A 72,089-nucleotide genomic window follows, 5' to 3' on the forward strand; every position below is an offset into this window, starting at 1 on the left:
AAAGAGGTGGTACTTCATATCTCCTCAACTTTTTGATCTCAACCAGAAAATAGATCTTAACTTGGTTACTCTACTTTCTTTTCAGCTCTTAGAATTTAGTTCTTAGTTCGAAGCAAACAATGGATGCTAAATATCATTTCTCCGGTTTGCAGCTTCAAATCTGCCATGGCACAGCCATAATACGGTTTAATTGATCATGCTTAGGGTTTAATTGACCATGTTGGTTCCGTGGTAGTTTCTTTAATAGAAATCGGAGGGGAAACCCTCTTTTGCTAAAAAAATATGCTTAGAGTTTCCCCCTTTTATGATCACTATACGATCATAATACGTGCTTCGTGTCATAATAACACTGCTCCACCCATCAAGCTAAACAAGCTTAGTTGTTCAAATACGAATCTGATATTATTAAAACAGAGTTGTTTAATTGGTCAGCTAAATGTTCCTAAATTAGTTTCGAAAATGCATGTTCGCCGCTCGGGTGTGTATCTCTACATGGTGCCCACGGTGGGCCGGCCCACCCTGGGATTTTGGGTCGTGCCAGGCCCCGATTCCCCTCTGTTCTGCTGCGCGCTTCCGATCTCTACTCGCCCCCAGCCGCCTGCCTCGCCGGCGACTTGCCGTCCCCAGATGGCATGACTCTAGGAGGAGACGCCGGACTAACAGGAGGCCAGGAGCCGCTCACCCAACAGCGTCACCGCTGCCCGGGCGCGCCGCCGTGCCTACCTTCCCAGTCCGTTCAGGGCTCAGGCATGCAACACCCACCAAGCCAACCCGATTTATCCTGAGATACGTCCTCAACACTCAGCAACCACTCCTCATCACCCATTTTCTAATTGATTCATTACTCATTAGGCAGGACTGTCATTAGGGTTTGTTGTGTGCTCAGTGCTACCTACACTTAATGGTTCAGATGTATTTCGGTAATCTTTAGTACCTCTAAAGTTCACAGGGTTTTCAAAATTCCGGCCCTCGGAACATAAACTAGTCATTTTGGATTGTTGGTCATAGTGACATTGACCCAGATTACTATTGCAAGCCAGGTTTTTGACAATTTTACTTGTCTTTCTTACTCATTCGATATAATATCCAATTATTCATGTCGATTAGTTCCAAACAATAAGTGCTAGACAAACTTCTTCATTTAGATTTTGGACGGTCTCTTACTGCAGTTACAATTCTGCATACTTGTCCTAGTAAGGTCACAAGTAAATGATTGATTCACTACATCTATGCTTGCCTTGTCATATTTGTTGTCAATATTCTTTTAGGGTGGACCACCCTATTTCTAAATCCTGGAACCGTAGACATGAGTGAAGAGTATTGCTCTATCTGATCTCTTCCATCATGTGTGGGTAACGAACACTGCATTGTATAGAAAGAAAGTGTCATTTCCAGCTTTTACATAGGTTTCGATCTTTTACATGGAATACAATCTGCCTACTTGCTTTGTGTCGCACTACCAACACTCCACCCTTGAAGCTAAACATTACGCCACTCATAATTGCTTAGTTTATTTGTTCAAATATGAATTTCATATGATTCTAATGTTCCTACTTTAGTTTTGAAATGTGTGCCTGCCTGTTATAGAGACATAAGGGGTTTGTATTTCTGTGTGTGGTCTAGTCAGCATGGTTGGGGAGGTGAACTTTGCATATGCAGGGGTTTATAGGGAGACACTCTCCGAGTTGAATCCACAATGCATTCCATAGATAATCTAACTACTTTTTATGTTTTCATGAATCTCAGATTCTGAACAACATCATAATGATTATGAGCTTGCGTGCATGAAAAAAATAAAGCAGAACAATGCCATGGCTGTCAAACTTGGCATTAAGGGACTAAAATCAAGACTGGATGTAATGCAATGCAAACGCTCTCCACCTACAGATTCATGCTCAGAATATGATCCTAACAGTGATTCTGAGCTAGAGGGAGACCTAAGTCAATGTAGCTCCCTGATACGTCTCCAACGTATATATAATTTTTGATTGCTCCATGCTATATTATCTACTATTTTGGACTATATTGGGCGTTATTTTCCACTTTTATATTATTTTTGGGACTAACCTATTAACCAGAGGCCCAGCCCAGAATTGCTGGTTTTTTTTGCCTATTTCAGTGTTTCGGACAAATAGAATATCAAACGGAGTCCAAACGGAATAAAATCTTCGGAAACGTGATTTTCTCACCGAACGTGATCCATGAGACTTGGACCCTACTGGAAGGGATCAAAGAGGTGGTCACGAGGGTGGGCCCCCTAGGGCGCGCCCCCTGCCTCGTGGGCCCCTCGGTGCTTCACCGACGTACTCCTTCCTCCTATATATACACACGTACCCCCAAACGATCAGAACAGGAGCCAAAACCCTAATTCCACCACCGCAACTTTCTGTATCCACGAGATCCCATCTTGGTGCATGTTCCAGAGCTCCGCCGAAAGAGGGCCATCATCACGGAGGGCTTCTACATCATCCTAGCCCCTCCGATGAAGTGTGAGTAGTTTACCTTAGACCTTCGGGTCCATAGTTAGTAGCTAGATGGCTTCTTCTCTCTCTTTGAATCTCAATACAAAGTTCTGCCCCTCTCTTGTGGAGATCTATTCGATGTAATCTTCTTTTTGCGGTGTGTTTGTTGAGACCGATGAATTGTGGGTTTATGATCAAGTCTATCTATGAATAATATTTGAATCTTCTCTGAATTCTTTTATGCATGATTGGTTATCTTTGCAAGTCTCTTCGAATTATCCGTTTGGTTTGGCCAACTAGATTGGTAGTTCTTGCCATGGGAGAAGTGCTTAGCTTTGGGTTCGATCTTGCGGTGTCCTTACCCAGTGACAGAAGGGGCAGTAAGGCATGTATTGTATCGTTGCCATCGAGGATAACAAGATGGGGTTTATTTCATATTGCATGAATTTATCTATCTACATCATGTCATCTTGCTTAAGGCGTTACTCTATTTTTAACTTAATACTCTAGATGCATGCTGGATAGCGGTCGATGAGTGGAGTAATAGAAGTAGATGCAGAATCATTTCGATCTACTTGTCACGGACGTGATGCCTATATACATGATCATGCCTAGATATCCTCATAATTATGCACAATTCTATCAATTGCTCAACAGTAATTTGTTCACCCACCGTAGAATACTTATGCTCTTGAGAGAAGCCACTAGTGAAACCTATGGCCCCCGAGTCTATTCTCATCATATCAATCTCCATCACTTTTATATTGCTTTGCTATTTACTTTGCCTTTACATTTTACTTTGCATCTTTATATCAAAAATACCAAAAATATTCTATCTATCAGATCTCACTCTCGTAAGTGACCGTGAAGGGCTTGACAACCCCTAATCGTGTTGGTTGCGAGTAGCTATCGCTTTGTGCAGGTACGAGGGACTTGAGCGTGGGCTCCTACTGGATTGATACCTTGGTTCTCAAAAACTGAGGGAAATACTTACGCTGCTCTACTGCATCATCCCTTCCTCTTCGGGGAAAAACAACGCAAGGTCAAGACATAGCAAGAAGGATTTCTGGTGCCGTTGCCGGGGAGTCTACGCAAAAAGTCAACATACCAAGTACCCATCACAATCCCTATATCTCGCATTACATTATTTGCCATTTGCCTCTCGTTTTCCTCTCCCCCCAATTCACCCTTGCCGTTTTATTTGCCCTCTCTCTCTCTCTCCATCCTCCCTCCCTGTTTGCCTTCTTGTTTGTCTGTGTGCTATTTTGTTTGCTTGTCTTCATGGCTAGTCTCATATCTTCTCCGTTGTCTCCCGAGAGTGAAGTTCTAAATTTTAAACAAAGGGAGGGAGAAAATCTAAAAGATGCTTGGTATAGAATTTGCGATGCTCAAAATAGATCTACCAGGAAACAATCTACCTTAGTTCTTCTTCGCAATTTTTATGTAGGTGTTAATCCTTGGTATAGATATATCCTCGATACCATTACCAGAGGGAACTTCTTGGGTAGCCATACTTTTGATTCTTATAATGCTATGATAGATTTATTTGGCTCACCACCTCTTTTGGTTAATGGAACCATGTTAACTTTGGAGCATGTTATGCAAAGACTTGAAATTATTGAAAATAAAGTTGCTACTATTGAATCAATTGAAAATCTAGATAAAAAGATCCACAATCAAATTACTCAATATGGATCTAAGGTAGGAATGACATTGAAAAATATTAAGGAAAAGGAACCCATAGTTAATGAGAAGATGAACTTAGATTCTACTAGAATTGATAAACTTGAGGGTATCATTGCAAATTTGGGAACCGCTTTTTCTTCCGTAAAGAATACTCCTAGTCCTCCTACTAAAATTGCCAAGCTTATGTATGTTCCTAAAAATAAGGGTGAATCATCTAGTAAGGAAACTGTTGATCTTAAATCTATAAGTATTCATCCCAATCTTTTTGCTATCATTAAAGAACCATTTATAAAAGTTTGATAATTAATAAAGATAAAGAAATTCCTAAAGATGGTAGATGCCTAATTGAAGAATTACCTACCAAAGATGGCAATACCTAGATCTATTCTTGCTCGTTATGCCTAGCTAGGGGCGTTAAACGATAGCGCTTGTTGGGAGGCAACCCAATTTTATTTTTATTCCTTGCTTTTTGGTCCTGTTTAGTAATAAATAAATTATTTAGCCTCTGTTTTGGTTGTGTTTTTTGTGTTTAATTAGTGTTTGTGCCAAGTAGAACCGTTGGGAAGACTTGGGGAAAGTCTTGTTGAACTTGCTGTAAAAAACAGAAACTTTAGCGCTCACGAGAACTGCTGTCATTTTTATTTGAAGAGTGCTATTTAGTTAATTCTTTTTGCAGATGATTAATAGATAAATTCCTCACGTCCAGAAATTTATTTCAGAATTTTTGGGGTTCCAGATCTTGCGCTAGCTACAGATTACTACAGACTGTTCTGTTTTTGACAGATTCTGTTTTTCGTGTGTTGTTTGCTTATTTTGATGAATCTATGGGTAGTAAAATAGTTTATAATCCATAGAGAAGTTTGAATACAGTAGGTTTAACACCAATATAAATAAAGAATGAGTTCATTACAGTACCTTGAAGTGGTCTTTTGTTTTCTTTCGCTAACGGAGCTCACGAGTTTTCTATCTTGAGTTTTGTGTTGTGAAGTTTTCAAGTTTTGGGTGAATTCTTTTGATGGATCATGGAACAAGGAGTGCCAAGAACCTAAGCTTGGGGATTCCCATGTCACCCCCAAGATAATCCAAGGACACCAAAAAGTCAAAGCTTGGGGATGCCCCGGATGGCATCCCCTCTTTCGTCCACTTCCATCAGTAATTTACTTGGAGCTATATTTTTATTCACCAACATGATATGTGTTTTGCTTTGAGCGTATTGTATTATTTGTGTCTTTGTTTGTTAGTATGCCACAATCATCCTTTCTGTACACACCTTTTGAGAGAGCCATATATGAATTAAAATTTAATAGAATGCTCAATGTGCTTCACTTATATCTTTTGAGCTAGATAATTTTGCTCTATGTGCTTCACTTATATCTTTTGAGCTAGATAATTTTGCTCTATGTGCTTCACTTATATCTTTTGAGCTAGATAATTTTTCTCTAGGTGCTTCACTTAGATCTTTTAGAGCACGGTGGTGGATATGTTTTAAAGAAACTATTGATCTCTCATGCTTCACTTAAATTAATTTGAGAGTCTCTTAATAGCATGTTAATTTGCCTAATAACAATATGCTTGGTATTCAAGATTTGTGGAACTTTCTTTTGAGTGTGTTGAATACTAAGAAAAGATTGAAGCGTGATAATTGTTTTGAGATATGGAGGTGATAATATTAAAGTCATGCTAGTTGAGTAGTTGTGAATTTAAAGAATACTTGTGTTGAAGTTTGTGATTCCCGTAGCATGCACATATGGTGAACCATTATGTGATGAAGTCGGAGCATGATTTATTTATTGATTGTCTTCCTTATGAGTGGCGGTCGGGGACGAGCGATGGTCTTTTCCTACCAATCTCCCCCCCTAGGAGCATGCGCGTAATACTTTGCTTTTATAACTTCTAAAATTTTGCAATAAGTATATGAGTTCTTTATGACTAATGTTGAGTCCATGGATTATACGCACTCTCACCCTTCCACCCTTGCTAGCCTCTCTAATACCGCACAACTTTCGCTGCTATCATACACCTACCATATACCTTCCTCGGAACAGCCACCATACCTACCTATTATGGCATTTCCATAGCCATTCCGAGATATATTGCCATGCAACTTTCCACCATCTAGTTCATCATGACACATCCATCATTGTCATATTGCTTAGCATGATCATGTAGTTGACATAGTATTTGTGGAAAAGCCACTGTTCATAATTCTTTCATACTAGTCACTCTTGATTCATATCATATCCCGGTACACCGCCGGAGGCATTCATATAGAGTCATACTTTGTTTTAGTATCGAGTTGTAATCATTGAGTTGTAAATAAATAGAAGTGTGATGATCATCATTCAATAGAGCATCGTCCCAAAAAAGAGAGGAAGGCCAAAAAAAGAAGGCCCCCCCAAAAAGGGGGCAATGCTACTATCCTTTTTCCACACTTGTGCTTCAAAGTAACACCATGATTTAGCGAGTCTCATATATTGTGCTTCAAAGTAGCACCATGTTCTTCATATAGAGAGTCTCATATGTTGTCACTTTCATATACTAGTGGGAATTTTACGTTATAGAACTTGGCTTGTATACTCCAATGATGGGCTTCCTCAAATTGCCCTAGGTCTTCGTGAGCAAGCAAGTTGGATGCACACCCACTAGTTTCTTTTGTTGAGCTTTCATACATTTATAGCTCTAGTGCATCTGTTGCATGGCAATCCCTACTCACTCACATTGATATCTATTGATGGGCATCTCCATAGCCCATTGATACGCCTAGTTGATGTGAGACTATCTTCTCCTTTTTGTCTTCTCCACAACCACCATTCTATTCCACCTATAGTGCTATATCCATGGCTCACGCTCATGTATTGCGTGAAGATTGAAAAAGTTAGAGTATGAAACAATTGCTTGGCTTGTCATCGGGTTTGTGCATGATTTAAATACTTTGTGTGGGGAATATGGAGCATAGCCAGACTATATGATTTTGTAGGGATAACTTTCCTTGGCCATGTTATTTTGAGAAGACATAATTGCTTTGTTAGTATGCTTGAAGTATTATTATTTTCTATGTCAATATAAACTTTTGTCTTGAATCTTTCTAATCTGAATATTCAAACCACAATTAAGAAGATTTACATTGAAATTATGCCAACTAGCACTCCGCATCAAAAATTCTCTTTTTATCATTTACCTACTCGAGGATGAGCAGGAATTAAGCTTGGGGATGCCTGATACGTCTCCAACGTATCTATAATTTTTGATTGCTCCATGCTATATTATCTACTGTTTTGGACTATATTGGGCTTTATTTGCCACTTTTATATTATTTTTGGGACTTACCTATTAACCAGAGGCCCAACCCAGAATTGCTGCTTTTTGTCTATTTCAGTGTTTCGGATAAACAGAATATCAAACAGAGTCCAAACGGAATAAAATCTTCGGAAACGTGATTTTCTCACCGAACGTGATCCAGGAGACTGGGACCCTACTGCAAGGGATCAAAGAGGTGGTCATGAGGGTGGGGGCGCCCCCCCGAGGGCGTGCCCCCTGCCTCGTGGGCCCTTCGGTGCTCCACCGACGTACTCCTTCCTCCTATATATACACACGTACCCCCAAACGATCAGAACAGGAGCCAAAACCCTAATTCCACCGCCGCAACTTTCTGTATCCACGAGATCCCATCTTGGGGCCTGTTCCAGAGCTCCGCCGAAAGAGGGCCGTCATCACGGAGGGCTTCTACATCATCCTAGCCCCTCCGATGAAGTGTGACTAGTTTACCTTAGACCTTCGGGTCCATAGTAGCTAGATGGCTTCTTCTCTCTCTTTGAATCTCAATACAAAGTTCTCCCCCTCTCTTGTGGAGATCTATTCGATGTAATCTTCTTTTTGTGGTGTGTTTGTTGAGACTGATGAATTGTGGGTTTATGATCAAGTCTATCTATGAATAATATTTGAATCTTCTCTGAATTCTTTTATGCATGATTGGTTATCTTTGCAAGTCTCTTCGAATTATCTGTTTGGTTTGGCCAACTAGATTGGTAGTTCTTGCCATGGGAGAAGTGCTTAGCTTTGGGTTCGATCTTGCGGTGTCCTTACCCAGTGACAGAAGGGGCAGCAAGGCACGTATTGTATTGTTGCCATCGAGGATAACAAGATGGGGTTTATTTCATATTGCATGAATTTACCTCTCTACATCATGTCATCTTCCTTAAGGCGTTACTCTGTTTTTAACTTAATACTCTAGATGCATGTTGGATAGCGGTCGATGAGTGGAGTAATATAAGTAGATGCAGAATCGTTTCGATCTACTTGTCACGGACGTGATGCCTATATACATGATCATGCCTAGATATTCTCATAATTATGCACAATTCTATTAATTTCTCAACAGTAATTTGTTCACCCACCGTAGAATACTTATGCTCTTGAGAGAAGCCACTAGTGAAACCTATGGCCCCCGGGTCTATTCTCATCATATCAATCTCCATCACTTTTATGTTGCTTTGCTATTTACTTTGCCTTTACTTTTTACTTTGCATCTTTATATCAGAAATACCAAAAATATTCTATCTATCAGATCTCACTCTCGTAAGTGACCGTGAAGGGCTTGACAACCCCTAATCGAGTTGGTTGCGAGTAGCTATCGCTTTGTGCAGGTACGAGGGACTTGAGCGTGGGCTCCTACTGGATTGATACCTTGGTTCTCAAAAACTGAGGGAAATACTTACGCTACTCTGCTGCATCATCCCTTCCTCTTCGGGGAAAACCAACGCAAGCTCAAGACGTAGCAAGAAGGATTTCTGGCGCCATTGACGGGGAGTCTATGCCAAAAGTCAACATACCAAGTACCCATCACAATCCCTATCTCTCGCATTACATTATTTGCCATTTGCCTCTCGTTTTCCTCTCCCCCCAATTCACCCTTGCCGTTTTATTCGCCCTCTCTCTCTCCATCCTCCCTCCCTGTTTGCCTTTTTGTTTGCTCATGTGCTAGTTTGTTTGCTTGTCTTCATGGCTAGTCTTATATCTTCTCCGTTGTCTCCCGAGAGTGAAGTTCTAAATTTTAAACAAAGGGAGGGAGAAAATCTAAAAGATGCTTGGTATAGAATTTGCAATGCTCAAAATAGATCTACCGGGAAACAATCTACCTTAGTTCTTCTTCGCAATTTTTATGTAGGTGTTAATCCTTGGTATAGATATATCCTCGATACCATTACCGGAGGGAACTTCTTGGGTAGCCATACTTTTGATTCTTATAATGCTATGATAGATTTATTTGGCTCACCACCTCTTTTGGTTAATGGAACCATGTTAACTTTGGAGCATGTTATGCAAAGACTTGAAATTATTGAAAATAAAGTTGCTACTATTGAATCAATTGAAAATCTAGATAAAAAGATCCACAATCAAATTACTCAATATGGATCTAAGGTAGGAATGACATTGAAAAATATTAAGGAAAAGGAACCCATAGTTAATGAGAAGATGAACTTAGATTCTACTAGAATTGATAAACTTGAGGGTATCATTGCAAATTTGGGAACCGCTTTTTCTTCCGTAAAGAATACTCCTAGTCCTCCTACTAAAATTACCAAGCTTATGTATGATCCTAAAAATAAGGGTGAATCATCTAGTAAGGAAATTGCTGATCTTAAATCTATAAGTATTCATCCCAATCTTTTTGCTATCATTAAAGAACCATTTATAAAAGTTTGATAATTAATAAAGATAAAGAAATTCCTAAAGATGGTAGATGCCTAATTGAAGAATTACCTACCAAAGATGGCAATACCTAGATCTATTCTTGCTCGTTATGCCTAGCTAGGGGCGTTAAACGATAGCGCTTGTTGGGAGGCAACCCAATTTTATTTTTATTCCTTGCTTTTTGGTCCTGTTTAGTAATAAATAAATTATTTAGCCTCTGTTTTGGTTGTGTTTTTTGTGTTTAATTAGTGTTTGTGCCAAGTAGAACCGTTGGGAAGACTTGGGGAAAGTCTTGTTGAACTTGCTGTAAAAAACAGAAACTTTAGCGCTCACGAGAACTGCTGTCATTTTTATTTTAAGAGTGCTATTTAGTTAATTCTTTTTGCAGATGATTAATAGATAAATTCATCACGTCCAGAAATTTATTTCAGAATTTTTGGGGTTCCAGATCTTGCGCTAGCTACAGATTACTACAGACTGTTCTGTTTTTGACAGATTCTGTTTTTCGTGTGTTGTTTGCTTATTTTGATGAATCTATGGCTAGTAAAAATTGTTTATAATCCATAGAGAAGTTGGAATACATTAGGTTTAACACCAATATAAATAAAGAATGAGTTCATTACAGTACCTTGAAGTGGGCTTTTGTTTTCTTTCGCTAACGGAGCTCACGAGTTTTCTATCTTGAGTTTTGTGTTGTGAAGTTTTCATGTTTTGGGTGAATTCTTTTGATGGATCATGGAACAAGGAGTGGAAAGAGTCTAAGCTTGGGGATGCCGATGGCACCCCCAAGATAATCCAAGGACACCAAAAAGTCAAAGCTTGGGGATGCCCCGGAAGGCATCCCCTCTTTCGTCCACTTCCATCGGTAATTTACTTGGAGCTATATTTTTATTCACCAACATGATGTGTGTTTTGCTTGGAGCGTCTTGTATTATTTGTGTCTTTGTTTTTTAGTATTCCACAATCATCCTTACTGTACACACCTTTTGAGAGAGCCATATATGAATTAAAATTTAATAGAATGCTCTATGTGCTTCACTTATATCTTTTGAGCTAGATAATTTTGCTCTATGTGCTTCACTTATATCTTTTGAGCTAGATAATTTTGCTCTATGTGCTTCAGTTATATCTTTTGAGCTAGATAATTTTGCTCTATGTGCTTCACTTAGATCTTTTAGAGCACGGTGGTGGATATGTTTTAAAGAAACTATTGATCTCTCATGCTTCACTTAAATTAATTTGAGAGTCTCTTAATAGCATGGTAATTTGCCTAATAACAATATGCTTGCTATTCAAGATTTGTGGAACTTTCTTTTGAGTGTGTTGAATACAAAGAAAAGATTGAAGCATGATAATTGTTTTGATGGTCATTACTGCATATGTTTCTGCTGACAGAAGACACAAGATTTCATTCTTTTAAATAGGCGAGGAGCAAACTGGATTGTGATGACGAGCAAGGGTTGGTTGCGCTTTTCAAGCACTCGTTGATGAAGTATCGTTCCTACCTGAGGCAAGCACACTTCGATGGCAAGCCTCTGAACAAAATTTCTGTAAAGTCTCCGGTGCTACATTTATCTGACGGTGACTAGAATAATCTTGTTACACATTGGTCTCGGCTGCAGCGTAAGGTACTGTCTATGATATCACATCACAATTTGAACTACATTTCTGCATTTGCCTTAATGTCTCACTTGTACGAAAACTGTTAGCAGAAGAACATTCGTTCTCAAGGGACCACAGAATCTCGCAACTATACTGCACACTGCGTTGCTCTTGTGAGTACCTCTTGCCCTGTATGACCATACTTACTTTCATAGTTGTTTGATTATGTAGCATCACTGCACATGTTAGCCTCGTAATCGTCCATTTAGTGGACATTATAAGATCCGTATGGACTCCTACATAAATTTATAATCAACCCAATGCTTTTGAAGAGGTTTAGCTCTGCAGTCCTCTTGTAAGGACTGAACATGGTCTATCACTGTACTTACATTAACGGCTACTCCCTCCGTCCCATAATATAAGAACGTTTTGTATAGTACACCAGTGTTCAAAACACTCTTGTATTATGGGAAGAGGGATTGGTTCATTTTGTAGCATTCTGCATCTCATCTCCCTCGCCCACCATTTACTAAAAAAGATCATATCTATATTTAATCTTACCAACAAGTAGAATACACAAACAATGCCAGTGCAGAAGTGTAGCCCATTGCTCTTGTCAGTACATTTTGTCCTGTAACGCCTGTACTTCCAGGGATTGGTAGTTGATTATGTAGCATCAATCTGCATCTTATCTTCATTATCCTCTATCCCTTCCAGTATTATCATATCTATAATTACTCTCTACAAAATGTAGAGTACAGGCAATGCTTATGAAGAAGATTTTGTGCTGAAATTCTTGAGTTATCCTTCCCTTGACATGGAGAAGGGAATTATAAAGCCGGTGTTAACTGCTAATGTAAGTCAGTCCTTCTAAAACCTTTATCCTCAACTGCTATTTAATTTGCTCATAGTCCCTATCGTTTACAGCTGTTTAGTTTGCTGTTTCTACCAAAATGCATGTTCGTAAGAACCGTAAGTTCTAAGTTTTACTTGTAAAACCAAATTCCTTATTGATACGTCTCCAATGTATCTACTTTTCCAAACACTTTTGCCCTTGTTTTGGACTCTAACTTGCATGATTTGAATGGAACTAACCCGGACTGACACCGTTTTCAGCAGAATTACCATGGTGTTATTTATGTGCAGGAGCAAATGTTCTCGGAATGACTTGAAACTTCACGGAGCCACTTTTTCAGAAAATAAGAAAAATACCTGCAAAAGATGAAGGCCAGGGGGCCCACCACCTTGCAACGAGGGTGGGCGGCGCGCCTGCCCCCCTAGGGTGCGCCCCCTACCTCGTGGGCCCCCTGTTGCCTCTCCGACTCCAACTCCACCTCCATATATTGAGTTTCGGGGAGAAAAAATCAGAGAGAAGAAATCATCACGTTTTACGATACGGAGCCGCCGCCAAGCCCTAAAACCTCTCGAGAGGGCTGATCTGGAGTCCATTCAAGGCTCTGGAGGGGGGAATCCGTCGCCATCGTCATCATCAACCATCCTCCATCACCAATTTCATGATGCTCACCGCCGTGCGTGAGTAATTCCATCGTAGGCTTGCTGGACGGTGATGGGTTGGATGAGATCTATCATGTAATCGAGTTAGTTTTGTTAGGGTTTGATCCCTAGTATCCACTATGTTCTAAGATTGATGTTGCTATGACTTTGCTATGCTTAATGCTTGTCACTAGGGCCCGAGTGCCATGATTTCAGATCTGAACCTGTTATGTTTTCATCAATATATGAGTGTTCTTAATCCTATCTTGCAAGTCTATAGTCACCTATTATGTGTTATGATCCGTTAACCCCGAAGTGACAATAATCGGGATACTTACCGGTGATGACCCTAGTTTGAGGAGTTCATGTATTCACTATGTGTTAATGCTTTGTTCCGGTTCTCTATTAAAAGGAGGCCTTAATATCCCTTAGTTTCCGTAAGGACCACGCTGCCACGGGAGGGTAGGACAAAAGATGTCATGCAAGTTCTTTTTCATAAGCACGTATGACTATATTCGGAATACATGCCTACATTATATCAATGAACTGGAGCTAGTTCTGTGTTACCCTAGGTTATGAATGTTACATGATGAACCGCATCCGACATAATTCTCCATCACTTATCCATTGCCTACGAGCTTTCCATATATTGTTCTTCGCTTATTTACTTTCCCGTTGCTATTGCTATCATCACTACAAAATACCAAAAACATTACTTTTACTACCATTACCTTTTGCTACCGTTACCACTACTATCATATTACTTTGCTACTAAATACTTTGCTGCAGATATTAAGTTTCCAGGTGTGGTTGAATTGACAACTCAGCTACTAATACTTGAGAGTATTCTTTGGCTCCCCTTGTGTCGAATCAATAAATTTGGGTTGAATACTTTACCCTCGAAAACTATTGTGATCCCCTATACTTGTGGGTTATCATGGCCTCAGCTAGATCAAGAGTACGAGGGACGTCACCGAGCTGAACGTGTGCAGATTGCAGAGGTGTCGTGTGTTCGGTACTTGATCGGTTGGATCGCGAAGACGTTCGACTACATCAACCGTGTTACTTAACGATTCTGCTTTCGGTCTACGAGGGTACGTAGACACACTCTCCCCTCTTGTTTCTATGCATCTCCTAGATAGATCTTGCGTGATCGTAGGAATTTTTTGAAATACTGCGGTCCCCAACACAAAGCAACCAAAATAATGATGTCCAAAGGAAACTCAGATTCAGTAAATGTGTGTGATTATCAACTTGATCTTGAATCCCAATTGATAGGGCTAACTAAGTGGGGCAGATGTTCCTGCAGCAAATTTGGACAGTAGAAGAAGAGATTATCCCTTGACTCCACAACAAATTGGTCATACATGAGACAAGTGTAATCCTGAATGAAGAGATCTTCCTCTGCAGAACCTATCTGGTTTTCAATCGATCATTCATAAGTAGCCAATTTGTTCTTGCTTGAGCTGATTACAAGTTTTCCAAAGTCAGGAAATAACAGGAATTGGAGTGGAATGTCCTAGTAGGAGTTTAGAAGTCTAGTCCACATTCAAATGTTAGGCATCTGATGCGAATTGCCAATAGTTAGGGTCATCACCAAGGATGATGTCATCAAACAGAATTTCCATTTGTTAAAACTAAGCAAATGCATCTACTCAAAAAAGATAAATAGAAGAGTGAGGCCACATCTTCAACTTGCTAAACTTGATGGATAGACAAAAGGTGGTTGTTTGCAAAAGAAAAATTATGGCTGGACAAGTTATAAACTTTGTCCCTCACAAGGGTCCATCCAAAAGGACTTCCCATTTCCATGTAAACATGTAGCATGTGTTTTGTAGGTGTCCAATGGCTTCAACCAGTGTTTTCACCAAAAGGAATAGTTTGCAGATTGTTCAGGGGGTAGTCATGTTTGGTAATAGGAGATAACTCAGTGCGTCATTGGTGCAAAGCAAAATTTGAGCCAAGAAGCCAAGCAACTTATGAACAATATAACATGCTAGACGCACAACATATGACTATGTAACTATCTCTGACACTGCTGTCAGTAAGCAATTAGTAAAAAAAGTAGTAAAAGCTGAATCGTTGGGCGAAGTAAGAATAGTGCACTATATTGGGAAGTCAAAATAAGCACATGCATGTACTCAGTCCTCCCTAACAAAATCAAAGCGCCTACATATCTATAAGCTCAAGCTGATGGATCAGTCACTGCTAATCAGTCACTGTTTGAATGTTTCTCCACGGTCAACACGACAGCTATCTTAGATTTAGTCCCGCGTTATTTGTCAGTCGCTCTCCTCGCCCTGTGTAGCTGGTTGCCTTGTCGCCTCTACCCCAAACAGTAGAATTGTCCATGCATCATGCATGGCCATGCTTTCTCACCCTTCTGGTCAGCAACATCAATTACATAAATATATTACTAGCAAATATGCCTGTGCGTTGCAATAGGAGAATACCAACTCTCACACGTCCTTACCACTGAGCATGGCTAAAGACCTCACCCTCACGCCCCTAATATGATAAACTTAATTAATACCTCATCCTCAGGTCCACATCCTCTATTTTAGTATAACACCAAGCCCATGTTTCCGCTATTGGAATTTTGCTTGTAGGCCTTTGGCCCAAAGCCCAACTAAAATTCTAAAATTCTCTTGGCTCATTCATGCACAGATGTGAGTGGAGTGAGTGAGGCTAAAGTTTAGTCCCACCCCGGAAGTTGAGAGAGAGTTGCACCTCTTTATAAGGTGAGCTCTTCTACCACTTGTATAAGCATGAGAAGAGGAGACCTACACGCGCGCTCCTCCTCCTCGCTCTCCTCGGCACGCCACGCCTCGTCACGACGCGCCGCGGGTTGCGGGATGCGGGATTGAGCCGACCGAGGACAGAGTTATGCACGTTGTCTATATTTTTGCTGCTTGGGAAAAATTAATGAGTCATTAATTAATCATTAATAGACGCGTTAATTACTGAACCAATTCCGATTCTTTTGGATCATGATGAATCAGACGTGGGGTTTACTCCCACGACCTACCCGGCCCGCACTATATAGTCAGGCAGACGTCTACCCTAGCCGCTTCGTATAGTTTCTCACCACCGTTCCAGATCATTGCGCCGCCAAGCAAGTCTTCTCCATCCCTCCTTTCGGCATACACCGGGAGAAGGGACAGCAGGCCTCCCGAACCCCGCCCCTCGTGATCCTGTACGGGAGAGGGGCGATCAGGTTTTTGGGGAGCGCACTCGCGCGACTGCTGGCAGCGACGACTTTGTGAACGACGACTTCTTCCTCGACCTCGGCAACCTCATCCTCGACGACATGGGCGACAACGTCAACACCGGCGGTGCTGCTCCCGCTGCACCGTATGTGATTCTATCATTCCTGTTCGAGATCGTGGTAGAATTCATGTTTCCGTAAGGACCACGCTGCCACGGGAGGGTAGGACAAAAGATGTCATGCAAGTTCTTTTTCATAAGCACATATGACTATATTCGGAATACATGCCTACATGATATCAATGAACTGGAGCTAGTTCTGTGTTACCCTAGGTTATGAATGTTACATGATGAACCACATCCGACATAATTCTCCATCACTTATCCATTGCCTACGAGCTTTCCATATATTGTTCTTCGCTTATTTACTTTCCCGTTGCTATTGCTATCATCACTACAAAATACCAAAAACATTACTTTTACTACCATTACCTTTTGCTACCGTTACCACTACTATCATATTACTTTGCTACTAAATACTTTGCTGTGGATATTAAGTTTCCAGGTGTGGTTGAATTGACAACTCAGCTACTAATACTTGAGAGTATTCTTTGGCTCCCCTTGTGTCGAATCAATAAATTTGGGTTGAATACTCTACCCTCGAAAACTGTTGCGATCCCCTATACTTGTGGGTTATCAAGACTATTTTCAGGCGTCGTTGCCGGGGAGCATAGCTCTATTCTTTGAGTCACTTGGGATTTATATCTGCTGGACATTATGAAGAACTTGAGAGATCCAAAAACCAAGATCTATCCCTCAACTACGAGGGGAGGTAAGGAACTGCCATCTAGCTCTGCACTTGATTCACCTTCTGTTATGAGTAAGTTAGCGACACCTACACCTGCTTCTGCTATTCGTTTTGATATGTCGCATGTTACTGATGATGCCACTTCTACTATGCATGATACTTATGAGGAAACTGCTTCTATGCCTGATACTACTGTGCCCTTTGGTGAATTTCTTGATGAACAAATTGCTAGGGCTAGAGAAAAAGAAATTATTGAATCTGAATACGATGATGATAGTGATGATGAAAATATGCCTGTTATTCCTGAGGGTTATCTTTTTGATATGGAATCTTCTGCCGCTATTTTTGCTTGCAAAGATAGATATGAGTTTAAGATGTTATTAATTAAATGGAACAAAGAATCACTTAGAGATAGAATGAAACCCGACCCTGCTTTTGCTACTTCACCTATATGTGTTCCTGATAAGGATTATGAATTCTCTGTTGATCCTGATATAATTACTTTGGTTGAATCTGATCCGTTTTATGGCTATGAATCTGAAACTGTTGTGGCACATCTTACTAAGTTAAATGATATAGCTGCCCTGTTTACTAATGATGAGAGATCGCGTTACTTCTATATACTCAAAATATTTCTGTTATCATTAAAGGGTGATGCTAAGATATGGTTTAATTCTCTTGATCCTGGTTGTGTGCGTAGTCCCCAGGATATGATTTATTACTTCTCTGCTAAATATTTCCCTGCTCATAAGAAACAAGCTGCTTTGAGGGAAATATACAACTTCGTGCAAATTAAAGAAGAGAGTCTCCCACAAGCTTGGGGGAGGCTTCTCAAGTTACTTAATGCTTTGCCTGATCATCCTCTTAAGAAACCTGAAATACTTGATATCTTTTATAATGGACTAACCGATGCTTCCAGAGATTACCTGGATAGTTGTGTTGGTTCTCTTTTCAGGGAAAGAACACCGGATGAAGCTGAAATTCCATTGAATAATATGTTGACAAATGAAAATAATTGGGCACCTCCTGAGCCAACTCCTGAGCCACCTCCTGAGCCAGCTCCTGAGCTAATTACTAAGCCTATCCCTAAACCAACTCCGAAGAAGAGAGGTGTTCTATTTCTCAGTCCCAAAGATATGCAAGAGGCAAACAAATCTATGAAAGAAAAAGGTATTAAAGCTGAAGACGTTAAGAATTTACCTCCTATTGAAGAAATACACGGTCTTAATATACCGCCAGTTGAAGAAACATATGATCTTAATTCTTTATTTACTGAAGAACCTGCTGATCCCGATATCCCGACACAGGTAGTAAAGGTAAATTCTCTCTATAGATATGATAAAGCTGAAATCCGTCCTACTAAAATTGCTAGTCAGTGCTTCGATGAGTTTGATAACTTTATGTATAAGCAAGACGACTTCAATGCTTATTTTGGTAAACAATTAAAAGAAAATGATTATATGATTAGATGCTTGGGTGATTATATGGCTGATATTAAAGGTGAACTTAAACTTGTTAGCAAACATGCTTCCATGGTTAGCACTCAAGTAGACAAGCACTTAAAGCTCAAAAAGAAGTGCTTAATGAAATGAATAGTAAGAAAAATGATTATGTTGTTAGAGTGGCTACTAGAACTGGTAGAATGACTCAGGAACCTTTGTATCCTGAAGGCCACCCTAAGAGAATCGAGCAAGATTCTCAAAGAAATAATATTGATGTTCCTAGTTCTTCTAAAAAGAAGAAGAAGAAAAATGAGAGAACTCTGCAAACTTCTAGAGAACCTATTGTTGAACCACCTGATAATCCAAATGATATTTCTATGTCTGATGCTGAAACACAATCTGGTAATGAATATGAACCTGGTAAAAATATTAATGATGATGTTCATGATGATGCTTAACCTAGTAATGATAATGATGTAGAAATTGAACCTGTTGTTGATCTTGATAACCCACAATCAAAGAATCAACGTTATGATAAAAGAGACTTTGTTGCTAGGAAACATGGTAAGGAAAGAGAGCCTTGGGTTCAGAAACCCATGCCTTTTCCTCCCAAACCATGCAAGAAAAAGGATGATGAGGATTTTGAGCGCTTTGCTGAAATGATTAGACCTATCTTTTTGCGTATGCGATTAACTGATGTGCTCAAAACAAATCCTTATGCTAAATATATGAAGGATATCATTACTAATAAAAGAAAGATACCGGAAGCTGAGATTTCCACCATGCTTGCTAATTATACTTTTAAGGGTGGAATACCAAAGAAACTTGGAGACCCCGGAGTACCTACTATACCTTGCTCCATTAAAAAGAATTATATTAAAACTTCTTTATGTGATCTTGGAGCTGGTGTTAGTGTTATGCCCCTCTCTTTATATCGTAGACTTGACTTGAATAAGCTGACACCTACTGAAATATCTTTGCAAATGGCTGATAAATCAACCATACCCTGTCGGTATCTGTGAGGATGTGCCTGTTGTGGTTGCGAACGTTACTATTTTAACGGACTTTGTTATACTTGATATTCCCGAGGATGATAGTATGTCCATTATTCTTGGAAGACCTTTTCTTAATACAGCAGGGGCTGTTATTGATTGCAACAAAGGCAATGTCACTTTTCATGTTAATGGTAATGAGCATACGGTACACTTTCCGAGGAAACAACCTCAAGTTCATAGTATCAATTCTATTGGAAAAATTCCATCGATTATATTTGGGGGTTTTGAATTTCCTCTTCCTACTGTCAAGAAGAAATATGATATTCTTATTATTGGGGATGTGCATATCCCCGTTGAGGTAACTTAGTGTTATTCAAAATTTCTCCGGTTTCATGATTATCGGAATGAGTTTGTTAACAAGACTTGATCAACCTTGTTAGTGGATTCTTTTTGATGAGCATGAGATGGATGAAACTAGAAGCACAAACTTCTGTACCCCACTTTTACTTTCTGTTATTTATATTAAATAAAGTAAAAATAGTATATTCTGTCTGTTTCCTGGCTTATCCGTGCAATATAGAAGTATCCCGAAAATAAAAGTCCTCAGAATGCCATGCCAATTTAATATGATTTTTTTGGGAATATTTGAGGATTTACTGTGCAAAAATTACCGCGGGAGGAGCTGCCACTTGGTCACGAGGGTGGTGGGCGCGCCCCCCTATAGGGCACGCCCCCTGCCTCGTGGGCCCACAGTGGCCGTCCTCCACTTATCCCAGCACCCATCTTCTTCCTCTATATCACACAAACCCGAAAAACCAACTCAAGCATGATTTCCAGCCACTTTTGTTGTGATTTTCGATCTCCTTGCTCAAAGCACCTCTCACAAAACTGCTTGGGGAGATTGTTCCTTGGTATGTGACTCCCCCATTGGTCCAATTAGTTTTTGTTCTAGTGCTTTATTCTTTGCAAATTTGTGCTGCATAGGTGACCATGTTCTTGAGCTTGCATGTCAAATTTATATGGTTCCAAGTAGTTCTAATGCTTGATATGGGCTCTAGGCACTTGTAGGAGTAGTTGCTATCAATATTATTGAGTTTGGTTTACTTTTATTTTGAAGTTACTAAAATTTCAGAATTTCTCAGAGAAAAACAATATGCTTAGGAAGATGTTCCAAGGTGGTTCCTCCAAGAAGCAAGGACCCAGGATTTCTATGCGCGATGCTGACGAGGATCCACCAAGAGAAGCTCCAGTACGTCCTTGCGAATGGCCGTCGGAAAATTTTATGGACCGTGCGGGAATTAAAGAAGAATTCAAATCATATATGCGCAATGCCGGTCTTGAGGATTTTGAGGCTAACAAATGCCCCAGTATCATGATCTCACAAGTTCATTTGTGAGGAGGTTTGAGTATTCATCTTCGCGTAATTCTCCTTCAGTCATGTTTGATCTTTATGACAAATCTTATACCATGGACTTAGAGGATTTCACTTCTGCTTGCAAACTTCCATCATGAGGTAGTGTTAGGGATCCCCCTAAATCTGAATTTAGAAACTTTCTTGCTAGTATAACTGTGGGGGAATCTAGAGATATAACGCAGGCTACCATAGGGAGCATTCACTTTCCTGCTATACATTATTTTGCTCTCTTCATTGGTAGATGCAGAAATGCTAAGGATGAAGCATGTCACATGTGTGTCCCTGATCTTAGCATTGTTAGGAGTGCTATGTTAGGAGACCAATCTTATCATATGGGAGCCATTATAGCTCGTAGGTTACATCATAATAGACATAATGGAGATTTCTTTGGAGGAATTTATGCAACCCGCTTAGCTCATTTTCTTGAAATAGACATTTGTGAGGGTGATATGGAGTTGCCTCCTGCATATTTAGATTATAACTCTATGGCTTCGCACCAGTTTGTCGAGAGGCCTGAATCACCTCTCTTATATCGGTTAATTTTTGATAAACGACGTGTTTTTCGTATTACTCTCCCTGCTCCTGCCTTCTTTGATTCACATACAAAAGGAAGATATGTTACTACCAGAGAGGAGGCAGAAGAGTACGAGAGGAGAGCGGAGGCAGCTCGACTCCACGCTGTAGCTCAGCAGGCGATAACCGCTGCACATCAGTATGATCGCAACTATTCTTCCTCATCACAGTACGACCCCAACAACTATTATTATGGATATCCGCCAGGCCAGCCGTGGCCATAGACCAACTTAGGTCAAAAGCCTAAGCTTGGGGGAGTACGTATTTCTCACCAACATTATATTTATGTTCACACACACTCATTGCTAGATGTCGGTGCTCATACTTTTTCACTATAATATCCATGCTAGTTTATTTTCCTTTTCCTACTTTCTTCTTGTGTGTTTGTTAAACCTTAAGAAAACCAAAAAAAATTAGTAGTAGTTTATTTTTTTGCTGTAGTAGTAATAACTAAAAAGAAAACCCAAAAATATTTCCCGTTCTTCTTTTGCTTGTGGGAGCTTTCCCGTGTAAATAGTTTTATTTGTTTTCTTTTCTTTGGGGGTCAGTAGGAGAAGACCATAATTAAATTGTTGAAGTGGCTCTTATATGCATTATTGTTGATTTAACAAGAGCCCATATTGCCTTGTCTTCTCTTGTTTATTGAATGCTCGCAGATTCCAGCTTAGTCCAATGCACGTGCACTCTTATTATTATTCACACCGTTCGGTCGTGCAAGTGAAAGGCAATTATGATGATATATGATGGACTGACTGAGATGAGAAAAGCTGGTATGAACTCGACCTCTTTTGTTTTTGTAAATATGATGAGTCCCTCGTTCTTGATTCGGCTTATTATGAATAAACATGTTTTCAATGACAATTAGAGATCATAGTTGCTTGTGCCATGCTTGATTAGCTATGAGTTATAATGATTTACCTTGTATGCCAACATGCTATTGAGATGATTATGATGTGGTATGATGGGGTGGTATCCTCCTTTGAATGATTTAAGTGACTTGACTTGGCACATGTTCACGCATGTAGTTGAAACAAAATCAACATAGCCTTCACGATATTTATGTTCATGGTGGATTATATCCTACTCATGCTTGCATCCAATGTTTATTAATTTTAATGCATGTACATGGCTGTTGTCGCTCTCTAGTTGGTCGCTTCCCAGTCTTTTGCTAGCCTTTACTTGTACTAAGCGGGAATACTGCTTGTGCATCCAATCCCTTAAATCCCAAAGTTATTCCAGATGAATCCACCATACCTTCCTATATGCGGTATCTACCTGTCGTTCCAAGTAAAGTTGTATGTGCCAAACTCTAAACCTTCAAATAAAAATTCTGTTTTGTATGCTCGAATAGCTCATGTATCAACAAAGGCTGTCCTTATCTTCAGTGTTAGGCGGGTTATTCTCAAGAGGAGTGGACTCCGCTCCTCACTCACGAGAAAATGGCTGGTCACCAGGATGCCCAGTCCCATGCTTTATGCAAACTAAATCAAAATTAATTGCAAACAAAACTCCCCCTGGGACCTGATGTATGTTCGAGGCACTCGTTGTTTCGAGCAAGCCATGGATTGATGCTTGTTGGTGGAGGGGAGTATAAACTTTACCATTCTGTCTGGGAACCGCCTATAATGTGTTTAGCATGGAAGATATCGCCATCTCTTAGTTGTTACGTTGACAATGAAAGTATACAGCTCAAAATACAATTTATCTCTATTTCAAAACCGAGCTCTGGCACCTCTACAAATCCCTGCTTCCCTCTGCGAAGGGCCTATCCATTTACTTTTATGTTGAGTCATCACTCCCTTATTAAAATGCACTAGCTGGAGAGCACAGCTGTCATTTGCATTCATTACTGTTAATTTATATTGGGTATGACTATCAATTGGATCTCTTTTACCATCAATTACAATGTCTAGTCAGTCCTTGATCTTTAAAGGTGCTCTGCATTTATGTTTTGCGGCCTCAGAAAGGGCTAGCGAGATACCATATTGTTATATCATATTATGATTGTTTGGAGAAAGTGTTGTCATCCGAGATTTATTATTATGACTTGCTAGTTGATTATGCTATTGATATGAGTAATGATGAGACCTGAGAATTATTGCAAGTGTGGTTAGTTATGATTTATGCTGAAAACTTGAATGCTGGCTTGACATAGTTACAACAACAAGAGCAAAGAGAGTTTGTAAAAGTTTTTCTTCCTTTCTTTCAGTTTGTCAACTGAATTGCTTGAGGACAAGCAAGGGTTTAAGCTTGGGGGAGTTGATACGTCTCCGTCGTATCTACTTTTCCAAACACTTTTGCCCTTGTTTCGGACTCTAACTTGTATGATTTGAATGGAACTAACCCGGACTGACGCTGTTTTCAGCAGAATAACCATGGTGTTGTTTTATGTGCAAAAAACAAATATTCTCGGAATGACCTAAAACTCCACGGTACATCTTAGAAAAAACAATAAAAATCCTCGCCAAAGATGAAGACCAGGGGGGCCCACACCCTTCTCACGAGGGTGGGGGGCGCCCCCCCTAGGGCGCGCCCCCTACCTCGTGGGCCCCCTGTTGCGTCTCCGACTCCAACTCCACCTCCATATATTGAGTTTCGATGAGAAAAAAATCAGGGAGAAGAAATCATCACGTTTTACGATACGGAGCCACCGCCAAACCCTAAAACCTCTCGGGAGGGCTGATCTGGAGTCCGTTCGGGGCTCCGGAGAGGGGGATTCGTCGCCGTCGTCATCATCAACCATCCTCCATCACCAATTTCATGATGCTCACCGCCGTGCGTGAGTAATTGCATCATAGGCTTGCTGGACGGTGATGGGTTGGATGAGATTTATCATGTAATCGAGTTAGTTTTGTTAGGGTTTGATCCCTAGTATCCATTATGTTCTGAGATTGATGTTGCTATGACTTTGCTATCCTTAATGCTTGTCACTAGGGCCCGAGTGCCATGATTTCAGATCTGAACCTATTATGTTTTCATGAATATATGTAAGTTCTTGATCCTATCTTGCAAGTCTATAGCCACCTACTATGTGTTATGATCCGGCAACCCCGAAGTGACAATAATCGGGACCACTCCCGGTGATGACCATAGTTTGAGGAGTTCATGTATTCACTATGTGCCAATGCTTTGTTCCGGTTCTCTATTAAAAGGAGGCCTTAATATCCCTTAGTTTCCAATAGGACCCCGCTGCCATGGGAGGGTAGGACAAAACATGTCATGCAAGTTCTTTTCCATAAGCACGTATGACTATATACGGAATACATGCCTACATTACATTGATGAATTGGAGCTAGTTCTGTGTCACCCTATGTTATGACTGTTACATGATGAACCGCATCCGGCATAATTATCCATCACTGATCCGGTGCCTACGAGTTTTCCATATACTGGTTTACGCTTATTTACTTTCCTGCTGCTACTGTTACAATCACTACAAAATACCAAAAACATTACTTTTGCTGTCTTTAGTTTTGTTGCCGCTACCACCACTATCATATTACTTTGCTACTAAACACTTTGCTGCAGATACTAAGTTTCCAGGTGTGGTTGAATTGACAACTCGGCTGCTAATACTTGAGAATATTCTTTGCCTCCCCTTGTGTCGAATCAATAAATTTGGGTTGAATACTCTACCCTCGAAAGCTGTTGCGATCCCCTATACTTGTGGGTTATCAGCTTGTAATATAAAGCTTGTATTATTTTAATTTGTGTCTAGAGTTGTGTTGTGATATCTTCCCGTGAGTCATTGATCTTGATCGTACACATTTGCGTGTATGATTAGTGTACAATTGAATCGAGGGCGTCACAATCCTCCATCACCAATTTCATGATGCTCACTGCCGTGCGTGAGTAATTCCATCGTAGGCTTGCTGGACGGTGATGGGTTGGATGGGATCTATCATGTAATCTAGTTGGTTTTGTTAGGGTTTGATCCCTAGTATCCACTATGTTCTATGATTGATGTTGCTATGACTTTGCTATGCTTAATGCTTGTCACTAGGGCCCGAGTGCCATGATTTCAGATCTGAACCTATTATGTTTTCATCAATATATGAGAGTTCTTGATCCTATCTTGCAAGTCTATAGTCACCTATTATGTGTTATGATCCGTTAACCCCGAAGTGACAATAATCGGGATACTTACCGGTGATGACCGTAGTTTGAGGAGTTCATGTATTTACTGTGTGTTAATGCTTTGTTCCGGTACTCTATTAGAAGGAGGCCTTAATATCCCTTAGTTTCCGTAAGGACCCCGCTGCCACGGGAGGGTAGGATAAAAGATGTCATGCAAGTTCTTTTCCTTAAGCACGTATGACGAACATTGATGAACTGGTGCTAGTTCCGTGTCACCCTAGGTTATGACTGTTACATGATGAACCGCATCCGGGGTAATTCTCCATCACCGATCCATTGCCTACGAGCTTTCCATATATTGTTCTTCGCTTATTTACTTTCCCGTTGCTATTGCTATCATCACTACAAAAAACCAAAAACATTACTTTTACTACTTTTATCTTTTGCTACCTTGACCACTACTATCATATTACTTTGCTACTAAATATTTTGCTGCAGATACTAAGTTTCCAGGTGTGGTTGAATTGACAACTCAGCTGCTAATACTTGAGAGTATTCTTTGGCTCCCCTTGTGTCGAATCAATAAATTTGGGTTGAATACTTTACCCTAGAAAACTGTTGTGATCCCCTATACTTGTGGGTTATCATGGCCTCAGCTGGATCAAGAGTACGAGGGACGTCACCGAGTTGAACGTGTGCAGATTGCAGAGGTGTCGTGCGTTCGGTACTTGATCGGTTGGATCGCGAAGACGTTCGACTACATCAACCGTGTTACTTAACGATTCCGCTTTCGGTCTACGAGGGTACGTATACACACTCTCCCCTCTTGTTTCTATGCATCTCCTAGATAGATCTTGCGTGATCGTAGGAACTTTTTGAAATACTGCGGTCCCCAACACAAAGCAACCAAAATAATGATGTCCAAAGGAAACTCAGATTCAGTAAATGTGTGTGATTATCAACTTGATCTTGAATCCCAATTGATAAGGCTAACTAAGTGGGGCAGATGTTCCTGCAACAAATTTGGATAGTAGAAGAAGAGACTATCCCTTGACTCCACAACAAATTGGTCATACATGAGACAAGTGTAGTCCTGAATGAAGAGATCTTCCTCTGCAGAACCTATCTGGTTTTCAATCGATCATTCATAAGTAGCCAATTTGTTCTTGCTTGAGCTGATTACAAGTTTTCCAAAGTCAGGAAATAACAGGAATTGGAGTGGAATGTCCTAGTAGGAGTTTAGAAGTCTAGTCCACATTCAAATGTTAGGCATCTGATGCGAATTGCCAAGAGTTAGGGTCATCACCAAGGATGATGTCATCAAACAGAATTTCCATTTGTTAAAACTAAGCAAATGCATCTACTCAAAAAAGATAAATAGAAGAGTGAGGCCACATCTTCAACTTGCTAAACTTGATGGATAGACAAAAGGTGGTTGTTTGCAAAAGAAAAATTATGGCTGGACAAGTTATAAACTTTGTCCCTCACAAGGGTCCATCCAAAAGGACTTCCCATTTCCATGTAAACATGGAGCATGTGTTTTGTAGGTGTCCAATGGCTTCAACCAGTGTTTTCACCAAAAGGAATAGTTTGCAGATTGCTCAGGGGGTAGTCATGTTTGGTAATAGGAGATAACTCGGTGCGTCATTGGTGCAAAGCAAAATTTGAGCCAAGAAGCCAAGCAACTTATGAACAATATAACATGCTAGACGCACAACATATGACTATGTAACTACCTCTGACACTGCTGTCAGTAAGCAATTAGTAAAAAAAAGTAGTAAAAGCTGAATCGTTGGGCGAAGTAAGAATAGTGCACTATATTGGGAAGTCAAAATAAGCACATGCATGTACTCAGTCCTCCCTAACAAAATCCAAGCGCCTACATATCTATAAGCTCAAGCTGATGGATCAGTCACTGCTAATCAGTCACTGTTTGAATGTTTCTTCACGGTCAACACGACAGCTATCTTAGATTTAGTCCCGTGTTATTTGTCAGTCGCTCTCCTCGCCCTGTGTAGCTGGTTGCCTTGTCGCCTCTACCCCGAACAGTAGAATTGTCCATGCATCATGCATGGCCATGCTTTCTCACCCTTCCGGTCAGCAACATCAATTACATAAATATATTACTAGCAAATATGCATGTGTGTTGCAATAGGAGAACACCAACTCTCACACGTCGTTACCACTGAGCATGGCTAAAGACCTCACCCTCACGCCCCTAATATGATAAACTTAATTAATACCTCATCCTCAGGTCCACATCCTCTATTTTAGTATAACACCAGGCCCATGTTTCCGCTATTGGAATTTTGCTTGTAGGCCTTTGGCCCAAAGCCCAACTAAAGTTCTGAAATTCTCTTGGCCCATTCATGCACAGATGTGAGTGGAGTGAGTGAGGCTAAAGTTTAGTCCCACCCCGGAAGTTGAGAGAGAGTTGCACCTCTTTATAAGGTGAGCTCTTCTACCACTTGTATAAGCATGAGAAGAGGAGACCTACACGCGCGCTCCTCCTCCTCGCTCGCCTCGCCACGCCACGCCTCGTCACGACGCGCCGCAGGTTGCGGGATGCGGGATTGAGCCGACCGAGGATAGAGTTATGCACGTTGTCTATATTTTTGCTTCTTGGGAAAAATTAATGAGTCATTAATTAATCATTAATAGACGCGTTAATTAATGAACCAATTCCGATTCTTTTGGATCATGACGAATCGGACGTGGGGTTTACTCCCACGACCTACCCGGCCCGCACTATATAGTCAGGCAGACGTCTACCCTAGCCGCTTCATATAGTTTCTCACCACTGTTCCAGATCATTGCACCGCCAAGCAAGTCTTCTCCATCCCTCCTTTCGGCGTACACCGGGTGAAGGGACAGCAGGCCTCCCGAACCCCGCCCCTCGTGATCCTGTACGGGAGAGGGGCGATTAGGTTTTTGGGGAGCGCACTCGCGCGACTGCTGGCAGCGACGACTTTGCGAACGACGACTTCTTCCTCGACCTCGGCAACCTCATCCTCGACGACATGGGCGACAACGTCAACGCCGGCGGTGCTGCTCCCGCTGCACCGTATGTGATTCTATCATTCCTGTTCGAGATCGTGGTAGAATTCATGTTTCTAGTATGTGCCCTAGATGTGATCTATTCATCTGCTATGCTAGTTCACATGATTAATTTAATCTTTGCTACCGTAGTCATGATTTATCTTCTAATTATTCAGATTAAATCGCGTAGTAACTTGCTCATATTTCCAACAATCCAAAGACCTGATTATAGGCAATTTACTCCGAGTTGTTTTGCTGCGCATCTGAAGCCGCCTGCCTTTAAGGGGGCGCAATATAAGAGGTGGCGCACGAGAGCAGTCTACTGGTTTCAGACCATGGGCTGCTATGACGCCACCAAGGGCAAGCCTGAGGGCGATCTTAATCCAGCACAGCTGGAAGCTTTCGAGAAGATCGATACCCTCTTTAAAGGCGCTCTTCTGAGTGTTCTTGATGACTCCATTGTGGATTCATATATGTCGTTTGACAACTGAAAGGACATGTGGGTTGCGCTCGAGGCCAAGTTTGGTGCCTCGGACACCGACAGCGAGTTGTACGCCATGGAGCAAATCTATGACTACAAGATGACTGATGAGCGCCCTGTTGTACAGCAAGCTCATGAGATACAGTCGCTCGCAAAAGAACTTGAGTACTTCAAGTGTGTGTTGCCGGACAAATTTGTTGCCGAAGGCATCATTGCCAAGCTTCCACCTTCGTGGAACAATTTTGCTACTTCCCTGAAACACAAGAGACAGGAGTTTTCTATTGCGGATCTCATTGGTACTCTTGATGTTGAAGAAAAGGCGAGAGCAAAGGACACACGTGCTTGAGTTGCTAAGGGAGGTTCTAGTGCCCACATAGTACAGAAGAAGAACTCCCAGCCCAACAAGTTCAAAAACAATAAGAACAAAACTCAGGGCAAAGGCAAGTTTGATACAAACAACAAGCCATCACATTCTACCAACTTCAAGAAGAATTCTCATAAGAAGGGGAAGGGACTTTGTGTTGGGGAACATAGCAGAAATTCAAAAAAATTCCTACGTGTCACCAAGATCAATCTATGGAGAGACTAGCAACGAGAGAGAGGAATGCATCTTCATACCCTTGAAGATCGCTAAGCGGAAGCGTTCAAGAGAACGGGGTTGATGGAGTCGTACTCGTCGTGATCCAAATCACCGATGATCCTAGCGCCGAACGTACGGCACCTCCGCGTTCAACACACGTACGGAGCGGAGACGTCTCCTCCTTCTTGATCCAGCAAGGGGGGAGGAGAAGTTGATGGAGATCCAGCAGCACGACGGCGTGGTGGTGGAAGTAGCGGGATCCCGGCAGGGCTTCGCCAAGCACAAGCGGGGAGGAAGAGGTGACACGGGAGGGAGGGAGGCGCCAGGGCTTCAGGTGCGGCTGCCCTCCCTCCCCTCCACTATATATAGGGGCCTAGGGGGCTCCAGCCCCTTGTAGATCCCATCTAGGGAGGGGGGCGGCAGCCCTAGGGGTGGCTTGGCCTCCAAGCCAAGTGGAGGCGCCCCCACCCCTTAGGGTTTCCAACCCTAGGCGCATGGGAGGCCCAAGGGGGGCGCACCAGCCCACCAGGGGCTGGTTCCCACGCCCCTTCAGCCCATGGGGCCCTCCGGGATATGTGGCCCCACCCGGTGGACCCCCGGGACCCTTCCGGTGGTCCCGGTACAATACCGATGACTCCTGAAACTCTCCCGGTGGCCGAAACTGGACTTCATATATATAAATCTTTACCTCTGGACCATTCCGGAACTCCTCGTGACGTTCGGGATCTCATTCGGGACTCCGAACAACTTTCGGTTAACCGCATACTAATATCTCTAATACTCTAGCATCACCGAACCTTAAGTGTGTAGACCCTACGGGTTCGGGAGACACGCAGACATGACCGAGACGACTCTCCGGTCAATAACCAACAGCGGGATCTGGATACCCATGTTGGCTCCCACATGATCCATGATGATCTCATCGGATGAACCACGATGTCGAGGATTTAATCAATTCCGTATACAATTCCCTTTGTCTATCGGTACGATACTTGCCCGAGATTCGATCGTCAGTATCCCGATACCTCGTTCAATCTCGTTACCGGCAAGTCTCTTTACTCGTTCCGTAACACATCATCCCGTGATCAACTCCTTGGTCACATTGTGCACATTATGATGATGTCCTACCAAGTGGGCCCAGAGATACCTCTCTGTTACATGGAGTGACAAATCCCAGTCTCGATTCGTGCCAAGCCAACAGACACTTTCGGAGATACCCGCAGTGCACCTTTATAGCCACCCAGTTACGTTGTTACGTTTGGTACACCCAAAGCATTCCTACGGTATCCGGGAGTTTCACAATCTCATGGTCTAAGGAAATGATACTTGACATTTAGAAAAGCTTTACCATACGAACTACACGATCTTGTGCTAGGCTCAGGATTGGGTCTTGTCCATCACATCATTCTCCTAATGATGTGATCCCGTTATCAACGACATCCAATGTCCATTGTCAGGAAACCGTAACCATCTATTGATCAACGAGCTAGTCAACTAGAGGCTTGCTAGGGACATGGTGTTGTCTATGTATCCACACATGTATCTGAGTTTCCTATCAATACAATTATAGCATGGATAATAAACGATTATCATGAACAAGGAAATATAATAATAACTAATTTATTATTGCCTCTAGGGCATATTTCCAACAGTCTCCCACTTGCACTAGAGTCACTAATCCAGTTCACATCGATATGTGATTAACACTCAAGGTCACATCCCCATGTGCCTAACACCCAAAGAGTTTACTAGAGTCAATAATCTAGTTCACATTACCATGTGATTAACACTCAATGAGTTCTGGGTTTGATCATGTTATGCTTGTGAGAGATGTTATAGTCAACGGGTCTGAACCTTTCAGATCCGTGTGTGCTTTACAAATCTCTATGTCATCTTGTAGATGCAGCTACCACGCTCTTTTGGAGCTATTCCAAATAACTGTTCTACTATACGAATCCGGTTTACTACTCAGAATCATCCAGATTAGTGTCAAAGATTGCATCGGCGTAACCCTTTACGACGAACTCTTTTACCACCTCCATAATCGAGAAAATTCCTTAGTCCACTAGTTACTAAGGATAACCTTGACCGTTGTCCTGTGATCCATTCCTAGATCACACTTGTACCCCTTGACTGACTCAAGGCTTAGCACGCTTCAGGTGCGGTACACAACATTTCATACTTTAGAGCCTACGTCTAAAGCATAGGGGACGACCTTCGTCCTTTCTCTCTATTCTGCCGTGGTCAGGTCTTGAGTTTTACTCAATACTCATACCTTATAACACAGCCAAGACCTCCTTCTTTGCCGATCTATTTTGAACTCCTTCAAAATTTTGTCATGGTATGTGTTCGTTTGAAAGTACTATTAAGCGATTTTGATCTATCCTTATAGATATTGATGCTCAATGTTCAAGTAGCTTAATCCAGGTTTTCCATTAAAAACACTTTTCAAATAACCCTGTATGCTTTCCAGAAATTCTACATCATTTCTGATCAACAATATGTTAACAACATATACTCATCAAAAATTCTATAGTGCTCCCACTCACTTCTTTGGAAATACAAGTTTCTCATAAACTTTGTATAAACCCAAAATCTTTGATCATCTCATTAAAGCGTACATTCCAATTCTGAGATGCTTACTCCAGTCCTTAGAAGGTTTGCTGGAGCTTTGCATACTTGTTAGCATCTTTCAGGATTGACAAAACCTTCTGGTTGTATCACATACAACCTTTCCTCAAGAAAAACGTCGAGGAAACAATGTTTTGACATCCTATCTGCAAGATTTCATAAATAATGCAGTAACTGCTAACATAATTCCAACAGACTCTTAGCATCGCTACGAGTGATAAAGTCTCATCGTAGTCAACTCCTTGAACTTGTCGGGAAACATCTTAATGACAAGTCGAGCTTTCTTAATGGTGACACTTACCATCATTGTCCGTCTTCCTTTTAAAATCCATCTGCACCGAACAACCTTACGACCATCAAGTAGTTCTTTTCAAAGTCTATACTTTCTTTTATACATGGATCCTCTCTCGGATTTTATGGCCTCGAGCCATTCGTCGGAATCCGGGCCCACCATCGCTTCTCCATAGCTCATAGGTTCATTGTTGTCTAGCAACATGACTTCCAAGACAGGATGACGTACCACTCTGAAGTAGTACACATCCTTGTCAACCTATGAGGTTTGGTAGTGACTTGATCCGAAGTTTCATGATCACTATCATAAGCTTCCACTTCAATTGGTGTAGGTGCCACAGGAACAACTTCCTGTGCCCTGCTACACACTAGTTGAAGTGACGGTTCAATAACCTCATCAAGTCTCCACCATCCTCCCACTCAATTCTTTCGAGAGAAACTTTTCCTCGAGAAAGGACCCATTTCTAAAAACAATCACTTTTGCTTCCGGATCTAAAATAGGAGGTATACCCAACTGTTTTGGGTATTCTATGAAGATGCATTCATCCGCTTTGGATTCGAGCTTATCAGCCTGAAACCTTTTCACACGAGCATCGCAGCCCCAAACTTTTAAGAAACGACAACTTAGGTTTCTCTAAACCATAGTTCACACGGTGTCGTCTCAACGGAATTGTGTGGTGCCCGATTTAAAGTGAGTGCGGTTGTCTCTAATGGCTAACCCATAAACGATAGTGGTAACTCGATAAGAGACATCATGGTATGCACCATATCCAATAGGGTGCAGTTATGATGTTCGGACACACCATCACACTATCGTGTTCCAGGCGGTATTAGTTGTGAAACAATTTCCACAGTGTCTTAATTGTGTGCCAAACTCGTAACTCAGATATTCATCTCTATGATCATATCATAGACATTTTATCATCTTGTCACGACGATCTTCAACTTCACTCTAAAATTACTTGAACCTTTCAATAATTCAGACTTGTGTTTCATCAAGTAAATATACTCAGCATCTACTCAAATCATCTATGAAGTAAGAACATAACAATATCCACTGCGTGCCTCAGCACTCATTGGAATGCACACATCAAAATGTATTACTTCCAACAAGTTGCTTTCTTGTTCCATCTTACTGAAAACGAGGCCTTTCAGTCATCTTGCCCATGTGGTATGATTTGCATGTCTCAAGTGATTCAAAATCAAGTGAGTCCAAATGATCCATCTGCATGGAGTTTCTTCATGCATATCTACCAAGAGACGTGGTTCGCATGTCTCAATCTTTTCAAAATGAGTGAGTCCAAAGATCCATCAACATGGAGCTTCTTCATGTGTTTTATACCAACATGACTCAAATGGCAGTGCCACAAGTATGTGGTAGTATCATTACTATCTTATATCTTTTGGCATGAGCATGTGTATCACTACGATCGAGATTCAATAAACCATTCATTTTAGGTGCAAGACCATTGAAGGTATTATTCAAATAAACAGAGTAACCATTATTCTCCTTAAATGAAGAACCGTATTGCGATAAACATAATCCAATCATGTCTATGCTCAACGCAAACACCAAATAACAATTATTTAGGTTTAACACCAATCTCGATGGTAGAGGGAGCATGCGATGCTTGATCACATCAACCTTTGAAACACCTCCAACACATATCGTCATCTCACCTTCAGCTAGTCTCCATTTATTCCGTAGCCTTTTATTTCGAGTTACTAACACTTAGCAACTGAACCGGTATTTTAATACCCTGGTGCTACTAGGATTACTAGTAAAGTACACAATAATATAATGTATATTCAAAATACTTCTGTCGACCTTGCCAGCCTTCTCATTTACCAAGTATCTAGGGTAGTTATGCTTCAGTGACCGTTCCCCTCATTATAGAAGCACTTAGTCTCGGGTTTGGTTCAACCTTGGGTTTCTTCACTAGAGCAGTAACTGATTTGCCGTCTCATGAAGTATCCCTTCTTTCCCTTGCCCTTCTTGAAACTAGTGGTTTAACCATCAACAATTGATGCTCCTACTTGATTTCTACTTTCGCGGTGTCAAACATCGCGAGTTGCTCAAGGATCATCATGTCTATCCCTGATATGTTATAGTTCATCACTAAGCTCTAATAGCTTGGTGGTAGTGACTATGGAGAACTATCACTATCTCATCTAGAAGATTAACTCCCACTCGATTCAAGCGAATGTAGTACTCAGACAATCTGAGCACATGCTCAACGATTGAGCTTTTCTCCCTTAGTTTGCAGGCTTAAGAAACTTGTCAGAGGTCTCATACCTCTTGACGTGGGCACTAGTCTGAAATCCCAATTTCAGTCTTTGGAACATCTCATATGTTCTGCGACGTTTCAAAAACGTCTTTGGTGCCACAATTCTAAACCGTTAGTATCCCGTACTGAACTATCACGTAGTCATCAAAACGTGTATGTCAGATGTTTCCCAACATCTACAAACGACGCTCGAGGTTCAACACACTAAGCGGTGCATCAAGGACATAGCCCTTCTGTGCAGCAATGAGGACAATCCTCAGTTCACGGACTCAGTCCGCATAATTGCTACTGTCAACTCTCAACTAAATTTTCTCTAGGAACTTATCTAAGATAGTAGAACCAAAGCGTGAGCTACGACATAATTTGCAAAGACCTTTTGACTATGTTCATGATAATTAAGTTCATCTAATCAAATTATTCAATGAACTCCTACTTAGATAGACATCCCTCTAGTCATCTAAGTGATACATGATCCGAGTCAACTAGGCCGTGTCCGATCATCACGTGAGACGGACTAGTCATCATCGGTGAACATATTCATGTTGATCGTATCTTCTATACGACTCATGTTCGACCTTTCGGTATTCCGTGTTCCGAGGCCATGTCTGTACATGCTAGGCTTGTCAAGTTAACCTAAGTGTTTCGCATGTGTAAATCTGGCTTACACCCGTTGTATGCGAACGTTAGAAGCTATCACACCCGATCATCACGTGGTGCTTCGAAACAACGAACCTTCGCAACGGTGCACAGTTAGGGGGAACACTTTCTTGAAATTATTGTGAGGGATCATCTTATTTATGATACCATCTTTCTTCAAATAAGATGTAAACATGACAAACATAACATGCAAATCATAAAGTGACATGATATGGCCAATATCATCTTGCGCCTTTTGATCTCCATCTTCGAGGCGCGGCATGATCACCTTCGACACCGGCATGACACCATGATCTCCATCATCATGTCCTCATGAAGTTGTGTCGCCAACTATTACTTCTACTACTATGGCTCACGGTTAGCAATAAAGTAAAGTAATTACATGGCGTTTTTCATTGACACACAGGTCATACAATAAATTAAGACAACTCCTATGGCTCCTGTCGGTTGTCATACTCATCGACATGCAAGTCGTGATTCCTATTACAAGAACATGATCAATCTCATACATCACATATATCATTCATCACATCCTTTTGGCCATATCACATCACACGGCATATGCTGCAAAAACAAGTTAGACGTCCTCTAATTGTTGTTGCAAGTTTTTTTTACGTGGCTACTATAGGTTTCTAGCAAGAACGTTTCTTACCTACGCCAAAACCACAACGTGATATGCCAATTTCTATTTACCCTTCATAAGGACCATTTTCATCGAATCCGATCCGACTAAAGCGGGAGAGACAGACACCCGCTAGCCACCTTATGTAACTAGTGCATGTCAGTCGGTGGAACCAGTCTCACGTAAGCGTACGTGTAAGGTCGGTCTGGGCCGCTTCATCCAACGATGCCGCCGAATCAATATAAGACTAGTAACGGCAAGTAAATTGACAAAATCGACGCCCACAACAACTTGTGTTCTACTCGTGCATAGAAACTACGCATAAACCTAGCTCATGATGCCACTATTGGGGAACGTGGAAGAAATTCAAAAAATTTCCTACGTGTCACCAAGATCAATCTATGGAGATACTAGCAACGAGAGAGAGGAGTGCATCTTCATACCCTTGAAGATCGCTAAGCGGAAGCGTTCAAGAGAACGGGGTTGATGGAGTCGTACTCGTCGTGATCCAAATCACCGATGATCCAAGCGCCAAACGGATGGCACCTCCGCGTTCAACACATGTACGGAGCGGAGACGTCTCCTCCTTCTTGATCCAGCAAGGGGGGAGGAGAAGTTGATGGAGATCCAGAAGCACGACGGTGTGGTGGTGGAAGTAGCAGGATCCCAGCAGGGCTTCGCCAAGCACAAGCGGGGAGGAAGAGGTGTCATGGGAGGGAGGGAGGCACCAGGGCTTCAGGTGCGGCTGCCCTCCCTCCCCTCCACTATATATATGGGCCTAGGGGGGCGCCAGCCCCTTGTAGATCCCATCTAGGGAGGGGGGCGGCAGCCCTAGGGGTGGCTTGGCCTCCAAGCCAAGTGGAGGCGCCCCACCCCTTAGGGTTTCCAACCCTAGGCGCATGGGAGGCCCAAGGGGGGCGCACCAGCCCACCAGGGGCTGGTTCCCACGCCCCTTCAGCCCATGGCCCCCTCCGGGATAGGTGGCCCCACCCGATGGACCCCCGGGACCCTTCCGGTGGTCCCGGTACAATACCGATGACTCCCGAAACTCTCCCGGTGGCCGAAACTGGACTTCCTATATATAAATCTTTACCTCCGAACCATTCCGGAACTCCTCGTGACGTCCGGGATCTCATCCGGGACTCCGAACAACTTTCGGTTAACCGCATACTAATATTTCTACAACTCTAGCGTCACCGAACCTTAAGTGTGTAGACCCTATGGGTTCGGGAGACACGCAGACATGACCGAGACGACTCTCTGGTCAATAACCAACAGCGGGATCTGGATACCCATGTTGGCTCCCACATGTTCCACGATGATCTCATCGGATGAACCACGATGTCGAGGATTTAATCAATCCCGTATACAATTCCCTTTGTCTATCGGTACGATACTTGCCCGAGATTCGATCGTCGGTATCCCGATACCATGTTCAATCTCGTTACCGGCAAGTCTCTTTACTCGTTCCGTAACACATCATCCCGTGATCAACTCCTTGGTCACATTGTGCACATTATGATGATGTCCTACCGAGTGGGCCCAGAGATACCTCTCCGTTACACGGAGTGACAAATCCCAGTCTCGATTCGTGCCAACCCAACAGACACTTTCGAAGATACCCGCAGTGCACCTTTATAGCCACCCAGTTACGTTGTGATGTTTGGTACACCCAAAGCATTCCTACGTATCCGGGAGTTTCACAATCTCATGGTCTAAGGAAATGATACTTGACATTTAGAAAAGCTTTAGCATATGAACTACACGATCTTGTGCTAGGCTTAGGATTGGGTCTTGTCCATCACATCATTCTCCTAATGATGTGATCCCGTTATCAATGACATCCAATGTCCATGGTCAAGAAACCGTAGTCATCTATTGATTAATGAGCTAGTCAACTAGAGGCTTACTAGGGACATGGTGTTGTCTATGTATCCACACATGTATCTGAGTTTCCTATCAATACAATTCTAGCATGTATAATAAACGATTATCATGAATAAGGAAATATAATAATAACTAATTTATTATTGCCTCTACGGCATATTTCCAACACTTTGCCATGTCTGTGGTGATCCTAATCACTGGGCTCCGAAGTGTCCTAACCGCTTTGAGGAGCGCGAACATGAGAAGAGCGGCAAGTCCGCTAATGTTGTCATCGGTGATATTGATATGAAGGAATCAGGGTACGGGATTTTTCCTACCATCCTTTCAGTATTTCAATCCCCTGATTGGTTAATTGACACCGGTGCCAATGTACATTTTTGTGATGACGCCTCCATGTTTTCTTCTTAACAGCCAACAGGAACTTCACCCGTGCTGATGGGGAACGGGTCACATGCCATCGTTCGAGGTGTTGGTACGGTCGATCTGAAGTTTACTTCGGGGAAGACTGTGTGTCTGAAGAACATTCATCATGTGCCGTCCATAAATAAAAATCTCGTTAGCGGTTCCCGTTTATGTCGAGATGGTTTTAAGTTGGTTTTTGAATCCAATAAAGTTGTAATTTCTAAGTATGGACAATTTGTTGGAAAAGGCTATGAGAGCGGAGGCTTGTTCCGCCTGTCTTTGTCAGATATTTGCACTAAGTTATTAATAATGTTTGCCACAACAATGAGTCTAATATTTGGCATTCACGAGTTTGTCACATTAACTTTGGTTGCATGACACGGCTAGCCAATATGAATTTAATTCCGAAAATCTCTACTGTTAAAGGCTCTAAGTGGCAAGTATGTGTGCAAGCTAAGCAACCTCGCAAGTCCCATAAGACTGCAGAGGCAAGAGACTTGGCGCCACTAGAGCTTATACATTCTGATCTTTGTGAGATGAATGGCATGTTGACAAAAGGTGGAAAGAGTACTTCATGACGTTGATTGATGACTCCACTAGATATTGTTATGTGTATCTCCTGAAATCAAAAGATGAGGCTTTAACTTTCTTCAAAAACTATAAAGCTGAGGCAGAGAACCAACTTGATCGGAAAATTAAACAGCTTAGGTCCGATCGTGGTGGAGAGTATTTTTCCAATGAATTTGATCTGTTTTGTGGGGAACATGTTATAATCCATGAGAGGACGCCTCCCTACTCACCTCAGTCATATGGGGTAGCCGAAAGAAAGAACCAAACTCTAACTGATATGGTTAACACCATGTTAGACACATCGCGTCTTTCCAAGGAATGGTGGGGGGGCGCTAATGACTGCATGTCATGTCCTAAACCGAGTTCCCACAAAGCATAAGACCATGACTCCGTTTGAGGAATGGGAAAGGAAAAGATCGAAACTCTCTTACCTACGTACTTGGGGTTGTTTGGCGAAAGTCAATATACCAATTCCCAAGAAGCGCAAGCTTGGACCAAAAACTGTGGATTGTGTTCTTCTGGGCTATGCTTTTCATAGCATCGGCTATAGATTTTTGATAATAAAATCTGAGGTATCCGACATGCATGTTGGTACTATTATGGAGTCGAATGATGCAACTTTCTTTGAGGACATATTTCCTATGAAGGATATGTCGAGTTCATCAAATCAGGAGATACCTACTCCATCTAGTGAGGAATTCACTATAATTACTGAACCCACCATTGCGATGGAACACGTTGAGAATCCTGTTGAGGGTGACAATGGAACTCATGTGAGGAGTAAGAGACAGAGGACTGCAAAGTCCTTTGGTGATGATTTCATTGTGTACCTTCTGGATGACACACCCTGGACTATTTCAGAAGCCTATGCATCTCCTGATGCTGACTACTAGAAGGAAGCTGTACGTAGCGAGATGGATTCCATCTTAGCTAACGGTACCTGGGAGATCACTGACCGTCCTTATGGGTGCAAACCTGTAGGATGTAAGTGGGTGTTCAATAAGAAGCTTAGACCTGATGGTACGATTGAAAAGTACAAGGCACGACTTGTGGCCAAGGGTTATACCCAGAAAGAAGCTGAAGACTTCTTTGACACTTACTCACCCGTGGCTAGACTGACCACAATTCGGGTGCTACTATCACTGGCTGCCTCACATGGTCTTCTCGTTCATCAAATGGACGTTAAGACAGCTTTCCTCAATGGAGAGTTGAAGAAGGAAATTTACATGGATCAGCCAGATGGTTTTGTAGTACTTGGTCAGGAAGGAAAGGTGTGCAAGTTATTAAAGTCTTTATATGGCCTTAAACAAGCTCCTAAGGAGTGGCATGAGAAGTTCGAAAGAACATTAACTGCTGCCGGCTTTGTAGTAAACGATGGTGACAAGTGCGTGTACTATCACTATGGTGGGGGCGAAGGAGTTTTCTTTGTCTGTATGTCGACGACATACTGATCTTTGGAACCAAACTTGATTTAATCAAGGAGGTTAAGGATTTCTTATCTCACTGTTTTGAGATGAAGGATCTAGGAGTAGCTGATGTTATCTTAAACATCAAGCTGTTGAGAGATGGGAATGGTGGGATCACACTACTTCAGTCTCACTATGTGGAAAAGGTCTTGAGTCATTTTGGGTATAGTGACTGCACGCCTTCTCCAACTGCATATGATACTAGTGTGTTGCTTCGAAAGAACCGACGGATTGCTAGAGATCAACTGAGGTATTCTCAGATTATTGGCTCGCTTATGTATTTGGCGAGTGCCACGAGGCCTGACATCTCTTTTGTTGTGAGCAAGCTGAGTCGGTTTGTGTCAAAACCGAGAGATGATCGTTGGCATGCGCTTGAGAGAGTTATGCGCTATTTGAAAGGCACCGCGAGCTATGGGATTCACTACACTGAGTATCCAAGGGTACTGAGGGTTATAGTGACTCAAACTGGATATCTGATGCTGATGAGATTAAGGCCACAAGTGGTTATGTTTTCACACTTGGTGGTGGCGCTATTTCCTGGAAGTCTTGCAAGCAGACCATCTTAATGAGGTCAATTATGGAAGCAGAACTCACAGCATTAGACACTGCCACTGTTGAAGCAGAGTGGCTTCGTTAACTCTTGATGGACTTACCTATGGTTGAAAAAACAATACCCCCTATCCTGATGAACTGTGATAATCAAACTGTGATCGTCAAAATAAATAGTTCAAAGGACAATATGAAGTCCTCAAGGCATGTGAAGAGGAGACTGAAATCTGTCAGAAAATTGAGGAACTCTGGAGTTATTACGTTGGATTATATCCAAACGTCGAAAAATTTGGCAGATCCCTTCACAAAGGGTCTATCACGTAATGTGATAGATAATGCATCGATGGAGATGGGTCTGAGACCCACCGCATGAGTTGTCCATAGTGGTAACCCACTCTATGTGATCGGAGATCTCGTGAAGTAGAAGTGGGAGACAAGCTGTTGGTCAGCTGGGAGGAGAGTATCCCTATATTACCTATCCCACTCCATGAAGATGCAATACTCTCTTGATCTGCATGACAGGTTGATACTTATTTTAATGTGTTCCAAGTGGCTTATTCGGGTAAGCAGAGATATTGTCCTGCAGAACATCTTCTGAGGAACACACCTATATGAATTTGACTGCTAATGTCGTAGTCTGTGAGAATTGGGTGTTCTCTAATAAATTCATGAAAAGGCCCTGGAGTATGACGTATACGCTCCACCCGCGGGGAAGCCTTGCGGCAGCCCAGTATCGGTCAAGAATTTTTGTGAAACTAGTCTCGCAGAAAACTTGTAGTTCAAGGCATAGTCCACTATTCAAGTTGTGATCTAGTGTAGCATAAATCTCTAAGTGTAAGTTCAACTTCACAGTCTCCACTAAGCACCGGTATATAAGCAATATTTTGGAACTAAATGATGAGATGTGCCAATGAGACTTTGTGGGGGATTGTTGGAATTTTGCTAGTAGGCCTTTGGCCCAAAGCCCAACTAAAATTCTGAAATACTCTTGGCCCATTCATGCACACATGTGAGTGGAGTGAGTGAAGCTAAAGTTTAGTCCCAGCCCGGAAATTGAGAGAGAGTTGCACCTCTTTATAAGGTGAGCTCTTCTACCACTTGTATAAGCATGAGAAGAGGAGACCTACACGCGCGCTCCTCCTCCTCGCTCGCCTCGCCACGCCACGCCTCGTCACGACGCGCCGCGGGTTGCGGGATTGAGCCGAGCCAAGGACAGAGCTATGCAAGTTGTCTATATTTTTGCTGCTCAGGAAAAATTAATGAGTCATTAATTAATAATTAACAGAAGCATTAATTACTGAACAGGTTCCGATTCTTTTGGATCGTGATGACTCGGACGTGGGGTTTACTCCCATGACTTACCCGGCCCGCACTATATAGTCAGGCAGACGTCTACCCTAGCCGCTTCGTATGGTTTCTCACCATCGTTCTAGATCATTGCGCCGCCAAGCAAGTCTTCTCCATCCCTCCTTTCAGCGTACACTGGGAGAAGGGATAGCAGGCCTCCGGAACCCCGCCTCTCGTGATCCTGTACGGGAGAGGGGCGATCAGGTTTTTGGGGAGCGCACTTGCGCAACTGCTGGCAGCGACGACTTCGCGAACGACGACTTCTTCCTCGACCTCGGCAACCTCATCCTCGACGACATGGGCGACAACGTCAACGCCGACGGTGCTGCTCCCGCTGCACCGTATGTGATTCTATCCTTCCTGTTCGAGATCGTGGTAGAATTCATGTTTCTAGTACGTGCCCTAGATGTGATCTGTTCATCTGCTATGCTAGTTCGCATGATTAGTTTAATCTCTATTACTGTAGTCATGATTTATCTTCTAATTATTCAGATTAAATCTCATAGTAACTTGCTCATATTTCCAACATCCGCTTATCCTCTTTGTCGTCCTTGTATCAGTGGTCGCAGTACCAGTTCTCACTAACCAAGGTTGGCGAGATCCAATAGCTAGATCGTTGAGTCTCCTTCGTGGCCGGCGAGATCAAGAACGTTGAACAAATATTCTTTTTATCATCCGGCTAATATACAGGGAAAAGCATTGCATATAACATATGTATGTGTTATTATCATGTAAATTGAGTAGTTTGTGTCAGATAGATTATGAAATCTTAGTTGGACTCCTCATCCATTTTGACGGGTGTGACTGGGCCGAGCGAGGCTGGTCGTACGTGAAGACACGACGGAGACAAAGATTCCTTTCATATCCTTAGTTTAATAAATTAAACTAAAACAATGCATTCGTAGGCATATTTCAAAAATTCACCTAGTTTTTAATAGGTATAGATTTAGAAAAATCTTAGCTACAGTACCTCCCAATTTTCCAAAAAAATTCATGTCTTGTAAAATATTTGCCTTTTCAAATTGAAAGTTCAGAAAAAAAATTGTGATTTAGAAAAATGCATTCGTAGGCATATTTCAAAAATTCACCTAGTTTTTAATAGGTATGGATTTAGAAAAATGTTCGCAATTCAAAAAAAACAGTACAGTACCTCCTAGTTTTCAGAAGTTGTTCGTGCTAAATAATATTCAGGTCTCAAAAATATAAAAAAATGAAATATTGTTCTTTTTTCTAAAAAATGTTAGATTTTCAATTTTTTATTCAAATATTTGCAAAATATTTGTGTTAAAAAATATATACACTTTTTCTAAAATAAATATTTTACTCTCAGTTACTGGCGCGACTATTAGCTTAATTTAAGACGTTGCGCTGCCACTAAACACCAACTCTTGTTTAGCCCAGTGGGTAGCATTCCTAGTGGTCTAGCGTGAGTGCCTGGGTTCGATTCCTCACCGAGTAGTATTTTTTCCTTGGACATTTTCACTGGCACGAGTAGTTGGTACTCTAATGGGCCGGCCCATAATGGCTCTGTGCGTCCTATGCTTTTTTCTAACGGAAAGATCGAGATAACTTCCGAACGAGAAATTGTGCCGACGGACGAAAACTTATTTTGGTCTCACCATAAACCAATAATAGTGAAGAAACAATCCTCCCTTTAATATTCTGAAATGTTAACGCTCACACGTGTGAGCGTTGACCATCTCGACCACACGCATCAATCACCGTCCAGTACTACATGCATGAATCTTGACATAATTTGGCTGATTTTTCTATGCCACGTAGGACAAGGCGTGTGTGGTGTGTGACATAGTTCGTCTACACATCCGTTTTACCACACAGAAGGGCCGGTGTGTGGGCGTTTAGCAGTTCATCCACACACCAGTTTTCAGTCACGCACAAGGGCTGGTGTGTGGGCATTTGTCATCTCACCCACACGCCCGTCTCGTCTCCCACACGTAAGCTGCTAGTTGCCATGCGTTTTTGCAGCGCACATGGCAACTGCCTCTAGTGTGCTTTATAAGTAGGTGGCAACTTTCTTTTTTTACCCGAGTTGCCATGTGTTTTTGCAGGGTACACGGCAACTGCCTAGTGTGCACGTAAGCAGATGACAACTGTCTTTTACCGAGTTGCCATGTGTTTTTGCATGGTACATGGCAACTGCCACAACGTGCACGTACATGGCAACTGCCCTAACATGCACGTAAGCAGATGACAACTCTTCCTTTTTACATGGCAACTGCCCTAGCATGCTTGTGAGCACATGGCAACTCACTCAACTGCCTAGTGTTAGTATGTGGCAACTCCTAAAGTTATGAAATCATGGCAACTACATTAGATCAGACCATACATGGCAACTGCAGTTGAGCAACCATGGCAACTGCAGTTGTCCGACATGGCAACCGTAGTTCAGCGACATGGCAACTGCAGATAACCGAACATGGACGAGGGTCTGGACCATGGCAACTGCGGACGCGCGGTGGGCTTCACGCGTCGCGTGCGGGACCAGAAGGGTACGAGGCCTGACATACGCGCGTGTGGGCGTTATCAACTTTGTCCACACGCACGCGTGTGAGAAGGTTCATGAGGGAAAAAGATGTATGTGTATGTGTGCCTTAGTTGTTTTGCCCACACGTAGGTGTGTGGGCTGGTTGCTGTTCATGCCACACGAGGCGTGTGGCACAACTACCCGATACACCACACGTGTGGCAGTTATCGGGACCCTTAATATTAGATAGAGATAAAGATAAAGAGTTATACTTTTCGACTTGATATTCTGAAGGCACTGCGTAAGTTATGGCGCAGCAACTTAATCATTCAGGATGCGTTTGGTTGAAGGTGTCATATGAATGGGTTGGGACCGTCCAATTTTTTTGGGATTGAACCATTCAATTCATGCGTTTGGCTGAATATAAGAGATGATCTAATTATTTAGGTCGGGACCACCAGTCATGCTCACATAGTCATGCATGCAAAGGGTGGCCATTTGATTCGACCGATTTGGTTGGGTGGAACGGTTCAGCACCTTCAAGGCATATTCTTTTTTTTTGACTTGAACCATTCATGTGCTTTATAACCAAACATGTCTATTTTTTGAACGATCCCAACCCATTCATGACCACCCTTGCAACCAAACGCACCAGAGTGCCGAGCCGGCCAGCAGCGTCGCCACGACGGTCCGCGCTCGAGCGGGCTGCAACGGCCTTCGATTGCAACGATCGATCACATCAGATGTACCTTAAATTACTTAACTTAGTCGTCGCTATGTGGTCTTTGGATCTGTATTTTATTATTATTTTTGGTATTTATTACCACTTGGCATGAGTGATAAGCTATATCAAAAACAATGAACAAAAATAATGAATAAATCAGAAGTGTTTAAAAAGAAATAGATGTGCTCTTCTGCTTGTTCTGTAGTACCATGAGCATTTGCCTAAGACATCAGGTGCTAGATTACATTGTTGTGGAAGCAAAGCAATCAAATTACATAAAAATTAATAACACCAGTCTAGTATTGCGTGCTCCATTAAAAACCTTGACGTGGATGGTAAGACGTTTTTGCTTAAGTTTAATGATGAGAACGTGGGGAAACAACTCTTATCTTATGTATTTCTCCTGTTTAGAAAAGTTTGGCTATTCTCAAAAAAAAAAAGTTTGGCTGAACATAAATTCTCCGTCTACGCCAAACTACTTGCACCTGGTGGCAGCATGTGTCTTGGTTGCTGACATCATTATGTATCTAGGATGCGCTGCATGCAACCATTATACGAAACTACTCCCTCCGTTCCTAAATATAAGTCTTTTTAGAGATTCGAACAAATGACTACATACGAAGCAAAATAAATGAATCTACACTCTAAAATATGTCTACATGCATCCGTATGTTGTATCCCATTTAAAATTTCTAAAAAGACTTATATTTAAGAATGAAGGGAGTAGATGATACTCTGCACGTTGTTGCGAAAATATTTTGCAACATATTTCAATGTGATTCGTTATATGAAACATGAATATTTGAAGTAATACTGTAAAAAGGTAAAACTAAAAATACATATAATTTATTATGTTTGATTACTACATAGTTGTAAAATGTTTATTAAATATAGAGAAAAGTATACCTTTTATCCCTCAACTCTTGGTGAAGTCTAGATTTGGTCCCTCAACTTCAAAACCGGACAACTTGCACCTCTAACTACCGAAACCGGACAAGGTTCGTCCCCGGACTCGGTTTTGACCGGTTTTGGTGTTGACTCACCCCGGTTTTGACCCGTGCTCACTCATATTCCTGTAATTTTTTTATATCCGTGAACTTTTTGAAATCCACATACACTTTTCAACTCCTCATAGTTTTTTCAAGGTCACATATTTTTTTTCAAAAATAAACATACTTTTTTCAAATCAGCAAACTATTCTAAAATTCACATACTTTTTTCAAATCCGTGATTTTTAACATTTATGTACCTTTTCCAAATCCCCGTATTTTCCCCAAGTTTGTGTAATTTTATCAAATCCAAGTATTTTTCAAAGCCATGAACTTTTTTTGAAATTCGCATACTTATTTCAAATCCACATGCTTTTCAAAGTCCGCATTGTTTTCAAATCCGTGTTCCATTTATAATCCATGAACTTTGTTTGAAATTCACATACTTGTTTCAAGATGAAACAATTTCTGAAATCCACATATTTTTGCGTAAAAGAAGTCCATATCCGCGTACTTTTTTCAAGTTCGCATAAAATTTTCAAATTCATGAACTCTTTCAATAAAATGTACTCAAATTTGAAAGTGTACATCAATTTTAAAAAATTAAATGAACTTAAAAAGCTAAATGAACTTTTAAAAAATACGCATATTTGAAAAAGTACATGAACTTGTAAAAAGTACGCAGATTTAAAAAAAGTACAAATTTTTTAAAAAGGTTCACGTATTTGAAAAAATAACCGAATTTGGAAACATCACATGGACTTGGAAAAGGTATTCAAATTTGAGTCGGAACGGTCAAAACCGGGGTGGGACAGCACCAAAACCGGTCAAAACCGTTACCAGGGATGAATCTTGTCCGGTTTTAGAAGTTAAGGGTGCAAGTTGTCCGGTTTTGGAGTTGAGGGACCAAATCTAGACTCCGCCAAGAATTGAGGGACGAAAAATATACTTTTCTCTTAAATATATATAGCTTAATAGAATGAAAATTCATGTTTGCATGTTGACATGGGTCTTTTTTCATGCATGTCATGATAAAGTGGCTAGCTTGCATGTTGAGAGACATAATGTAGTGAGATGGGACTTTTCTCATGCATGTTGTGTGATGATATGGCATGATTGCATGTTGAGAGAAATAGTTAATGGGGCTAACTATTTAGATATAGAATTACAATGGTATATCTGGCATAGCAATTAGCAAGTCAAAATAGGCTGCTTTTACTTACACTCCGCCCTAACCAAATCATATAATAAGCTGATGAGTCACTGCGACTAATCAACCATGCATACTATTCCACGACTTGATCGATTGTACGTTCAACATGAGGGCCGCGATCTTCCATTCACCCTTCCGTTATTCGTCGGTCGTTCCTCGTCCTGTCAGGCTGTCTGTCTTATCACCTCTACCTGGCCATACGTACTAGTTCGTGGCAGTAGAATCGTCCGTGCTTTTAACACTTCCAGTCAGCAACACTAACGTAATTAGTTTTATTCTGACCGCACTGCGTACGAGAGTGAGTGGGTGGGTGGCTTAAGCTAGCTAAGCTGGCGGCGGTCTCTTGACGACCCGATCCCCGGAGGCCGAGACTGGACGGCGCCGTCGCCGGTCATGCGAATGGCGACGGCCTTCGCCACGGCTTCCCTGACCGCCTCCTCCAAGTCGACTCCAACGACCACATCACATCCGGGGGTTAATTAGTAAGTAACTTATTGTCCAGTCTGCAGAATTACAACCGCGCGTGACATCATGTGTTTTTACTTTCCATGCAAAAATCTTAGCTAGATCGACGTGATCGGTGCGTTCCGTTGGTCAACTAGAAAGATTCCTATTGACAAACCTCAGGTAACCTCGTACACACAATCTAACTTATCCTGGCTAAGCTTACTACTACTGCTGCTACTAGAAAGAAAAATACCCCATGTGTTGCTCCCAGAATTACTTTATGAAAAATTGGGTTGATGACATGGGAACCCAAATTGAAAATATATATCACTTGTTATATTTGATTATGTATAGTTGTAACAATACTTATGTTGAATATAAATAGTATAATTGAATGGAAAATATTTTTCCATGCATGGTTGAACGTCTTAAGGGGTCTTTTTCCATGTATGAATGCATGTTGAGGTGAGCCTTATCTCATTCATAATTGTATCGGGAGATGACATGTTTACAAGTTGAGATAAGTAAGTTACAACCTCCTTCTGGGTTTTTAGTCCTCGTCGTATTTTGTGACAAAGTTTGACCAAATATTTGAGTAGCAAAATATTAATCCATGCCACACAAAAAAATATTTTGGTATTCGTATTTGAAGTTTTATTAGTCCCCATATTTCGGGTCATAATTTGACAATGATTTTAACTAATAAAATGTAAATTATGTGTAGCAAAAATAATATCGTTGAAAACTACATTCAAATATGAATACAAAAATATAATTTCGTGTGGCATCATTAAAATTTTGCTACTTAAATATATGATCAAACTTTGACAAAAATACGATGGGTACTAATAAACACAAACAGAGGTTGTATATAGGAATGTGTGACACATCCACAAGTGGGTTCGTCGGCTAGAAGTACTACTCCTAACTACTACCTCCTTTTCGGTTTATTGGGCTCATCTTGCAAATCACATCAACCAACCAAGGAGGACCCACTTAAATGCTAGGTAATATTAATGTTACATGCATGGCCCTCTCACTCGATGCATTGGTTGGTTGGTTTTACATTGGAACAAAATTTGGACAGAATTTAATGTAGACATAGCTATATTTGCATGTTCCCAAGACAATGAGCCTGATACAAACTAGAAATTTCTGGTTTTAAGATAGCCCTCTAAACCGATATCCTAAGATCCGGAAAACATGAGCATCAATAACACTTGAGCCAGTCTTAGAGGCAAGAGTAGGAACCTATTATTTACCATTTATCATTTCACACATGCATATGAGTTTTTCATTGAATCGCACATTTCAGGATCATAACAGTTATAGCATGAAATATATACTCTTAATTATGAAAATAGAAATAAAATAATACAGTATTATTGCCTCTAGGGCATATTTTCAACAAAAATATATTGTGCAAGTTCTTACTGCAAGCACATACAATAATATACGAAATACATGCTTATATGAAGTATTGAATATGAGCTAGATTGCCATCATCCTATGTTACTGCTACTACATATTTAATTCTACCCATGTAACCAATGGTGGCGCCAAGCCCCGGGCAGCCCGGGCCGCAGCCTAGGGCGAGGCCCAATCCTTTTGTTAACTTTAGCAAACACTATAGCTACAACGCTCGAAGGCTTCCTGGGACCTGGCCCAATCCTCACACAGCTACTACATGCAACATCTCATTATCCATCCTCATACATACACTTATAGTAATTGTTTCTCTCTTTAAGATACTTTGTTCTTGGCAACTATTAGGTATTCATACTTTTGTTACTCTACTATAGTCAAACAACCAACACTTCATCACATTTGCTACTAATAAATTATCTCGGGCAAGTACTTTGTTTTCGGGTGTGGTTGAATTGACAATGCAACCACTATAACTTATAAGCATTATATGACTCTGATTGCGTCAAATCAATAAATTTGGCTTGTCATACTTCACATCGAAGGTTATTCGTATCCTCTACACTTATGGATTATCGCGACACCACCTGCTGGCTCGAGAGGTGCCACCAGCGGTTGGGTGGGCGCCATCGGCGAGGGGACCATGATATGGACTTGAGGCGTGGCACCAACGAAGCACGTGAGGAGGTAGATGTCGAGGGGTCTATTGGAGTCAGAGAGCCTCACCTGGCCAGAGCTCGTGGATGCTATGGGGAGCAGGGAGGGTTAGCAGGAGGGGGGACGCAGCTTCAGTGCCTTAAAGGCACCTGCCTTTGGGTCATTGACATGTGGGCCAGCTATCTGTTGAACCCACATATCATAGACACAAAGATAGGTGCCTTAAGGCACCGAACCATCGTCCGTTGGGCGACGGGCGGCTAGTGAGGAAGTGGTCGCCGCCCCCGGAGTGGCAGATGGTGTGGGAGGGGATGGTGATATTGGCATAGAATGACTAAAAAAGGTTTGAATCATTGGCTGAAAGTAAGAATAATGCACTATATTCAGTAAGTCGTGTAAGCACACGCATGTAATCACAGTCCTCCCTCAAAGCGCCTATACATATCAGCTCATGCTGATGAGTCGACACTAATTAATCACCGTGCATATGTGTTTCCACGGTTGGATCTATTGCACGGTCAACATGACGGCGATCTTCCATTTTGTCCTGCGTTATTCGTCCGTTGCTCCCTCGTCCTGTCAAGTTGTCTTGTCACCTCGACTCCGAACAGTAGAATTGTCCATGCATCATGCGTGGCCATTGTTTCAGCTTTCCAGTCAGCGACATTAACGCAACTAAATTAGTCTACTCCTTTCTGACGGCACTGCATGCATTCGTCGGCGGTGGGTTGTTAGCTAACGGCGGTCTCCTGACGAGCACGACGAGCCGACCGTTGGATGGAGCAGCAGCTTAATCATTCGGCGTGCCGAGACCGGCCAGCGGCGTCGCCACGGCGGTCGGCGCCCGTGCGGGCCGCGACGGCCTTCGCCACGGCTTCCTTGACCACCTCCTCCTCCCATTTGGCGCCGGACGCTGACTGCAACGACCGCATCAAGATATAAGTTAAATTTTCTAGTCAATGCAGAATTTAAAAAGAGTATGACGCCATATGCGTTACTTTTCACCATGTAGTAAAAATCTAGCTGGGTGCGCCACGTTGGTCATTGGTCAAACCGAGAGATTCCGTATGACAAATCTGAGGTAACCTGGTACACACACTACTTACCTACCTAAGGTTAAGCTAGCTTACTGTTCACGTGTGCACGCACGCTTAGGGTTTCGGCCAGAGTGTGTGTGACACGTCCACTGGCCAACTTGTTGAAATGAAGCCAACACGTGATCAAATTACTGGATTGTACTAATACTTGCTAGTACTCCCTGTGTCCATAATATAAAAACGTTTTTGACACTAGTTTAGTGTCAAAAACGTTCTTATATTATGGAACGGAGGGAGTATAATTCTACACATCATGCTCAGTTCAGCTGGTTGATTATGTATACAATTTTATTTTATTTCAAATGGAGGTTCCCATCAAAATATATAAAGCATACTGTAAAGAAAAGAATAAGAAAAGTGTATTACTTTGAGCTGCATCGTCAGGAATGCTCCGGTAAGGCCGTTGCCGCCATCGCCGTCGCTGGTGCTCATGGCCGCCAGGCTGACATCGTCTTCCCCCATCAGATCATTGAGGCACTGCATCGTCCTGAGCACCACGTCCATCGTGTTGCCATGCGCTGGCCTCTCCGCTATCTTCACCGTGCAAACCTCACTCGTAGTCGTCCCATCTTCTCATTCCGCCGGTGCCCTGGTTATTTGGATTTCAACCTTATCGGCGTCGTCTTCTTCGATCCCGGCGCCACGGGCACAGTGGGCCAGCTGCGCCCGGAGCGCCTTGTTCTTCTCCTCGAGGTCGCAGACCTTGGACTTGCACAAGTAGAAAGCGAGGCTTTGATCCAGGCCTGGCCAGCCCATTAGTCCCGGTTCAGTCATGAACCGGGACCCATGGTGGCATACGTCCCAGTTCGTGAGCCCAGGGGACCCGCCGGGCCTCGTGGGGCAATGGTCCCGGTTCATCTGGCCCCTTTGGTCCTGGTTCCAGACACGAACCGGGACCAATGGGCCTCGCTCCTGGCCCGCATCCATTGGTCCTTGTTCGTGGCTGGATCCGGGACCAAAGGGGGCGGGGGACTTTAGTCCCGGTTCCAGCCACGAACCGAGACCAATGATGTGGCTATATATACCCCCCTCGCCCGCGAGCAGATCACTGCACTGCTCTGTTTTTTCTGGACGGCGAGGGGAGGGCTTTGTGGTGCTCTAGCTCACCTCCTATGCACATGAGGTGTTCGATTAAATGCCTGAGCCACACTACTTAAGCTTTCTCCTCTCCAAGCTCGACCTCCAAACTCCATTTTCCTCAGGATTTGTCTAGGTTTAGCGGTCTGTCACGTCCCGTCCCCGTCTTCACCGCCGTCGATCACCCGCGCCGATCTCGTCGCCGGCACCACCATGGTGAGCCTCTTTGTCGTGGAATTGTCACGACAGATGTCATAGCGAAAGGACTTAGTCGTAGGGCCATCGCAACTAGGAAGCTTAAAGGGGTTAATCGGGACAAAGGACACGAGTGGTTTTATACTAGTTCGGCCCCTTACGATGAAGGTAAAAGCCTACGTCTAGTTGTGTTGGTATTGCTGGGGTTTCGATCACCAAGAGGCTTAACTCGCCGGCTTGGTTATCGATCTCTTGTCTCTTGCCCTCAGCCGCCACCGGGTCGTCCCCTTATATACACGGGTTGACGCCTGGTGGCCTACAGAGTCCCGGCCGACTCATAATCGTGTTCGGCTCGGTGACTTCCTTTACTTGACTTTCTTTACAAGTCTTTCCTTACATACGGCGGTTTGCAATATTGGGCCTTAAGCCGCCTCTAGGCCTTTGGGCCTTCTATAAGATTTGATAAACTATCATCTTAATGTTTACTGGGATTCTTGTGTAACCCGCCATTGGGGCTGACCCGGCCCTTCCTGGGCGGGTCATAACTGATAGCTACATCCCCAACATTAGGCCCCAGGTTGAATTTGAACTTCGTTCTTTGTCAATCTTCAACACTTAGACAAAATCCATCTTCTTATCCTCGCAGAAGTTTTTGTAACCCGCCATGACGTCATCTCTTGAAAACGCAAAAAACTTTTATGACGTCATCTCCCAACGGATCTTCATCTTTAATGTCTTCCAAGAATGGAGGCGTCTGTGTAGTTGGATAACCATTATTCGGCTCCCCCTCAATTTTCGCGCCCGTCTGTTCACATTTTTTCTTATAAATAGGCACGCCTCGGCCTTCCTCATTCCTCTCTCTCTCTCTCTCTCTCTCTCTCTCTCTCTCTCTCTCTCTCTCTCTCTGTCTTCTTCCTCTCGCAACCCTCCTGTCGCTCAAGCCTCACCGCCGTCGCGCTTCTCCTCCGTCTTCGTCGACCTTGGCCGCTGCATCAACCCGAATCGGTCCAGAGAACGGCGGCGACCTCCGCAGGAGATCCATGGTTGTGAGTGTTCTCCTTTTCACTTCTCAGATCCGCATTAGGGTTTCCAGACTTCTTCGTGTTCTTCATAGTTCGTCGCAGTTCCTCGTAGTTCTTCCACCGCAGGCCTCTTCTTGATCCAAAAAGATATATACGCTTGTGCGGTAGCGTTTTTGTGCCTACTCTTGATGCCCACAGATCCCTTTCTCTGGTTCAAAGATCTCATTAGAACTCACAAACTTATCTGCGCTGAACTTTTTAGGTCTAGAATTTTCCCATTTTTGAATAGCCATTTGATCTAAAATAATACCAAGCAGTTTAGGAAACTTGTTTGTCTCAACACTTAGCTGAATTTGCTTTTCTCAAATATCTGTAGTCATGGCGGCTAACTGTGCCGGCTTACTTTTCCTCATATGGCATTAGCCCTTAACCAAGCCGCCATTACTTCCCTGTATTATCATCGTTGAACTATTAATTTTACCATTGAATTGAACCAGCATGTTGCCTTTCTTTTCAGCTCATTTTTGAACATTATGCCATCCAAAGCACCAACCATCTATAACTGGGTTCCCTCAACCGTAACTGAGGAACGCTTGAAGGAGTTCTACCATAGGATTTTTGCTAGGAAAAGACGTCATGTCTTACCATGCCCCTAACCCGGACGAAGAACGGCCCAATCCAAGGGCTGGCAAAGTGATTGTTTTTACTGACCATATAAACCGTGGCTTCTCACCGCCCGGCTCAAAGTTCTTCAGAGAGGTCCTCCACTTTTTCAAACTCCACCCTCAAGATATCGGGCCCAATTCCATTTCTAACATCTGTAACTTCCAAGTGCTCTGTGAAGTGTATCTCCAAGAAGAACCGACTGTGGAGCTGTTTAGAGAATATTTTTATCTGAACCGGTAGAACGAGTGCACCAACGGCCTTAGCTTGGAGCTTGGAGGCATCTCAATTCAGCGTCGGCAAGGCGCTGTCTTCCCCCTCATAGTCTTATCGAGTCATCCCAAAGACTGGAATCAGACTTGGTTCTACTGTCAAGATATTTCACCAGCAAATGAGAAGCCACTGTCGGGTTATCGCGTCGAGCGTCTTGACTCCAAATTCACGCTCCCTGACAAGCTTACGGCTGCCGAATGTAGGAAGCCGATCCCATCCATAAAAAGGATTAACGCCTTATTAGACAACGGCTTGACTGGAGTTGACCTGATCCACTGCTGGATCTTATGGCGGGTTATTCCTCCAAGCCGTCGATCAAAATTGATGTACGAGTATGGTGGAGGCCCAAACGACTCTCTTCGTCATAGCCCCGTTCAATTAACGGAAGCAGATATTGTTTCAATGTCAACCCTTCTGGTGAACGGGGAGTACGAAGACTGCAGTATCGTCGGGTTAAACCCTTTCTACAAGCTTAACCCAGCGACAGAAGTAAGGAGAATCTGATATCTCTCCTATGTATTTTTCTCAGCCATATTATTTAACACTTGCCTAACCTTTCATTTTGTTTTTACCTGTTTGCAGGCCAAATCTGACTTCTGGAAGGTGAAATATGACCATGAAGCTGCCAAGAAAGCAAGAGTTGATGCCATAACCGGCAAGAAAACGACTCGTAGGTCCAAAAGAAGAAGAAGAGCACCGTTGAAGACATGATGAAACTTGACGAAACTTCTGAATCGGAGGTAGCCCTTGACCCCCTTGGCTGACTCTTTAATAATCTTATTAACACTGATCATTACCAAGACGACACTGGGGCCAGTCAGGCCGTGGAAGAAGAGGTAACTATTTCCTCCGACTCAGCACATTTTCCAAGACAGAAACTTCGAGTCGTAACCCGGAAAGTAAGGTTTTCACACCCTTTGGCTTATCTGGACCCTCACTTTCTTTTGAAAAAGCAGCAACATGAGAGCCGCCGTCAAGCCCGGACCGAAGACGACCGGCTGTTGTTCTTCAAAAAACTCCCCAAAAACGCCAGAATGAGGTTTATTTCTTTGTCTTCGACTTTCTGTTAATGGATGTCTTTCCTTGTACTACTTACTTTGTCTTATATTTGTAGGAGGTATCTCACTCTTCTGGCGACTCGTCTCAAACCCAGTTTCCGGCCTTCAAGACTGCCCCTGGGTAAGAAAAAACCCTTTGTCTTTCGTGTTTTTCAAATTGTCTCTTTATACTAACAGTCCTATAATCTTTCACGTAGTGGCCAAGCTAAGTCTAAGAAGGCCAAGGTGACTAAACCGGCGAAAGACCCGCCAGTCCTTGCTCCTGAACCGGCAAGGCCACCTTCTCCTCCATCAAATGAAACTCCAGAAGACCCGCCTGTCAATGCAGAAGCAAATCCTCCTGAGCCGTCGTTTGATGAGACCACCGTGAACCCTTCCGCAACTAGATCATCAAGCTCAGCCAACCCGCCATCACCGTCTACGCAGGACGTTTTGATCACCGGGAGCTGCTTTGTTGAGCTGGGGACCCCAACCGTGTTAGCTCACCACACGGCGAAACAAGAGGCATTGGAGAGACAGAAAGTGCGCTTTGATGTTGCACATTACAATCATCTGAATGCCAACGATATTTTATCCGGCTATCTCAGTCATGTGCACTCCAGTCACGACTCAGAGATCGAAATTGTCAAACAGTTGCAGCTGAAATACGAGGTATGTTCTTCCGGCTTATCTATATTTCGCCAGCCCCCAAGTTTTCAGATTATGAGAGAAATGGAATGATCTGTAGACTTTATAATATAGGCCAATACTTTTACCTTTGAAACCTTTCTTGAGTTCAATAAAATAGAACAAAACTTCACCTGTAGTCCCCAAGGGCCGGTTCATTTTGATCATAAATGAGCCGGTACTTTAAATTGTCTTGTACCATATTCAAAGGACTTCATAATCCGGCTTAACCTTGAGAAACTTGCTGAATAGCATACATTAGCCCCCAAGTGCCCAGTGCTGTTACTTTGTGAAGTACTTGGGACTTAAAGTATGTCTTTAGAGTCATAAGAAATTGTTTTGGACTTGAGACTTGAATCTTGATTTTTGAACTTTAAGCGAAATCTTGACTCATCTAGGTACATTTTTTTGCAGAATGCATTATCTGAAATGAACTCACAATTGACTGAGGCAAAGACCCGGCTAGCAGGTCAGGAGGTAGAAATCCAGTATGCTAACTCCAAATTGCAAATAAGTCTATCTGAGACGGAAAATTTGAAGACTAGCTTTACTGCCAAGAAGAAAACCTGGGCAGAGGAAAAACACTTCTGACACAATGCGCCGAGAAGGCCGAAGCAGCCCTTGAAGAAGTTTCAACAGAGCTGAACGGTTTAAAGGGTCGGGTGTCTCAAATGGTGGCCGCCATCTTTGGTAAGCCGCCTGTCTTTAATCTTGTGTATTGTTTGCTGATCCGGAATATAACCCGCCAGCTGACTTTTTTTACAAAATATGTGCAGGCCCATGAAGCAAGAATCTAAGCCAAGATCACGTGATTAAACTGAAGGCAGTATATACCTTAGTGGAGCAACTGTATATTGGCGCACAACGGGCACTTTCTGCCATCTCTCCTGCCAATCAAGGACCCAACCGGCTTAGCGATGTTTTAAAGAAACTGACAATTTTGCTCGCCAGGTTCCAAGAGATTAAGCGCTCCTGTGCCAGAGCCGGAGCTTTGACTGCCCTGAGCCGCTCCAAGGCTTGGGTGCCAGATCTAGACCCGGCTGATGTAGCCAGAGGGTACCCCATGGTAAAGGAAGACGGGTCACTGTTTGAACAGGACGACTCTATTGCTTGCGTGAGGGAAGTGCGACCTCAGGCGACTATTCTTGGAGATGAAACCAACATCTACAAGTATCAGCCGGGTTTTGATGTTGAAAATAAGAAGATGGCAACTCCCTCGTATAAGGTGATAGATTTAATCCCGCCTGTCCGTGAAAATACATTTGCCCCGGAAGTTGACCCGGCCGGCCTGATTGATGAAGAAGCAGAATTTGTCGACGTGAATGGTTTTGACTGGTCAAAACCCAGCTTCCAGTCAACAGAGGGCGGTGAACCGGCGAGGGAGGAGCAATAACCATCTTCATGGGCTTATAAAAAGCCTTGTAATAGTTTAGCTGTGAAAACACTGCATGCTTTGCTTATGCCATTGCGCATAAAACACTTGTATGTGATTATGTGTTTCCTGATGTCAATATATGCATCATATTTATGGTTGTCCCTGTAATACTTCAGCTCTGCTCCTGTAAATACAAGAGAAAAAACTGGCTTGGCGGCTTAGTATCGAACGGGTTAAAACACCCGGCTTATAGCCAATATGTTTACCATAATAGAAAACAGAAACAGATATAAAAAGAGAACAAGGATGAAGCTAACCCTTTGGTTAATGCAGTAGGCAATTGCGTATAAACAATAGTCATACTTGTACCTTTGATCCTTAGACCACCGGTTTAAATAACCCGGGTAATGAAGTTGATAACTCCATCTTTGTGAGAAGTCAATACTTATGAATACTTAATGATCATCATACCTTGGTGGCTTCGTTGTCAAATAGTCTAGCCGGCGAAAAAGACCATGCTAATTATTTGTGAAATTAAGGCAACAAAGAACTAAAAGGCAAATAACAGGTAATTAATACGATTTGACCTTGTATTTGAAGGTTGGGGGTTTCTGATTCGAATACGATCAGTAAACCGGACCAAAGGGGTTAAGCTAAGGTTAGAATACGACCATATAGCCCCCAGTGGCTTTGGCGTTGCGCCGATCAAGAGGGTACCGACAGCTATGTTCTCTTTGGTTCGAATACGACCTATGTTTGAACAGGAAGCCCCCGAATGACCTTGAGAGGTTTTTAACGACCCTGATTCGAATACGATCCAAGTCGGACCCAAAAGGGTTAAGCTATGATTCTGATACGATCAAGAAGCCCCATAGTGAGTTTGGCCTTGAGCCGATCAAGAGGGTTACGACAGCTATGTTCTCTTTGGTTCGAATACGACCTATGTTTGAACAGGAAGCCCCCAAGTGACGATGATAGTTGTAGCTAGATTCGAATACGATCATAAGCCGGACTAAAAAAGGGTTAGACTTGATTCAAATATGATCAGCTCCTTAATAGTCATTTGAAAATAAGAAATAGCAAAGATGCGCAATCTTTGAAAAGAAAAGAGACCGATGGTCCTGCTTTATTACTTATCATGGTATATACAATGTTAAAGTATGTACATGATGAGAGTCGGTGGCTCAGGTGTAGTATGGCCGAAGTTGAGCAATGTTCCACGGCCGGCGGGTCTCTTCCTCCGACTTACGTGAGTCTTTGTGCTCTCGAACATCAATGAGGTAATATGACCTGTTGTTTAAGTTCTTGCTGACCACAAAGGGTCCTTCCCAAGGTGGGGATAACTTGTGTGCATCTGACAGATCCTGGATGAGCCGGAGCACCAGGTCACCTTCCTGAAAAGTCCTGGACTTAACCCTGCGGCTGTGATAACGGCGCAGGTCCTGTTGATAAATTGCTGATCGAGTCGCTGCTAAGTCTCTTTGCTCATCTAACAAGTCAAGTGCATCATGTGTGGCTTGTTCATTATTAGCTCCAACATAAGCCGCCACACGGGGCGAGTCATGATGGATGTCACTAGGCAACACTGCTTCTGCTCCATACACCATGAAGAAAGGTGTGTAACCCGTGGACCTGTTAGGTGTGGTGTTGATACTCCACAACACCGAGGGTAATTCCTCTACCCAACAACCCGGCGTTCGCTGCAAGGGAACCATAAGCCAGGGTTTGAGACCTTTTAAAATTTCCTGATTCCCTCTCTCAGCTTGACCATTGGATTGAGGATGAGCTACAGAAGAAACATCAAACCGGATATGCTCACGTTGACAAAACTCCTCCATAGCCCCTTGGGACAGGTTAGTGCCATTGTCAGTGATAATGCTGTGTGGAAAACCAAAACGAAAGATCACCTTTTTCATGAACTGAACCACCGTGTCCGCATCACACTTACTCACTGGCTCTGTCTCAACCCACTTTGTGAATTTATCAACTGCCACTAAAAGATGTGTCTTTTTATCCTTAGACCTTTTGAAAGGTCCCACCATGTCAATCCCCCAGACCGCAAACGGCCAAGTGATTGGAATCATCCAGAGTTCTTGAGCCGGCACAGGTGCTCGTCATGCAAACTTTTGACATCCATCACATCCGCTGACCAGATCCTCCGCATCAACGTGAGCTGTCAACCAGTAAAAACCATGACGAAAAGCCTTGGCCACCAGAGATTTTGACCCGGCGTGATGACCACAATCGCCTTCATGGGTCTCACGAACTATTTCTTGGCCTTCTTCACGAGAAACACACCGCTGAAACGCTCCAGAGATGCTGCGATGGTATAATTCTCCATTAGAAATCGTCATTGACTTAGACCGCTGGGTTATCTGTCGAGCCAGGGTCTCATCCGTTGGCAACTCGCCCTGGGTCATGTAAGCCAAGAACGGCACTGTCCAATCTGGGATGACATGAAGAGCCGCCACCAACTGTCCCTCTGGGTCAGGAACGACTAGATCTTATTCTGTGGGCAACTTAACAGACGAGTTATGCAAGACATCCAAAAAAGTGTTAGGTGGCACCGGTTTACGCTGAGATCCCAACCGGCTTAGAGCATCAGCCGCTTCGTTCTTCCTACGGTCAATATGCTCCACCTGATATCCTTTGAAATGTCCTACAACCACATCAACCTCACGGTGATAAGCCGCCATGAGAGGGTCTTTGGAATCCCACTTGCCTGATACTTGTTGAGCCACTAAGTCTGAGTCGCCAAGACACCTAACCCGGCTCAGACTCATCTCTTTGGGCACTCGAAGACCATGGAGCAAGGCTTCATACTCTACTGCGTTGTTAGTGCAAGGAAACATCAGCCGTAACACATAACAAAATTTGTCACCTCAAGGGGAGGTTAAAACAACTCCAGCCCCCGAGCCTTCCAACTGTCTGGATCCATCAAAATGAATAGTCCAATATGTGTTGTCTGGTTTCTCTTCTGGCATCTGCATTTCTGTCCAGTCATTGATAAAATCAACCAATGCTTAAGACTTGATCGCAGTACGTGGTACATACTTCAATCCATGAGACCCAAGCTCAACGACCCACTTGGCAACTCGTCCAGTGGCTTCTCTGTTTTGAATGATGTCTCCCAAGGGAGCAGAGCTAACCACAGTGATTGGGTGACCCTGAAAATAATGTTTAAGCTTCTGGCTTGCCATGAACACCCCATACACGAGCTTCTGCCAATGTGGATAATGTTGTTTGGATTCAATTAACACCTCACTGACGTAGTAAACCGGCCGTTCAACCGGATGTTCCTTGCCAACCTCCTTGCGCTCCACCACAATTGCGACACTAATAGCTCGTGAATTGGCGGCTACGTATAACAATAGCGGCTCTTTCTCAATTGGAGCAGCAAGGACCGGCGGCTCAGCAAGCTGTGTCTTCAGATCTTCAAAAGCAGAGTTTGCAGCATCGCTCCAAACAAAATCATCTGTTTTCTTCATCATCTGATACAGAGGCATCGCCTTCTCCCCTAACCGGCTTATGAACCGGCTCAAAGCAGCAACACAACCCGCCAGCCGTTGAACGTCATTGATGCACGTTGGTTTGGCCAGGGATGTAATTGCCTTGATTTTCTCCAGGTTAGCTTCAATACCTCGGTTGGAAACCAAAAAACCCAAGAGCTTGCCGGCTGGGACTCCAAAAACACACTTAGCCGGGTTAAGCATCATTTTGTAGACCCGGAGATTATCAAAGGTCTCTTTCAGATCTGCGACCAAGGTTTCCTCTTTCCTGGATTTTACCACTATATCTGTCATGGGTTTGTCACGGCAGATGTCCTTGTGAAAGGACTTAGTCATGGATCCATCGCAAAGGGTTAGCTTAAAGGGGTTAAACCGGACAAGGGGACACAGGGAGTTTTATACTAGTTCGGCCCCTTCGAGGAAGGTAAAAGCCTACGTCTAGTTGTGATTGGTATTGCTGGGGTTTCGAAGGCCAGGGAGCGAATCCGCTTGTCTGGCTCTCGAGATGTTGTTCCTCTCAACCGCTGCTGGGTCATCCCTTTATATACATAGGTTGACGCCCGCCGGTTTACAGAGTCCCGAAGTCGGATCATAAACGTGTCCAGTTCGGTCTCCCTACTTCCTATCTTACAAGGCAAGTTACATGATTAAGTCGGTTTACATCTACAAGTTTTAACTCACTCCTGGGCCTTGGGCCTTTGTAAAGCGCCATCATCTTCACGTCTTCATGGGCTTCTAATCTTCATGAAGTTAATCCGGCTACTCCTGGCCGGTTTACACCCAGTAGTAATATCCCCAACATTAGGCCCCAGATTGGTTTGAACTGGTTCATGTCAATCTCCATTACTTAGAAAAATTCCTCCTTCACATTTTCACTTTGATCTTGTAAACCGCCGTGACGTCATGCCCCAGAATTTTAACAAACCGCCCTGATGTCATATGTTCATTAAAGCTGAAGATTACCTTCATTAACGCATATCCAGTCATCGAGGCGACACCATTATTACTTATCCATTTTTTAAGCTCCTCGATTCCCGCACTTGTCGTTGTATCATTTTTCCTTATAAATAGGGGCAAGGGACCCCTTTTCCCTTTCTCTCCTGCTACCCCTTCGTCTCTTCTTCTTCCTCGCGTGTCTCTGCTCCTGAGCGCCGCCACCAACGGCAAGCCTCGCCTCTGCCTCGCCATCAGCCGCTGCATCACCCTGATCGAACCAGAAAGCCGCAACCTTCCTCCGCCGTTCTTGTGACACCGGTAACCTCTTTTACTTCCACCCCAGATCTTATCTTTTTAGGGTTTCGCTACTCGTCAGAGTTCATCGAAGAACTCAGTGTTGTTCTTCTCTTTTCCTCTCTGTAGCATCCCAGGCTAAGTTAGATCTATTTATCCTTGCGCGACCATAGCCGTAATCATATTATTCTCATTAGACTCTCTCCTTATACCTAGAACAAATTATCTGAATCTGCTGAACTGTCTAAGTACCCAAAGCTTGAACCTGAATATATTCCAGTTTCTGTCATTCCTTAGACCCGAAATTTTTATATAAACCTGTGAAATCTGTTTCCCCTTACTTAGGTATTTTTAGATCTGTACTCCTCACACTAATATAGACGGTTTAACTTTGCATAGCAATCGATACCATTAGCCCTCTGATAAACCAGAGGAGTCCTTTACCTCCATAGTTATACTCCGGTTTAATAGTGTCTGGGTACCCATGTTATGGAACTGCCTTGTTATCTACTATTGCGGAGATCTCCGGTTTATGCAATTTCACATATCAGTATATCTTTTACTCCCTTGCATCTTGTATGTCATCCTAAGTGATTTAAAAACAGACCTTTTGCTTCCAGCTTGTTTGTTCCACAATGGCCAAGCAATTCACCGCTTGCAACTGGGCTCGTTCCCGGGTCACAGAGGAACAATTGAATGATATGTTCAGCATTGACACCTTGCCTAAGAAAACTAAAATTAAATGGCGAGTTCCAGGAACATAAAATCCTCCAACCCCGAGGCAGGGTGAGGTGGTTGTCTTTGTTGACCACATAGGCCGTGGCTTCAAACCGCCAGGGTCAAAGTTTTACCGAGATGTGCTTGCCGGTTTCCAACTTCATCCTCAAGATATTGGTCCCAACTCGGTCTCCAATTTATGCAACTTCCAGGTCTTCTATGAAGTGTACTTACAGGAAGAACCAACTGCGGAGCTGTTCCGGGACTTCTTTCACTTAAACCGGCGCACATAATTTGTAAATGGCCCCAACACTGAACTTGGTGGTGTCTCAATTCAAAAGCGGAAAGAAGTTGAATTTCCTCATGCAAAACTGCACAGCCATCCAAAGGAATGGAACCAGACTTGGTTTTACTGCCGAGATACGTCCCCTGAAGATGAGAATCCCCTCCCCGGCTTTCGTGATCACAGGCTTTCCAACACCCACCCAATGCCACAACGCTTAAGCTCTTCAGAAAGGGCGAAATATGCTCCTCAACTCGCCAAAATCCGGGCTTTCATGGCCAACGGTTTTAACAGGTGTTGATTTCGTGCGCTGTTGGATATCTTGGAGTATCTTGCCGCTAAGCCGACGTCCTGGTTTAATGTGTGAGTACATCGGTGAGGTTGAAGACCCTCAACGCCATTGCAACATTCCAATAACTGATGAAGAAGTCACTGAAGGTGTAAAGAAGATTTTGAATGAATCAGAACTAGTCTGCAGTCAAACCGGTTTGAATCCCTTTTATACCAAGAACAAACCGCCTGCTGTAAGCATTATACTTCCTTTTCATCTTTGATATCTTTACTTTATGCAACTTGTAATCCTTCTTCTGTGTATGCATGTATAGGGTGATGACCCCTTCTGGAAACGGAAAACCATAAAAAAACAGTAAAGCCAACTGGGGATAAAGCGGTCAAACCATCTATCTTTATAGTAAAGTTATTCACAAACTAGTGATTCACACAAATTTAAACTATACAAAATTTTAAATTAATGCACTAATAGAAAGTCTATAATTTTTGTGACCTAACAACAAAAAGAATCACTGGAAAGCTGCAAAAAAATAAAGTAAAAAGAAAACAAAGAAAAAAATGCCACCTACTGGGCCACCACGGCCTGAATACGACTAGAAACCCAGCTAGTTGGCCTAGGATTCAAGCCCACAGAAGGCCCAGCAGGCCCACAGGCATAGCAGTGTGAGATCAGGCCCATAGGCCTGCAATTCAAGGGAGTTCGAGAGAGATGGCGGGGCAACACTTATCAACAGGTGGGGCCGCTCCTCAACTAGCGAGGTGGGACTAAACATCCCACCGCACAATGGCTTTGGCAGGCGTAGGCCATTGGTCCCAGTTGGTGCCACGAACCAGGATGAATGCCCACCTTTGGTCCTGGTTGGTGCCACGAACCGGGACCAAAGCCTTTGCTATATAAGCCGGCACTTCACGTTTTTCACATTTCATCGCCAGTTGCCGCCCGATGACGCCGAGGTCATCGACGCCGCCAGGCTGCCCTACCCCGTCTGCTGTCTCCGTCGTCACCATCGACCCTGCCCCGGCCTCGCCACACCCTGCCCCAACCTCGCCTCGCCCTGCCCCAACCTCGTCGTCGCCGTGCCCTGCCCCGACCTCGCCGTGCCCTGCCCCGACCTCGCCGTCATCGCCGAGCCCTACCCCGACCTCATCGTTCCCCGCGAACTGTGAGCCGCACCTCGCAGTTCCCCCTCCTCTCCTCCCCCCTGTGCCCCAACGACGCCGTCCGCCCCGACGTCGATGTCGCCCGCACTCCGGCCGATGCCGCCGCCCTATTTTTTATTTCTTTTTTTCCCTTTGTTCAAGTTGAATTGTGCAATGGAGAATTTTGTGTATGTATGTTCATATGCAAAGGTTAGAATTTTTTATGTTCAAAGAATTTTTTATGTTCATATGCAAAGAATATGTCAATTCTTTTTGTAGTAGATGATGATGATGATGTGATGATATATGAACATTACCGGATGTTATCCCCGAACATTACCGGATGAGGGGGGGTCGATATACCGGATGTTATCCCTCTTCACCTATATATATCGTGTAGTGCCGCGTTAGAACACCCCTAACTATATCGGGAATTCAACATATATTCAACATGATTTCGCAAAAAAACATATATTCAACAGGAGGGGGGTCGATATATCCACTCCCTGATAACTTCGAAATGAGGGGGGTGTCGATATACCCCACTCCGATAACTTTTTTTCCATGTATGTATGTCGTCATTGTCGATATATACCCCCTCCCCGATAACTTCTACATGAGGAGCGGGGGTCGATATACCCCTCCCCGATAACATTTTTTTCCATGTATGTATGTCATTGTTGTCGATATATACCTCCTCCCTGATAACTTCGACATGAGGGGGGTCGATATACCCCCTCCCCGATAAGTTCGACATGAGGGGGGTCAAGATTTATAAGAGATTTATCAAGAATGCCGCCATTATGGATGTGCAAAAGTTGATCCATTTTTTCTGATCTCAAGTATGTAACGTTCTATATGTCATGTTGTCTTGTGTCAAAGTATTGAAGAAATCCACGGCTTCATCATTAGTCGGAAGTAACCGGGGCATGATGGTACGAAGCTCTCCAAAGTTATTCTGGAACGGAGTCCCGGATAGGATAATCCGCTTTTTGCTACGAAGTTTAGCAAAGACCTTCCAAATAGCGATATTCGGAAGGCTCTTGCTGAACTTCATAACAAAAAGCGAATTATCCAATCTGGGACTCCGTTCCAAAATAACTTTGGAGAGCTTCGTACCATCATGCGCCTGTTACTTTTGCCTAATGATGAAGCCATGGTTTTCTTGAATCGTTTGACACTAGACAACATGACATATAGAAGGGTAGATGAGATCAAGAAAAATAGGAACCATTTTTTGCATATCTAGAATGGCGCCATTTTGTTAAATCCTACAAGCGTTGAGGCCACCCCAAACCCTAGAAGCGTTGTCGAGGCCACCCCAAACCGTAGAAACGTCGAGCTAGCTAGGTCTACGTTTGCCACTAATATATCCATCTTTCATGTTTGTATATTAATTGCCATGTTGTAATATTTGCAGAAACTATGGATCAACAAAGAGACTTGGAAAAAGAATAGTTGTTGGGGGATATAATCTTCGGCGGAGGTGATGTCATGTCATATCTAAACGACACAGGTGATCTGGAAGGAGAGTGTGAAGCAGGCTCCAGTGATCGAACAATGGAGGTGGAAGGACATGATCATGATGGCTCCTGTGACCGAATGCCGGTGGAAGAAGGGCACTGTGATGACGGCTCCGGTGATGGAACAGAGGAGGGAGCTGTTGCAAAGTCCGGTGAGGTATATATATTAATTAAGCTTGTGCTGACTAGGTAATTGATGCATTAATTGTTTTGGTATGTACACATATTAACACTCTTCTTTCTTCTTTTCTATACCTCCGGATCGAGCCAAACTTCGGTAACAAGACGAGGCCCGAAGAAAAGGTTGTGCCAGGATAAAAGGTTCACGATCATAGCAATCACGTGCGATGGCCAACCGATTGAACCCAGCCGGACCAAGGAAGCATTTTCTGCTCAGTGCGGGGTTCTTGTTAGGGACATGATCCCGATTAGCATCCACCAATGGAATAATCCTAAGAATGAAGACCCTCAAGTGTCTTATATCAACGATAGACAGAAAGATGATCTTTGGACCGAGCTAAAGGCAAATTTCACCCTACCGCCAGAGGAGGGTCCGGAGAAACCAGTAATAGAGCCATTGGTCAAGGATCATTGAAACGTCTCCAACGTATCTACTTTTCCAAACACTTTTGCCCTTGTTTTGGACTCTAACTTGCATGATTTGAATGGAACTAACCCGGACTGACGCAGTTTTGAGCAGAATCGCCATGGTGTTATTTTTGTGCAGAAATAAAAGTTCTCGGAATGACCTGAAACTTCACGGAGGATATTTTTGGAATATATGAAAAATACTTGCAAAGTAATCAAGGCCAGGGGCCCACACCCTGTCCACGAGGGTGGGGGGGCCATCCCTTGGGGCGTGCCCCTGTCTCGTGGGCCCCCTGATACTCCACCGACCTCAACTCCAACTCTATATATTCATGTTCGGGGAGAAAAAAAATCAAGGAGAATGATTCATCGCGTTTTACGATACGAAGCCGCCGCCAAGCCCTAATCTCTCTCGGGATGGCTAATTTGGAGTCCGTTCGGGGCTCCGGAGATGGAAATCCGTCGCTATCGTAATCATCAACCTTCCTCCATCACCAATTTCATGATGCTCACTGCCGTGCGTGAGTAATTCCATCATAGGCTTGTTGGACGGTGATGGGTTGGATGAGATTTATCATGTAACCGAGTTAGTTTTGTTAGGGTTTGATCCCTAGTATCCATTATTTTCTGAGATTGATGTTGCTATGACTTTGCTATGCTTAATGCTTGTCACTAGGGCTCGAGTGCCATGATTTTAGATCTGAACCTATTATGTTTTCATGAATATATGTGAGTTCTTGATCCTATCTTGCAAGTCTATAGTCACCTATTATGTGTTATGATCCGTTAACCCCGAAGTGACAATAATCGGGATACTTACCGGTGATGATCGTAGTATGAGGAGTTCATGTATTCACTAAGTGTTAATGCTTTGGTCCGGTACTCTATTAAAAGGAGGCCTTAATATCCCTTAATTTCCAATAGGACCCCGCTGCCACGGGAGGGTAGGACAAAAGATGGCATGCAAGTTCTTTTCCATAAGCACATATGACTATATTTGGAATACATGCCTACATTCCATTGATGAACTGGAGCTAGTTCTATGTTACCCTATGTTATAACTGTTGCATGAGGAATCGCATCCGACATAATTTTCCATCACTGACCCATTGCCTACGAGATTTTCATATATTGATCTTTGCTTAGTTACTTTTCCGTTGCCACTGTTACAATTACTACAAAACTGCTACTATTACTTTTGCTACCGTTACCGCTACTATCATATTACTTTGCTACTAAATACTTTGCTGCAGATATTAAGTCTTTTAGGTGCGGTTGAATTGACAACTCAACTATTAATACTTGAAATATTCTTTGGCTCCCCTTGTGTCGAATCAATAAATTTGGGTTGAATACTCTACCCTCGAAAACTGTTGCGATCCTGTATACTTGTGGGTTATCAAGACTATTTTCTGGCGCCGTTGCCGGGGAGCATAGCTCTATTCTTTAAGTCACTTGGGATTTATATATGCTGATCACTATGAAGAACTTGAAAGATAAAAGAACCAAGATTTTTCCCTCAACTACGAGGGGAGGTAAGGAACTGCCATCTAGCTCTGCACTTGATTCACCTTCTGTTTTGAGTAAACTAGCGACACCTAAACCTGCTTCTGCTATTAATTTTGATATGTCGCATGTTATTGATGATGCCACTTCTGCTTTGCATGATACTTATGATGAAACTACTTCTATGCTTGATAATACTGTGCCATTAGGTGAATTTCTTGATGAACAACTTGCTAGGGCTTGAGAGAATGAAATTATTGAAACTGATCATATTGATGAAAGTGACGATGAAGATTCTCCCCCTAGATATGAATTGCCTGTTGTGCCCGAGGGTTATGTTATGGATGAAGAAGGTGCTAGAGACTTTTTAGCTTGCAATGATAGATATGATCTTAAGAAATTATTAGCTAAGCTGAAAGAAAATCCTTGAATGCTAGAATGAAATATGACCCTGCTTTTGCTACTTCACCTATCTGTATTTCTAATAAGGATTATGATTTCTTTGTCGACCCTGAGTTAATTACTTTGGTTCAGTCTGATCCTTGCCATGGTTATGAAACTGAAACTTTTGTGGCACATCTTACTAAGTTGAATGATATAGCCACCCTGTTCACTAATGATGAGAAAACTCGCTATTACTTTATCCTTAAGTTGTTTCCGTTCTCATTAAAGGGTGATGCTAAAACATGGTTTAATTCTGTTGATCCTGGTTGTGTGCGTAGTCCCCAAGATATGATTTATTACTTCTCTGATATATTTCCCCGCTCATAAGAAACAAGCTGCTTCAAGGGAAATATATAATTTTGTGCAAATTAAAGAAGAGAGTCTCCCACAAGCTTGGGGGAGGCTTCTCCGATTACTTAATGCTTTGCCTGATCATCCTCTCAAGAAAAATGAAATACTTGATATCTTTTATAATGGACTAACCGATGCTTCCAGAGACCACCTGGATAGTTGTGTTGGTTGTGTTTTTAGGGAAAGAACTGTTGATCAAGCTGAATTGCTACTGAATAATATGTTGAGTAATGAAAATGATTGGACACTTCCTGAACCAACTCCGAAGAAAATGGGTATTCTATTTCTCAGTCCTGAAGATATGCAAGAGGCAAAGAAATCTATGAAAGAAAAAGGTATTAAAGCTGAAGATGTTAAGAATTTACCACCTATTGAAGAAATAGATGGTCTTGATAACCCGACACAGGTAGTGAAGGTAAATTATCTCTATATATTTGATGAAGGTCAATGCTTGGAAAACTTCAATGCTTATGTTGGTAGACAATTGAAACGTAATGCTTATATGATTGAACACTTGAGTGATTATATGTCTAGAGTTAAAGGTGAACTTAAACTTATTAGTAAACATGCTTCTATGGTTATGACTCAAGTAGAACAAGTACTTAAAGCTCAGAATGATTTGCTCAATGAATTAAATAATAAGAAAAATGATAATGTTGTTAGAGTTGTGACTAGAGGGGGTAAAATGACTCAGGAACCTTTGTATCCTGAAGGCCACCCTAAGAGAATTGAGCAAGATTCTCAGAGAACTAATGTTGATGCACCTAGTTCTTCTAAGAGGAAGAAAAAGAAAAATGATAGAACTTTGCATGCTTCTAGTGAACCTGTTGTTGACACACCTGAGAATCCCAATGATATTTCTATTCCTGATGCTGAAACACAATCTGGTAATGAACATGAACCTAGTGATAATGTTAATGATGATGTTCATGTTGATGCTCAACCTAGTAGTGACAATGATGTAGAGATTGATCATACCGTTGATCTTGATAACCCACAATCAAAGAATCAACGTTATGATAAGAGAGACTTCGTTGCTAGGAAGCACGGTAAAGAAAGAGAACCATGGGTTCAGAAACCCATGCCTTTTCCTCCTAAACCATCCAAGAAAAAGGATGATGAGGATTTTGAGCGCTTTGCTGAAATGATTAGACCTATCTTTTGCGTATGCGTTTGACTGATATGCTTAAAATGAATCCTTATGCTAAGTATATGAAAGATATTGTTACAAATAAAAGAAAGATACCGAAAGCTGAAATTTCCACCATGCTTGCTAATTATACTTTTAAAGGTGGAATACCAAAGAAACTAGGAGATCCCGGAGTACCAACTATACCATGCTCCATTAAAAGAAACTATGTTAAAACTGCTTTATGTGATCTTGGAGCCGGTGTTAGTGTTATGCCTCTTTCTTTATATCGTAGACTTGATTTGAATAAGTTGACACCTACTGAAATATCTTTGCAAATAGCTGATAAATCAACTACTATACCCGTCGGTATTTGTGAGGATGTGCCTATTGTGGTTGCAAACATTACTATTTTAACAGACTTTGTTATTCTTGATATTCCCAAGGACGATAGTATGTCTATTATTCTTGGTAGACCCTTTTTGAATACTGCAAGGGCTGTTAGTGATTGCAACAAAGGCAATGTCACTTTTCATATTAATGGTAATGAGCATACGGTACACTTTTTGAGGAAACAACCTCAAGTCCACAGTATCAATTCTATTGGAAAAATCCCAACGATTACTATTGGAGGTTTTGAATTTCCTCTTCCTACTATCAAGAAGAAATGTGATATTCTTATTGTTGGGGATGTGCATATCCCTGTTGAGGTAACCTAGTGTTATTCAAAAATTCTCCGGCTTCATGTTATTCGAAAAGAGTTTGTTAACAAGACTTGATCAACCTTGTTAGTGGATTCCTTATGATGAGCATGAGATGGATGAAGTTAGAAAGCACAACTTTCTGTACCCTCCTTTTACTTTATGTTATTTAGATTTAATAAAGCAAAAATAGTATTTTATGTCTAATTTTTGAATTATCCTTGCAAAAAATACCCCGAAAATAAAATTTCTCCAAATGCCCTGAAAATTTTATATGATTTTTTCTAGAATATTTAAGAATTATTGGCATTGAGAACACAACAGGGGGCCTCACCACCTGGCCACGAGGGTCCAGGGCGCGCTCTACCCCCCTGGGCGCGCCCCATGCCTCGTGGGCCCCACATGCCCCCCTCCACTTATTCTTGCACCCACACACTTCGTCTTCCTCCAGAAAAAATCATCCACTAGCTCAAACCTGAGTTCTAGCTCATCTTGCTGCCATTTTCGATCTCCTAGCTCAAAGCTCCATTCACAAAACTGCATTGGGGGATTGTTCTTCGGTATGTGACTCCTCCAATGGTCCAATTAGTTTTTGTTCTAGTGCTTTATTTATTGCAAATTTTTGCTGCTTAGGTGACCCTGTTCTTGAGCTTGCATGTCAAATTTATGTGGTCAAAAGTAGTTTTAATGCATGATATAATCTCTACGCACTTGTAGGAGTAGTTGCTATCAATTTTGTTGAGTTTGGTTCACTTTTATTTTGAGTTACTAAAAATTTCAGAAATTTTTCAGAGAAAGAAAATGATGAAAAGATTGTTGAGGGGCTCCTCGAGACGAAGCTCGAAGGATAAGCAAAGTGAAGAAAATAAGAAGCCCAAATATAATCTCCCTCGCACTGCATGTATAATCAATAACATGTATATCAAATATACTTTTGTTCACTTTGCCATCCTTCTTATCCGCCAAGTATCTAGGGTAGTTCCACTTCCAATGACCATTTCCTTTGTAGTAGAAGCACTCAGTTCCCAACTTGGGTCTAGCTTTGAGCTT

Source organism: Triticum dicoccoides, chromosome 3A (assembly GCF_002162155.2).
Source record: "Triticum dicoccoides isolate Atlit2015 ecotype Zavitan chromosome 3A, WEW_v2.0, whole genome shotgun sequence".
NCBI lineage: Eukaryota > Viridiplantae > Streptophyta > Magnoliopsida > Poales > Poaceae > Triticum > Triticum dicoccoides.